General features: G+C 61.2%; 3 protein-coding genes across 5 annotated transcripts in view; 2 read left to right on the top strand and 1 right to left on the bottom strand.

Annotated features, from left to right (window-relative positions):
- TMEM183A (transmembrane protein 183A) overlaps positions 1–8,831 on the top strand; it is a 32,961-nt gene extending 24,130 nt beyond the window's left edge. The window contains exons 6-8 of one of the 2 annotated variants that reach the window (XM_064173437.1): positions 2,635–2,715; positions 4,812–4,950; positions 8,380–8,831. In XM_064173437.1, the coding sequence (XP_064029507.1) occupies positions 2,635–2,715; positions 4,812–4,950; positions 8,380–8,711 (552 nt within the window). In that variant the 3' untranslated portion in view covers positions 8,712–8,831. Of the gene's footprint in view, positions 1–2,634; positions 2,716–4,811; positions 4,968–8,379 lie in introns of both variants that reach the window. The other variant, XM_064173438.1, reaches the window with a different exon arrangement.
- A 5,352-nt stretch (positions 8,832–14,183) lies between these two features.
- On the top strand, positions 14,184–23,558 carry LOC135191277 (alpha-1,6-mannosyl-glycoprotein 4-beta-N-acetylglucosaminyltransferase-like). Its single transcript, XM_064173433.1, has 4 exons — positions 14,184–14,280; positions 18,841–19,018; positions 20,114–20,264; positions 22,241–23,558. The coding sequence occupies exons 2-4, from the start codon at positions 18,860–18,862 to the stop codon at positions 23,383–23,385; spliced, it is 1,455 nt and encodes a 484-aa protein (XP_064029503.1). The 5' UTR covers positions 14,184–14,280; positions 18,841–18,859; the 3' UTR covers positions 23,386–23,558.
- A 3,163-nt stretch (positions 23,559–26,721) lies between these two features.
- TMEM9 (transmembrane protein 9) lies at positions 26,722–40,058 on the bottom strand. 2 transcript variants are annotated; one of them, XM_064173444.1, is made up of 6 exons: positions 39,873–40,058; positions 35,068–35,169; positions 33,770–33,861; positions 30,463–30,571; positions 28,952–29,083; positions 26,722–27,356 (listed from the first exon to the last, which is right to left on the bottom strand). In XM_064173444.1, exons 2-6 carry the CDS (start codon positions 35,158–35,160, stop codon positions 27,207–27,209), a joined length of 576 nt encoding a protein of 191 aa, XP_064029514.1. In that variant the 5' UTR covers positions 35,161–35,169; positions 39,873–40,058; the 3' UTR covers positions 26,722–27,206. The 2 variants fall into 2 exon arrangements, with proteins under 2 accessions (XP_064029514.1, XP_064029513.1); XM_064173443.1 differs by lacking the exon at positions 39,873–40,058 and adding an exon at positions 35,535–35,616.
- Between the last annotated feature and the right edge of the window lie 26,937 nt (positions 40,059–66,995).

Here is a 66,995-nt window from a genome sequence, read left to right as displayed (position 1 = left end):
CACTTCCCATGCTTGTCAGCACTGGCTATGGGGGTACAAGAGGAGGGACAAACCCCAGAGGCCAGACCAACACCCATCAGGCATATCATCAGGTTTTGATCAGTTGCAGGAAGCCCAAACCTAACCTCGGTCCTTCAGGGTCTAGCTTGCAGCCACTGCCCCCAGCTGGCAGCGTGGCTGTGGGAGCTGCAGAGCTGAGGTGCTGCTGGCAGGGTGGGGAGGTGCTCTCGTTGCCATCATAACGGCTTTGGTGCCCACCGCTGGTGCTGCTCCTCTGCTAACGGCTGAGGAAGGTCCTTCGAGCTCAGGCTTCAGTTCCCCAGGCTCTAAAAAAGGAAATTAAAGGCTGAGGAGGCTTGGTGTGAGCAGCAGCTGTTTGAGCTAACCCCTTGCAGCACGACACAACCCCCCCAGGCCTGCCCTTGCTGTGCCAGTGCACGGCAGGGCCACGCTGCCCCCGTGTGTGCCACGGCTGCGGCAGGAGCTGCAGCTCCGCAGCCTGGGGGCTGCCCTTGGTGGGGGCAGAGGCCTCCAGCAGCTGCCTGTGGCGAGCCCCCAGGCCCAGGTGTTGCCAGACTCCAGCTTCTCCTCTTTAATTTCCTCTTTTCTTTCCCTAGCCTAGCTTGAGTGGGACACTGGAGCCGCTATGGTGGCAGCAGGAGGCTTTGCCCTTTAAAGACCCTCCCCTTACGTGGGGCGGCGCAGGCCCCGCGGCGCCTCCGAAGGGCAGGACTGCAGACCCGTGGACGACATCCTCTGCCCCTTAGGAGGTACTGACCTTTTGTGCTTCACTTCTTGCCATCCCCAAAGCAGCTGCCAGCCCAGCCTGCTCTCTGCCAGGTGGCCAGCAAATGCCCCTGCTGGTGGAGGTTTAGACTCGGAAGCTGCTGCTGCTCTCCTGGCATAAAACCCATCTGGAGAACCTCTTTTTGTGGTTGCTGGGGGAGAACCTGAGAGCCTTCTCCTCCCAGGTGGAGTTTGCTTGGTGCATGTTAACAGCTGTGTCCACCTCATGCAGGTCCTTTAGGGGCTCCTGTTCGTGGGCATGGGTCAGAGTTGAGGCTGAGGGTCTGCTGTCACCCCTAGTGTCTGGTTGCAGAGCTCCTCTGGTGGAAACTGCTCTGCCTTTCTTTTGTCCTGGAATGGAATTCCACCCTGCAGCCCAGCCAGGCCTTCTCCTGGCATGGGAGAGACTGGGGAGCTGCCTTTGCCCATCTGATTCTTCCTGCTGCCACTGTCCATTGGTAAGCCCAGCTGTGGAGGCTGGCACCTGTGCTGCCTGCCTGGACCTGCCAGGCTCTGCTCCTGGCTGTGCAGGGCTGTGGGGATTGGTTTCCTTCCTCCTTCGATTCATCCTGGAGCTCTGCTCAGGCTCCTGCTGAGTGCTGCATGCTGGGGGTGGGCCTGGGGACCACACAGCAAGGAGTGACTGGAACTGCAGGGCAGCTGGTGGCTGCCAGTGTGGGAGGACAGCACTGCTGGTGGCTGCCTGCAGCACTGCTGGTGTCTGCCAGCGTGGGAGGGCAGCGCTGCTGGTGTCTGCCAGTGTGGGAGGGCAGCAGTGCTGGTGGCTGCCAGTGTGGGAGGGCAGCACTGCTGGTGGCTGCCAGTGCGGGAGGGCAGCACTGCTGGTGGCTGCCAGCGCGGGAGGGCAGCACTGCTGGTGGCTGCCAGCGTGGGAGGGCAGCACTGCTGGTGGCTGCCTGCAGCACTGCTGGTGGCTGCCAGTGTGGGAGGACAGCACTGCTGGTGGCTGCCTGCAGCACTGCTGGTGTCTGCCAGCGTGGGAGGGCAGCGCTGCTGGTGTCTGCCAGTGTGGGAGGGCAGCAGTGCTGGTGGCTGCCAGTGTGGGAGGGCAGCACTGCTGGTGGCTGCCAGTGTGGGAGGGCAGCACTGCTGGTGGCTGCCAGCGCGGGAGGGCAGCACTGCTGGTGGCTGCCAGCGCGGGAGGGCAGCACTGCTGGTGGCTGCCAGCGTGGGAGGGCAGCACTGCTGGTGGCTGCCTGCAGCACTGCTGGTGGCTGCCAGCGTGGGAGGGCAGCGCTGGCTGCCTCTGGTGCTCCTAGAGGCCCTCTCCTCATTTCCATTTGCAGGGTGACAGGAGCTTGTCCAGGCTGTGCTGTCCTGGCAGTGCCTTTGTCCTGTGGCGTGTGGCAGTCACTGCCAGGTGATGTCAGGACCTTCTTTTGACCCCACAGTGGCTTAGGGACTTTGTCACCTCGCAGCTCATGGACCCATCCTCGCCTTTCCCTTTGGATTCTCTCCTTGCTCCTTGCTCTGTTTCCAGTCCTTCCTCACTGTGGAGTCTGGTTGAGAGGGAGTTCTTTTTTGGGAGCCAGTGGGTGGCACTGCCACTCAGCCCTGCCTGAGGGAAGGGCCAGGCTGCACCAGGGGATGGTTCTGCTCACCACATCAGTGGCTCCATGTTGTGTCATCTAGCTGCATGCCAACTTGGCCAGCTTGAAACTGGCAGACCCAGAGTGCTGCATGAGTCCTCTGAACATAACTCATTGGAGTCACTGACTGGCTCCTCACTGCTGCTGGCTGCTTGTGTTTGCAACTGGAAGCTCAAAACTTCTTCCTCTAAGGGTCTCATAATTGTGTGGTTGTTTTTTCTCTCTGTCTCCACCTCAGTGTCTGCTTTTCTGGTGCAAAAAGATTGAAGGCAACAGACAAGAACCAATGTGGGAGTTCAACTTCAAGTTCAAAAAGCAGGTATGAAAAGAGAAGCAGAATGGTTGGGGCTGCTTTTGAAGCAGTAATGAGGGGGGTGGAGAGGAAGATGGAAACTTGTGATGTGCTCAGACAATGAAGGGAAACTCTGACTCCCCTGAGCAACCAAAGCAGCTTCTGAGACAGCAGGGCTCACTCTGGGCTGCCAAGACATTTAGAAGCCTGGCAGGGGTTGTTGTTTCCTCTTTGGTGTCCTTTTCACCACTGTCAGATGTGGGTCATTTGTTACCCCAAATCTGAGCTTTGAGCTGTGAGGAAGTTGTTGAATCACAGAAAGGTTTAGGTTGGAAGAGACCTTTAAGATCATCAAGTGTTGATCCCTGCCAAAACCCAGGCTGTGCTCTCAGTGGTCAAACAGAATCTGCAGCTCCTTGCTTCACTGGAAGGATTCCCCCAAGCCAGCCCTGGCAGTGAGCACCTCCAGCAGTGGCTCTAAGCAGAGGCAGGCAGTTGCAGGCAGCCTCAGGGGTTCAGCTTTCCCCTCTGCAGTCCTGAGCTATGGCTTTGTGCTTGTTGTGGAATCTCCTTCTCTGGGGATCTTCAAGTCCTGCGTGGACACCTTCCAGTGTGACCTGCCCTCAGTGCTCCTGCTCTGCAGGGGTGGCTGATCTCTGGAGGTGCCCCCCAACCCCTCCCACTCTGGGGTTCCATGGGTCCACAGCATCAGCTGGCAGAGCCCTCTGAGATCATCCACCCCAGGGCACCATTCCAGGATTGCACAGAAGCACAGAACTAACCAGGCTGGAGAAGATCTCTGAGCTCATCCAGTCCAACCTAACACCTGATCAGCTAACCCCTGGCACTGAGTGCCTCATGCAGCCTCCTCTTACTCACCTCCAGGTGTGGGCACTGCACCACCTCCTCAGGCAGCCCATGCCAGTGGTCAGCCTGGGGCATTGCCCATTCCAAAGGCTATCCCTAGCTGCTTGCAGGCCCCTCCTGAGGGCACAGCAGAGCAGGCCTCCTGCCCTGCTGCCTGCCCAGCCTTTGCAGTCCCTGCAGTGAGCAGATCTACTTCAGAGCAGTGACAGTGACAGATCCCCCTCAGACCATGTCCTCAGCAGCAGCCACCTCAGCTGTGCTGAATGTGCCCCAGAGTTGCAGAGCCAGCTGGATCACACACAGGCTCACACAGGATGTGGGAAGGGACCCAGAGAGCTCATCCAGTCCAACCCCCTGCCAGAGCAGGAGCACCCAACCCAGCTCAGGGCACACAGAACACATCCAGACAGGGCTGGAAAGGCTCCACACAAGGAGACTCCACAACCTCTCTGGGCAGCCTGTGCCAGGGCTCTGGGACCCTTCCAGGCAAGAAGTTGCCTCTTGTGCTGAGCTGGAACCTCCTGGTTCCTTGCATGGATGGATGGGTGGCTGGATGCATGGATGAATGGGTGGATGGATGCATGGATGGATGGGTGGCTGGATGCATGGGTGGATGGATGCATGGATGGGTGGGTGCATGGATGGATGCGTGGGTGGATGGGTGCATGGATGGATGGAAGCATGGATGGGTGGATGGGTGCATGGGTGGATGGGTGCATGGGTGGATGGGTGCATGGGTGGATGGATGGATGGGTGGATGGGTGCATGGGTGGATGGATGGATGGGTGGATGGGTGCATGGGTGGATGGGTGCATGGATGGATGCATGGGTGGATGGGTGCATGGATGGATGGATGCATGGATGGATGAGTGGATGGGTGGGTGGGTGGATGGATGCATGGGTGGATGGATGCATGGATGGATGAGTGGTTGGGTGGATGGATGCATGGGTGGATGGGTGAATGGATGCATGGATGGATGTATGGATGCATGGATGCATGGATGGATGAGTGGATGGGTGGGTGGGTGGATGGATGGATGCATGGATGGATGGGTGGATGGATGCATGGGTGGATGGATGCATGTATGGATGATCTCTGGAGGTCCCTTCCCATCCCTGCCACCCTGTGATTCTGTGGTGTTGATGTCAGGCTCTGCCCAGTGGTGTGGGAGGGGGATGAGATCCTGCTCAGCAGCACCCCTGAGGAGCAGCCTTTGGTTCCTGCCCAGCTGAAGAACTCTCCTCTTTCTTTTCAGTCTCCCAGATTCAAGAGCAAGTGTTGCAAAGGGCTTCAGCCACCCATTCAGTACGAGGAGGTCCACACAAACCCAGATCAGGATTGCTGTCTGCTGCAGATCACCACCTTCAACTTCATATTCGTGCCAATAGTCATGGGTATGACATTTACCTTGGTGAGTGCCTGAGAAACCTGCCAGGAGAGCTTTGGGCCTCTGCTTTCTGTCAGCAGATGAAGAGGTCTCCTCTTTGGAGGTGTGTGAACCACTCTGCTGCAGCCACAAACCACTTCTGGGGGGAGCTTAAGGTCAGGGGAAGTCATACAACAGAACCATGAAGTCAGTTAGATTGGAAAAGACTCTAAGGTCACAGAGTTCCAGCCACCAAATCACAGCACCATGCAGGCTGGCACAGCCCCTCAGGGTCACCAAGCCCAACCTAGAACCCTTCTCTACAAGATTCACCTTGAACCCTAGCCCCAAGCACCACATCCAGGGTGGGTGAGTCCAGCACCTCCCTGAGCAGCTCATTCCAGTGCCTGACCACTGAGATCCTGCTGAGGATCTCCTTGGTTTAGCTTCTGCATTCCCTGTGTGGTGCAGCAGATGCAGCTAGAGCCACAGAGGTGTTGAGGTTGGAAGAGGCCTTGGAGATCTCTAAGTCCAACTGCTTGGAGCTCACAGCCCCACTCAGCTCTGCTGCTGAGCCACTAAGCCATGTCCCTGAGTACCACAGGTCCCTTAGCACCTCCAGGGATGGGGACTCCACCAGCAGCCTGAGCAGCCTGTGCCTGGGAGGAAATCCTTCCTGATAGCCAACCTGAGCCTCCCCTGCCAGCAGCGAGCAGGGGCTGGGGCCAGGAGCAGGCAGGGGCTGGGACCAGGAGCAGGCAGAGGCTGAGGCCAGAAGCAGGCAGAGGCTGAGGCCAGAAGCAGGCAGAGGCTGCAGCAAGAGCAGGCAGGGGCTGGGGCCAGAAGCAGGCAGGGGCTGCAGCAAGAGCAGGCAGGAGCCAGGGCCAGGAGCAGGCAGGGGCTGGGGCCAGGAGCAGGCAGGGGCTGGGGCCAGGAGCAGGCAGGGGCTGCAGCAGAGCAGTGGTGCAGCACAGGGAGCCTGTGTGGTTGCACTGAGTGAGTTCCCAAGTGGCCTCTGCTGAGGAGGCTCAGCCTGGCTGTCGCTAAGGTAGGGGCTGTGAGTTCAGCCTTCCTCTGCCAGCCTCTTGCTCTCAGGGCTGTCCTTTGAGGCTGGTTTGGAGCCAGCTCTATAGAGTGAAAGTGCAGCTGCCAGCAGAGCTTGCATCAGCTTGGAGGGGACCCTCAGAGGTCATCTTCTCCAAACCCCTTGCAGTTGGCAGGGACCCCTCTGCCTAGATCAGATGGCACAGGGCCACATCAAGTCTCATCTTGAGTACCTTCAAGGATGGAGCCTCCAGCTCCAGGGACACCTCCCACCAGCACAGGCTGCTCAGGGACTCATCCAGCCTGGTCCTGAGCACCTCCAGGGAGGTTGTGGAGCACAGAAGCACCCAATGTGATCTTTGATCACATTGGGTGCTTCTGTGCTCCACAACCTCCCTGGGCAAACCTGTGCCAGGCTCTCACCTCCCTGGGCACCCTGTGCCAGAGTCTCACCACCCTCAACCTGTGCCAGAGTCTCACCACCTTCAACCTGTGCCAGTCTCCCCCCACCCTCACTCTCAACACTTCCTTCCTCCTCTCCACTCTCCCTCTCCCCTCTCCCACCTCAAATCCTTTCTCCCTCCTCCTACCACTCCCAACCCTTCTCCGAAGCCCCTCCCCAGCTCTCCTGCAACCCCTTCAAGCACTGAAAAGCAGCTCCACAATCTCCCTGGAGCCTTCTCCAGGCTGTGCAGCCTCAACTCTCCCAACCTAGCCGCACAGGGCAGCTTCTCCAGCCCTCTGGTGGCCTCCTCTAGCAACTCGGAACGGCTTAGCCTTGCCGGGGGTGGATGAGCTGGAGGCAGCTGAGTGGCAGCCGTGCGCTGGGAGCCGCAGCCGCCGCTGGGGGGTGTGATGGTTTGGGTGTTCCCTGCCCCCCCACACTTTAGAAGGTACCCAGACCAGTCTCAGCCGGCTCTGGGAGTATCAATGAAGCTATTTATTTACAGCTGGCACAATGCACAAGCAGCTATTTACAGTAGATACAGTTATAGACAGAAATAGACAAGGGAAAAGATGATCATAGAATCATAGAACCAGGCAGGGTGGAAGAGAGCTCCAAGCTCCTCCAGCCCAAGCTAGCACCCAGCCCTGGCCAGTCAGCCAGACCATGGCACTCAGTGCCCCAGCCAGGCTTGGCTTCAACACCTCCAGCCACAGCCACTCCACCACCTCCCTGGGCAGCCCATTCCAGTGCCAATCACTCTCTCTGACAGCAACTTCCTAACAACATCCAGCCTAGACCTGCCCTGGCACAGCTTCAGGTTGTGTCCCCTTCTTCTGTTGCTGGCTGCCTGGCAGCAGAGCCCAACCCCACCTGGCTACAGCCTCCCTGCAGGCAGCTGCAGGCAGCAATGAGCTCTGCCCTGAGCCTCCTCTGCTGCAGGCTGCACCCCCCCAGCTCCCTCAGCCTCTCCTCACAGGGCTGTGCTCCAGGCCCCTCCCCAGCCTTGCTGCCCTTCTCCAAACACCTTCCAGCACCTCAGCATCTCTCTGCAGTGGAGGAGCCCAGAACTGGACACAGCACTGCAGGGGTGGCCTGAGCAGTGCTGAGCACAGGGGCACAAGAACCTCCCTTGTCCTGCTGCCCACACTGCTCCTGAGCCAGCCCAGGATGCCATTGGCTCTGCTGCCCACCTGGGCACTGCTGCCTCCTCTGCAGCTCCTCTCTCCCACCACCCCCAGCTCCCTCTCTGCCTGGCTGCTCTCAGCCACTCTGGCCCCAGCCTGTAGTGCTGCTTGGGGTTGCTGTGGCCAAAGTGCAAAACCCTGCACTTGGCCTTGTTCAGTCTCATCCCCTTGGCCTCTGCCCACCCATGCAGCCTGGCCAGGTCCCTCTGCAGGGCTCTGCTCCCCTCCAACAGCTCCACAGCTCCTCCTAGCTTGGTGCCATTTGCAAACTCACTGATGCTGGACTCAATGCCCTGCTTCAGAGCATCATTAAAGATATGGAACAGGACTGGGCCCAGCACTGACCCTTGGGGAGCACCACTGGTGCCAGCTGCCAACTGCCTGTGACACCATACAGATACAGAAGCACAACTCCCCTCCCAGAAACCTGAGTCCCCAGGAGGGGCTCTCAACCACCCCTGCACCTTCCCCCTGCCCCTCTCAACCTTACCCCAGTCCTAAGGTTCAGCCAAGAGGTTATGAAGCTAAGGTGGGTTAGGCCAAGTGGAAGGTGAGGTTAGGGAGCTGCAGCTCAGTCAGCAGCCCAAGGCAGAGTGGGACAAGCAATGGCAGAGTTAGCTCATGTTGGCATTGCTTGTTCAGCAAGGCTCTGGGGGCAGCAGCCATCACCACTGTTCTCCTTTCACAGCCTATGGGCTGGTTCCTCTCACCAAAACACTCTACCCTGCTGCAGGCCGGCAGGGGGTGGCTGTGCTGCAGCTGTGCTGTGTCTCTCTTGCAGTTCTCCGTCTCGGTCAGCTCGGACATGCGGCACCACCGAGTGCGTTTGGGCTTCCAGGACACTCCCCTGCGCAGCGGCAGGAAGCCTCGTCCCGACCAGGGCCTGCAGGTGGTGCTGGACCCCGTGCACAGCGTCAGGCTGCTGGACTGGTGGCACCCTCAGTACCCCTTCTCCCCCAAAGCTTAGCCCTGCCCCTGGAGCCAGCTGGGCTGGGGCTGAAGAGGAGCAGCCAGGAGCTGGATTTCTTTCTTTCTTTTCCTACCTTGGGGCAGCCTCCTGGCAGCTGGGCAGAGGGTGCCTGTGCCAGGCTGAGCCCTGGGGGGCAGAGCTGAGTGTGAAGCAGAAACTCTGTGTGAAAAACACCACAACTTTTATGTCAACTTCACCTTTTGATGATTTGAGAGGAGCTCCCTGGAACTGTTGGGTTAAAAACTGCCTTTTTTTGGTGCTAACCCCAGTGGCTCCTGGTGTCTGTTGCTGGGGCAGGAGGAGGTTGGTTTTGTTTTTGCCTTCCAAACTTTCCCAGCAGCAGCAGTGGTGATTCCCAAACAGATTCCCTCTTGGTTTGTCACTGCAGCAGGATTGCATCCCGAGGCAGTGCAGTGCTTGGGTGTCTGGAGCAGCAGGAAGCAAAGCAGCAGTGCTCAAGAGCAGTGCTCCTACACGGACAGCATCCAGAGCAATGCCAGGCTGGGCCAGCTGGGAGCTGCAGGAGAGAGAGGAAGGAGAAAGGATCCAACAAAGCAATTAGCCCCAAGAGGATCTGTAGGACAAAAGCCATTCTCAAGTGGGAAGATGCTCCAAGTTCTCACACTGCTGTTCCCTCCTTGAGAAGAAGATCTAAAGCTTTAAGAGCAGGAAGTGCTCTGGAGAGAAGGGAAGGGATGGGATGAGATGGGATGGGATGGGATGGGATGGGATGGGATGGGATGGAGGGGGTGAAGAAGTGGAGGGAATAAACTGCCACAAGTGAAGCTGAAGGACTCTGTCTCCTCAGAGCAGAGGAGCAGTGCTGGCCTGCTGACTCTGGAGAGCTCACAAGCCACCAGGGAGCTGGATCGTGACTAAAAGTCATCCTGTGAGGCAGAAGCAGCCCTGGAACTGGTTCTGGGTTGTCTGAGTGGGGAGAGGGGCACAGGCAGGGCCTGTGGAGTGCAGGGTGAAGGTCTGGAGGTGAGGGCTGCAGGTGAGCAGCCCTGGGCTGAGCTTTGCTGCCTCTCACTGTGGAGCTGCTCAGCTCTTTCTCAGAGGAGGGCTTGTCTGGAGCAGGAGTAGCTGAAGCCTCTCCTGTGTGGGGTCTGGGGAGGCTCCTGGGAGCAGAGGGAGCTCTGCCAGCTGGGTTGGAGCTCCAGGTGCAGAGCCCACACGGGCATGGTGTGGCTGCCTGTGAGGTGTGGCTGCCTGTCCCTGTAAGTCACCACCAAGGACCCCAGCCCAGACCTGGATCTGTGCTCACAGAGCTCTGGGATGCTGTGGCTGCAGAAGACCTTGAAGATTGAGTCCAAGCCAGCACTGCCAGCTCACCACTGAGCCATGGCCCTCACCCCTCCAGGCCTGGGGACTCCACCACTGCCCTGGGCAGCCTGGGTCAGGCCTTGACAACCCACAGGGGCAGGAAACTGTTCCTCGTGTGGCCAACTTAGCCTCCCCTGGGGCAACCTGGGGCCATTTCCTCTTCTCTTGTGACTTGTTCCCAGAGGAAGAGACCAACACCCACCTGGCTCCAGCCTCCTCTCAGGGGCTGGCAGAGGGTGAGGTGGTGCTGAGTTCCTGCCTCACACTTCCCCTTTTGGCAGCTGCTGGAGACGTGGTGGTGGTGCCAGCAGGTGAGTTCTGAAGCTCCCAGTAGACAGAGGGCAGGAAAAGGTGCTGGGACAGTGCTGGCAGAGCTGGTTCTGTGCTGGGGGAGCTTGGCCTCGGTCCTGGTTGTCTTCCTGGTGGAGGAGAGGTAGGGCAGGAGCTGTGAGAGGCCAGGCCCTGTGCCAGGGTTGTGCAGCAGCTGGCAGAGGCTGCTCCAGGGCAGCAGGGGAGCTGCCACCTTGCTGTGGTGGAGGGGTTAAGCCCTGCTGAACTCGGTGACAGGTCCTCAGGGCTGCTCAAGGCCTCATCCAGCCTGGCCTTGAACACCCCCAAGGAGGAGGCAGCCACAGCTTGGGCAGCCTGTGCCAGTCTCACCACCCTCCTGCTGAAGAGCTTCTTCCTCAGCTCCACTCTCAGCCTGCTCTGCCTCAGCTCCAAACCATTCCCCTTAGCCTGGCTCAGACACCCTCAGCCAAAGTCTCTCTGCAGCCTTCCTGCAGGATCCCTTCAGGCTCTGGCAGCAGCTCTGAGGTGCCCCTGGAGCCTTCTCTGCAGCCTGCACCCCCCCAGCTCCCTCAGCCTGTGCTCACAGCAGAGCTGCTCCAGCCCTGGCAGCATCTTTGTGGCCTCCTCTGGCCTCTCTCCAGCAGCTGTGCCCTGCTGGGGCCAGAACTGGAGGCAGGATTGGAGGTGAGGGCTCAGCAGCCAAGGGGCAGAGTCCCTTCTCTTGCCCTGCAGCACTGTGCAGTGGGACAGAGATGTTTGGCTCCCAGCTGTGTGCTGGCTGGCAGGGGGATGGAGAGCAGCCTGCCTGAGCTCTCTGCTTGCCTGCTGCAGCCTGTGCTGTGCTCCTGCCTCTGTGAGGGGTGGCAGGGTGAGCTGGGGCTGCACTGCTGACCTCTCTGGGAGCAGCACCTGCAGGGCCTGGGCAGGAGCAGGCAGTGTGAGCCTGCAGCACAGGAGGCCAGGGGCAGCCTGGGCTGCATCCAGAGTTCACTGCCAGCAGATCCAGAGGGGATTCTGCTCTGCTGAGACCTCCCCTGCAGTGCTGCATCAGCTCTGGAGCCCTCAGCACAGGCAGGACATGGAGCTGATGGAGAGGGTCCAGAGGAGGCCACAGAAATGGTGAGGGCTTGGAGCAGCTCTGCTGTGGGGACAGGCTGAGGGAGCTGAGGGTGTTCAGCCTGGAGGAGAGAAGGCTCCAGGGAGAGCTAACAGCAGCCTGGCAGTGCCTGAAGGGGCTGCAAGCAGGCTGCAGAGAGACTGCTCCCAAAGGCCTGCAGGGACAGGCTGAGGGCAGTGGCTGCAAAGTGGAGCAGAGCAGATTGAGACTGGATATGAGGAGCAAGTTCTGCAGCAGGAGGCTGCTGGAGCACTGCAAGAGGCTGCCCAGGGAGCTGGCTGAGGCTCCATGCCTGGAGGTGTTCCAGGTGAGGCTGGGGAGGGCTGTGGGCAGCCTGCTCTGGTTGGGATGTCCCTGCTGAGTGCAGGGGCTTGGACTGGGTCAGCTTTGGAGCTGCCTTCCAGCCCATTCCATGAAGCTAAGATCTGCTCAGCACCTGCAGGCTGTGCTGCACACCCTGAGGCAGAGGCTCTCCAGCAGCAGCTGCTCAAGGTGGCAGATGGTTGCCAGCCTTGGGAGTGTGCCCCGTGGTGTGCAGGAGCAGCTGGCAGAGGCTGGGCTGGCAGGATGCTTCCTGCTAGCAGCAGGCACGGTGCCAGCTGAGGCTGTGCAGCTGTGGACAGGTGAGCCTGACCTGCAGAGGTGTCCCTGCTGGGGCAGCCTCTCTCAGTGCTGGAAGGTGTGGAAGGCAGAGGAGCAGCTTCCAACCTCTTCCTCTGCCAGGCTCCAACCTTGTCAGCAGCCCAGGGCTGGAGCTGAGCTGTAGGCAGCACTGGCAGGGATCAGGGCAGCTGCTGTGGTCTGTGTGGGGTGGGCAGAGGTGGCAGATGCCCAGGTGTAGAGCTGCAGGGCAGCCTGCTGGCCCCCTCCTGCCTCACCTGCAGCCTGGCAACACTTGAGTTGAGGTATGCTGAGTGATGAGAGTGGCTCCTGGCTGACCCCCAGCCCCAAGCTGACTTAAGCTCAGCCTTTTTGGAAGGCTGCTTGCCCAAAAATGCTGCTTCTGAGCTTTCTGCAGGGGTGAAGCTGCAGTGAGGCTGTGCTGGACTCAGCCTAGAACGGGGTTGGGTTGGAAGGGACCTGAAAACTCATCCAGCTCCATGGGGCAGGGATAGGTCCCACCAGCACAGGATGCTCAGGGACTCATCCAGCCTGGTCCTGAACACCTCCAGGGAGGTTGTGGAGCACAGAAGCACCCAATGTGATCAAAGATCACATTGGGTGCTTCTGTGCTCCACAACCTCCCTGGGGCAGCCTGTGTCAGGGTCTCACCACCCTCAACCTGTGCCAGTCTCTCCCCACCCTCACTCTCAACAATCTCTTCCTCCTCTCCCACCTCAAATCCATTCTCCCTCCTCCTGCCTTTCCCAGCCCTTGCCCAAAGTCCCTCCCCAGCTCTCCTGCAGCCCTTTCAGCTTGCTCCAAGGTCTCCCTGCAGCCTTCTCTTCTCCAGGCTCCCCAGCCCCCAACTCTCCCAGCCTGTCCCCCAGGTTCTGTGGTCTCTGCCAGGGCTCCAGGCTGTGCTTGGTGTAGGTTGATGCCACTTTCCTTTGGGTTGTGACTCAGGAGGGTCTCTGGGGCCATGGAAACAGAGCCCCAGATGAGGGCCAGAGCCTGGTGCTGTCCCTGCTGCGTGAGGCCCTCTTCTGCCTGCCTTTGTCCTGCTCAGGGCCCTGAATAATGCAGGGCTGTAAGGGGATCCTGCCTGGCTCTCAGGTTTCCCCAGGGGGGCACTTGGAGGCTCCAGGCACCAGCATGGCTTCACCATGCCCTGCTCCAGGATCAGCTGTCAGGTGGGTGCTGAGCTGAGGCAGGGCAAGGACTGGGTGCAGTGTTCCTGTGCCACCCCAGGGCTTGGTTCCAGCCCCAGCTGGGGGGCAGTGGTTTCCCTGGTCCTCCAGGCTGGGTCTGTGCCCACACAGCCTTGTGCCCCTCTGGGAGCAGCCTTGGGCCCTGGGGGCTTCTTTCTTAGAATCACAGAACTGTTTGGGTTGGCAAAGCTCTCTGAGAGCCTCCAGGCCAGCACCAACCCAGCCCCACCATGGCCACCAAACCCTGCCCCCAGGTGCCATGGCCACAGCTTTCCTCAACCCCTCCAGCCATGGGCACTCCACCACCACCTCCCTGGGCAGCCTCTGCCAGTTCCTCACCACTCCTCCAGCAAAGAAACTTTTCCTCCTCTCCAACCTAACCCTCCCCTGGCACAATCCCAGGCCAGTTCCTCTCCTTCCATCCCCTGAGCCCAGGCAGCAGAGCCCAACCCCCAGCTGGCTGCAGCCTGCTCTCAGGGAGCTGCAGAGAGCAATGAGCTCTGCCCTCAGCCTCCTCTGCTCCAGGCTGCTCACCCCCAGCTCCCTCAGCTGCCCCTCCCCAGCCCTGCTCTCCAGACCCTTCCCCACCTTTCTTGCCCTGCTCTGGACCTGCTCCAGCTCCTCCATGTCCTTCCTGCAGTGAGGAGCCCAAACCTGTCCCCAGGGCCTTTGGGAGCTCAGGGCTGTGCTGGGCTCTGTGGCCCCCACCCAGCTCTTCCTTCCCAGGCAGGCAGGCAGGGAGGGCCCAGTCCCAGTTCCTTCCTGCGCAGGGATGGGGCCGTGGGGCGCTGGCAGAGCCCTGCCTGTCCTGCAGCTGCTGCTCTGCTGCCTCCTGTGGGGCCCCAGGTGCCCACAGCCTGCCCTCAGCCTGCGCCACTGCGCTGCCAATGGAGCTGCCCTCCACCATCCTGGCTCCTCTGCCCCTCCTGGCCCCTTCCTGCCCTGCTGGGAGCAGAGTATCCCTGGCAGCCTGTGGGCTTCACCTCCACCTTGGCACCTCACAAGCTGCCTGCCCTACCTGGTGCCAGGTAGCAACCTTTGTTCCTGCTGCCGTGCCCGAGGCAGATGGCTCCATCTGAGCTCCCAGGGACAGCTGGGGGCTGGCAGCTGTGCCCGGGGGGCTGAAGGAGGCAGAGCCTGGGAAGAGACCTTGAGAGCCTTCTGAAGGTAGGAGGGGAGAGAAGGGAAGTGGGGGTCACCCCCTGGGGAGGGTGGGCTGGAGGGGAAGGAAAAGGTCTCCAGCTGGGTGAGCTGCTGCAGCTGAAGGAGGTGAGGGGTGCCTGGCACTGAGCTGGGTGCCTGGCACTGAGCTGGGTGCCTGGCACTGAGCTGGGTGCCTGGCACTGAGCTGGGTGCTCTGGGACCAGCTTCCTGCTGCGAGTGTGGAGGAGGAAGCAGGAGGAGGGAAGTGAAGCTTGGGAGGGTGTGAACGTGGGGACAAAGTGTGGCATGGGAAGGGCCCCACATGGCCCCCACCGGCTCATGGGGACGGAAGGGACTTTGCCCCCAGCGAGGGGCTGGGGGGTGTGGGGAGCCTGCGGTGCCCCCTGGGGCACATCCTGGGCGTGATGCTGGCAGCCAGCTCCGTGCGGGCGCGGGGGGTGCAGCCCTGGCTCAGCAGCCCCGGGGGCAGTGCTGCCGGCGGCAGGGGAGGAGGAGATGTGGTGGTCCCTGGCGGCAGGCTGCTGGCCCACCCCAGTGCCAGGCCCTCGGCGTGCAGCTGCTTGGCAGGGGCCCTCGGGGGGACCCATCCTGGCCGCAGGGCTGGGGCTGCCGAGGGCTGGAGGGGAGGCAGCCGCTGCCGTCGAGGGATGCCCATCCGAGGGATGCCCATCCGAGGGATGCCCCCTGACTCCTGCCGCGGCGCTGGGAGCCCTTCGCCCCGTGCCAGCCTGGGTGCCCAGCAGCCCCCAGCTCAGGCAGTGCCCTGTGGGGCAGAGCACTGCCGGGGGCGGCTCCTCCCCTGCGGGAGGCAGCCTTGGGCTCGGGGTGGGGCTCTGCCCGGCCACAGGAGCCCGACGGGTCCCGGAGCTGCCCGGGCAGTGCCCAGGCTGCCGCCCCCCGTAAGTCTCTGCCGAGCGGTGCGGGGCAGGGCCGGCAGGCACTGGTGCCAGGGGAGGGTCTCCGGGGGGGTGGGGGCAGGGTGGTGGCCTCGGGGGTCCTCGGTCAGCTGCGGGGACCAGGTAAGAGTCTCCTTGGCAGGCTGCCCGCACCCCCCTCGCCCCCCCACGCTGCGGGGCTGGGGGACCCCTGGGGATGACCTAAAGCTCTGCCCCCTCTGCCCTCCCTTTGCGACTGCCTTGGAGCATGGCATGGGCGTGGGCATGGGGCTGCGGCCCCGGCTGGTCCCGGCAGTGCCCTCACCAGCCACGATCTGCCCCTCGGGGGCACTGTGCCATGTCCTGGCGCCGTGTCCTGCCCCTCTCCAGCCTGGAGACCTGCGCTGGGCACTGACCCTGGCGCTCACCCCCCCCCCCCCCCACCCCGGGTGCCACCCAGCCTTGCCCTGCCTCAGTTTCCCCCGGCGAGGAAAGCTGCCCTGGCAGGGGGGGGCTGAGCCCTGCTTGCCCCTCGCTGCCCCCGCGCAGACAGCCCCAACCCTGCCCGGGGGGCAGCCGAGGGGCAGCCGTGCCCAGCCGTGCCCAGCTGGCAGCCTCAGCGGCTCCTTCCCCTCTGCTGCTGGGAGCCGCAGCCCTTGCGGCCGGGAGGCTCCCGGAGCTTGGCACCCGGCGAGTGCCCCCTGCCCCACGCCCTCATGCCCTGGGGTGCAGGACAGCTCTGGGTGCCCACCCCTCTGGGTGCCCACCCCTCGGGGTGCCACGCAGCCTTCTCCCTACCTTGTCTTCCCCCGGCGTGGAAAGCTGCCGCTGGCAGCAGGGTGCTGAGCTCGTCCTTGTGCCCCTGCCGTGCCCTCCGGGGCGGGTGGGTGCTGGGCACGTCCCCAGTGGGCCGTGGGGCCGTGGGGAAGGCGCTGGGGCAGGGCCAGGGCTGCTCTGTTGGAGGCACTCGGGTGGGAGCCCAGGGGCTGCTGCCCCCCGGCCGTGTGCCCACGGCAGCCCCTGGCCGTGCCCCTCTGACTGGGCTGCTCCGTGGGGGCAGAACTCCAGAGCCCACTGTGGGGGCTCAGTGTGGGGGCTCAGAGTGGGGGCTCAGAGTGGGGGCTCAGTGTGGGGGCTCAGTGTGGGGGCTCAGTGTGGGGGCTCGGTGTGGGGGCTCAGTGTGGGGGCTCAGTGTGGGGGCTCGGTGTGGGGGCTCAGTGTGGGGGCTCAGAGTGGGGGCTCGGTGTGGGGGCTCAGGGTGGGGGCTCAGTGTGGGGGCTCGGTGTGGGGGCTCAGTGTGGGGGCTCAGTGTGGGGGCTCAGAGTGGGGGTTCAGTGTTGGGGCTCGGTGTGGGGGCTCAGGGTGGGGGCTCAGTGTGGGGGCTCGGTGTGGGGGCTCAGTGTGGGGGCTCAGTGTGGGGGCTCAGAGTGGGGGTTCAGTGTTGGGGCTCGGTGTGGGGGCTCAGGGTGGGGGCTCAGTGTGGGGGCTCAGAGTGGGGGCTCAGTGTGGGGGGTCAGTGTGGGGGCTCAGTGTGGGGGGTCAGTGTGGGGGCTCGGTGTGGGGGCTCAGGGTGGGGGCTCGGTGTGGGGGCTCAGAGTGGGGGTTCAGTGTTGGGGCTCGGTGTGGGGGCTCAGGGTGGGGGCGCAGTGTGAGGCAGGGCTGGGGCAAGGCGAGGGCAAGCCCCCAAGCCCCGCGGGCTGCCTGCCCTCCGTGCCCTCAGCCTGTGCCCAAGGGGTGTGGGCAGCAGCTCCTGTGCCCTGCAGGATGGGGCCCTGCCAGCCCTTGGCCACCCAGCTCCGTCCCAGCACATCCATGGCCTTGGTGCTGAGCTCTGGGCTCAGAACCTCACCTCCAGGCTGGCTGCAGGGGGAGTCCCTTCGGCCTGGGGGGGTCCCTCCAGCTGCTCCCCTGATGGCTGCAGGAGGCTTTGGGAAGAGCTGTGAGTGCCCCCAGGTCTGCCCACGCTCTGCTCCAGCCAGGACACAGACTTCAAGCAGCTCCAGGAGCTTCTTACCCCCTGAGCACGTTGAGGAGCCAGAGCTGAGCCACCCCTGGGCTCCAGCTCCTCTGCTCCCCTTGCCCGAGGAGGCTCTCAGCAGGCAGAGAGCTGCAACCTCTCTTCTAGTGTCTGCTCTCTGAGCAACAAGCAAAGCTCCCTGGGGGAGGCCAAGGGGCACAGGGGGAAGCAGGGCAGGCACTGGGTGCTGCACCAGCCCCAGCTGCTCTGCACTGCCCTGCTCAGATGCCAACAGCCCTGCCAAGGACTCCTGCATGCTCCAGGAGGCACAGCAGGAGCAGAGCTGCTGCATGGCCTCTGCTGCCTGGGCACTCTGGGTGGGCTGGGAGCATCCTCTGCACAGCACCAGGTGGTGCAGGGAGGTGTCTAAGGAGAACTCTGTTTGGTGAGGAGCTTGAGTCGAGCTGGCAATGGGCACTGGCACCCCAAAGAGTCACCTGTGGCTGGGCTGCAGGCAGAGCAGGGAGAGCAGCAGCACAGGGAGGGGATTCTGCCTCTGCTCTGCTCAGCTCTCACCTGCAGCTCTGCCTCCAGCTCTGGGGAACACAGCACAAGGACCTGGAGCTGCTGCAGAGGCTCCAGAGGAGGGCACCAAGGAGATCAGAGGCTGCAGAACCTCTGCTGTGGGCACAGGCTGGGAGAGTTGGAGCAGAGCTCAGAGCAACCTTCCAGTGCCTGAAGGGGCTGCAGGAGAGCTGGAGAGGGACTTTGGGCAAGGGCTGGGAGTGGCAGGAGGAGGGAGAATGGCTTAGAGCTGGGAGAGGGGAGAGGGAGAGTGGAGAGGAGGAAGGAATTGTTGAGAGTGAGGGTGGGGAGAGACTGGCACAGGTCGAGGGTGGTGAGACACTGGCACAGGTTTGCCCAAAGATCACATTGGGTGCTTCTGTGCTCCACAGCCTCCCTGGAGGTGCTCAGCACCAGGCTGGATGAGTCCCTGAGCACCCTGTGCTGGTGGGAGCTGTCCCTGCCAAGCAAGGTGGCACTGTGGGCAGCTGGGCTGGGGCTGCTGTGTCTGCCCACCCTCAGCTGGGCACTCAGCTCCCTCTCCCAGGGCATTCCTGGGCATATCCATGCTGGAAAAGCCCCGGGCAAGCACAGCAGCCTTTAGCCTCCTGCCACACCTCTGCTGCAAGGCAAAGCACCTCAAGGGCACTACAGATTCCTTCAAGGTGGCACTGCCCTCCCTGCCAGGCGTCCTGCTGGCCAAGGGGCATGGCTGGGGCTGGGCAAGCAGAGCTGCAGGGGGTGGAGAGCAGCAGGGCAGACAGGGGGGGGGGGCTGGGAGCAGCTCAGGCTCCTTTTAGCTCTCAGCTCTTGGTGCCAGGTCTGGAGGGTTTGGTGACTGCTCCTGGGGTGTCAGCCTGACCCAAAGGCTCTCCCCGAGGTGCCAGCTGAGTTCCTCCTGCCTGCAGCTCCAGGGCTGCCCTCTGAGGTGCCGCAGGGCACTCAGGTGTGCTGGGGCTGGGCTGCCTTTGGTCCCCGGCTGCTGTTCTCTCCTGGCTGGGTCGGGGTCTCCTGCTCCTTGCCCCCTGCACAGGCTGCCCCGTGGCTGCCTCTGGGTGCTCTGGGTCAGCCCTAGGAAGGCATCCAGGTGTGCCCACAGCGTCCTGCCCGGGGGTGGTTGCTGTCCCCAGGCTGTGCCCTGGCCTGACCTGTCCTTTCCTCCCGCAGACTCCGGCACGGCCGCGCCATGCGCTGCTCCCCGAGACGTGCCCTGGCAGCTGCCCTCGCAGCCTCCTCCCTCCTCCTCCTCCTCTTCCTCCTCCTCCACAGGAGCTGGCAGCAGGAGGAGAGTCCCCTGGAGGAGAATCCCCTGGAGGAGAGTCCCCTGGAGGAGAATCTCCTGGAGGTGAGTCCCCCACCAGTGCAATCCCACGGGAGGGGATGGTGGAGCATCTTCTCCTCCCTGCCTGCCCCACATGGACCCAAACCCCAGCCCCAGCCCTGCTCCTGCCCTGCTCTGTGTCACCCCAGCCCCAGCTCTGCTCCTGCCCTGCTCTGTGTCACTCCAACCCCAGCTCTGCTCCTGCCCTGCTCTGTGTCCCCCCAACCCCAGCCCTGCTCCTGCCCTGCTCTGTGTCACCCCAGCCCCAGCTCTGCTCCTGCCCTGCTCTGTGTCACCCAACCCCAGCTCTGCTTCTCTCCTGCTCTGTGTCACCCAACCCCAGCTCTGCTCCTGCCCTGCTCTGTGTCACCCAACCCCAGCTCTGCTCCTGCCCTGCTCTGTGTCACCCCAACCCCAGCTCTGCTCCTGCCCTGCTCTGTGTCACCCAACCCCAGCTCTGCTTCTCTCCTGCTCTGTGTCACCCCAACCCCAGCTCTGCTTCTCTCCTGCTCTGTCACCCCAACCCCAGCTCTGCTCCTGCCCTGCTCTGTGTCACCCCAACCCCAGCTCTGCTCCTGCCCTGCTCTGTGTCACCCAACCCCAGCTCTGCTCCTCTCCTGCTCTGTGTCACCCCAACCCCAGCTCTGCTCCTGCCCTGCTCTGTGTCACCCAACCCCAGCTCTGCTCCTGCCCTGCTCTGTGTCACCCAACCCCAGCTCTGCTCCTGCCCTGCTCTGTGTCACCCCAACCCCAGCTCTGCTCCTGCCCTGCTCTGTGTCACCCCAACCCCAGCTCTGCTCCTGCCCTGCTCTGTGTCACCTCAACCCCAGCTCTGTTCCTGCCCTGCTCTGTGTCACCCAACCCCAGCTCTGCTCCTGCCCTGCTCTGTGTCACCCCAGCCCCAGCTCTGCTCCTGTCCTGTGTCACCTTAACCCCATCTCTGCTCCCTGGGGCTGCCTTGTGCCCCAGGGCCTCCCTGATTCCCGAAGCTGGGTGCCCAGCACAGGGCTCCCCCTCACTTCTGTGTCCCACTCCCTGTGCCATTCCCCTCTGCTCACACGTCTCTGCTGCCCTGGCTCTGCCCTGGCTCAGCCCTGCCTGCCTGTGGCTCCCCTGCAGGTGCAGGAGCTTTGGAACTCGACCCCATCCACGGTGCTGCTGCAGCTGCCGGCAGGAGGAGCTGAGCGCATCCTGCGGGACACGGATGGCTTCTCGGCGCTCCGCAGCGTCCCCTTCCAGCTCCTGGCTGGCTCCCTGACGCCGCACAGAAGTGAGTGGCCCTGGGGCTCCGCAGGGTCTGGCCGCGCACAGCTTCCCCCATCACAGCTGCACCTCCCAGCAGGGACCTGCCCCAGCACTGCTGCTGCTGCTGGGAGCTGCTTCCAGCCTCTCCGGGGTGGGCACCTGCTGGTCTCTGCACACCTCCTCCCTGCCCTGGCTCAGGGCAAGGTCTGTGTGCTCCAGGTCTGTGCTCCTGCACCCTGGGACTTGGGTGGCTCAGAGCATGGTCTGAGTTCTCCAGGTCTGTGTGCTCCAGGTCTGTGTGCTCCAGGTCTGTGCTCCTGCACCCTGGGACTTGGGTGGCTGCAGAGCAAGGTCTGTGTGCTCCAGGTCTGTGCCCTGCACCCTGGGACTTGGGTGGCTGCAGAGCAAGGTCTGTGTGCTCCAGGTCTGTGTGCTCCAGGTCTGTGCTCCTGCACCTGGGACTTGGGTGGCTGCAGAGCAAGGTCTGTGTGCTCCAGGTCCATGCTCCTGCACCCTGGGACTTGGGTGGCTGCAGGTATTCTGGGTGTCCCTCTGTGAGGGGGGGGCTGAGGTCCCAGCTCAGTGGGCTCCAGTTTCTTGTTCTCCAGTAAGGAAAGTGCAGAGAGTGAACTGGGCACAGCTGCCTGGTGTGGGAGTGACTCAGTTGGGGCAATTCATGGAGCAGGAATTCTAACCTGTGTAGTTATTTTCTGTCCCCAGAGCCCTGCCCACAGCAGTTCCATTTGGGCTCTAATTCAGTGGGGGAAAACCTTCCCAAGATGCTTATAGGAAATTAATTCACGGAGGAGAATCAGAACATTGCAGAGGTTTAGCCACAAAATGGCTCTGCCACACTCAGCTTGAGGCCATTCCCCCTTGTTCTGTCTCCAGAGAAGAGACCTGCAGCAGCCTCTCAGCCAGCTCCCTGGGCAGCCTCTTGCAGTGCTCCAGCAGCCTCCTGCTGCAGAACTTGCTCCTCACATCCAGTCTCAATCTGCTCTGCTCCACTTTGCAGCCACTGCCCTCGGCCTGTCCCTGCAGGCCTTTGGGAGCAGTCTCTCTGCAGCCTGCTTGCAGCCCCTTCAGGCACTGCCAGGCTGCTGTTAGCTCTCCCTGGAGCCTTCTCTCCTCCAGGCTGAACACCCTCAGCTCCCTCAGCCTGTCCCCACAGCAGAGCTGCTCCAAGCCCTCACCATTTCTGTGTCTTCCTCTGGACCCTCTCCATCAGGTCCATGTCCTGCCTGTGCTGAGGGCTCCAGAGCTGATGCAGCACTGCAGGGGAGGTCTCAGCAGAGCAGAATCCCCTCTGGATCTGCTGGCAGTGAAGCTTTGGATGCAGCCCAGGCTGCCCCTGGCCTCCTGTGCTGCAGGCTCACACTGCCTGCTCCTGCCCAGGCCCTGCAGGTGCTGAGCACAACTCTTCTGCTCCCAGCCTCAATCTGCCCTGCTGGGCTCTGAAGCCACTGCCCTCGTCCTGTCCCTGCTGCCATCAGTCTCTCTGCAGCCTTCCTGCAGGCCCCCTCAGGTCACTCACTCGAGGGAGCTGGGATTGGTTAGCCTGGAGAAGAGGAGGCTCAGGGGAGACCTCATTGCTGTCTGCAACTACCTGAGGGGAGGTTGTGGCCAGGAGGAGGTTGCTCTCTTCTCTCAGGTGGCCAGCACCAGAACAAGAGGACACAGCCTCAGGCTGTGCCAGGGGAGATTTAGGCTGGAGGTGAGGAGAAAGTTCTTCCCTGAGAGAGTCATTGGACACTGGAATGGGCTGCCCGGGGAGGTGGTGGAGTCGCCGTCCCTGGAGCTGTTCAAGGCAGGACTGGACGTGGCACTTGGTGCCATGGTCTGGCCTTGAGCTCTGTGCTAAAGGGTTGGACTTGATGATCTGTGAGGTCTCTGCCAACCCTGATGACACTGTGATGCTGTGACACTGTGAGGTCTCCCCGGAGCCCTCTCCCCTCCAGGCTGCGCAGGCTCAGCTCCCTCAGCCTCTCCTTTGCCTGGCAGAGTTCCTGGCCGTGGGCCTGGCCTCGGTGCGGCGCCCCCGCGGGTTCTACCTCCCGGCCACGCTGCAGTCTCTCTTCAGCCAGTCGACGGAGGAGGAGCTGCAGGAGCTGGTGGTGGTCGTGCACCTGGCGGACGCTGACCCCGCCTGGAACAGGCAGGTGGCTGCCAGCCTCGCCCGCAGCTTCGCGGGGCGCATCCTGCGGGGGCAGCTGCTGCTCATCCACGCCCCGCAGCGCTGCTACCCCAGCCTGGAGGGGCTCAAGAGGAACTACAACGACCCCGAGGAGCGAGTGCGCTTCAGGTCCAAGCAGAACCTGGACTACGCCTTCCTCCTCGCCTTCGCCGCCAACCTCTCCTCCTACTACCTGATGCTGGAGGACGATGTGCGGTGCGCCAGGTCCTTCCTCACCGCCATCCGCGGGGCCGTGGCCGCCCGGGCAGGCTCCGCCTGGGCCACGCTGGAGTTCTCCAAGCTGGGCTACATCGGGAAGCTCTACCGCGCCGCGGAGCTGCCTCGCCTGGCCGCCTTCCTGCTGCTCTTCTACCAGGAGATGCCCTGCGACTGGCTGCTCAGCCACTTTCGCCTGCTGCTCGCCCAGAAGGAGGTCATCCGCTTCACGCCCTCCCTCTTCCAGCACAGAGGTCTCTACTCCTCCTTCCAGGGCACCCTCAACCGCCTGGAGGACGACGAGTTCCAGGCGGACGCGGCGGAGCTGCCCGACAACCCCCCGGCGGCCCTCTTCACCAGCATGGCTGTCTTCGAGCACCACCAGCCGCTGGAAGCCTACAGCAGGGCCGGGGGCTACTTCTGGGGCAAGGACCCCAGGGCTGGCAGCGTCTTCTCCATCGTCTTCCAGCAGCCCACCCGCGTCAGCCGTGTGCGGGTCCTGACCGGCTCCGCGGAGCGCCCGCAGGACTTCCTGCGCTCGGGGGTGCTGGAGCTGGGCCGGGGGCGGCAGAGGGGCGGCAGGGACTGCTCTGCCTACACCCCCGTGGGCACCTTTCAGGAGGGCACCTTCGACGGGCAGGGGCTGGAGAGGAGCGTGCGGGGCCCCGTGGGGTGCGTGCGGGTGCGGGTGACGCGGGGGCAGAGCGAGTGGCTCATCATCCGCAGCGTGCAGGTCTGGGCTGCCCGCGGGTCCTGAGGGGGGCAGGGTGCCAGAGCAGCTGGAGGGGTGCCCTGGGGGCCTCTCTTCTCCTCACTCCCCTTTTCGATAAGGAAGTAAATTATTGCCTCGGCCAGAGCGCAGCAGAGAGGCTGCAGGCAGTGAGCATCTCCTGTGGGGCCAGGCTGAGGCAGCTGGGGCTGGCAGCTGGCAGCAGAGCAGCCTGAGGGCTGCCCTCAGTGCTGTGCTCAAGCTGGGCAGGGCAGTGTGGGCAGGACGCAGGCAGGCTCTGCCCAGGGGTGGCCAAGGGCAGCAGAAGGGGCACTGGGGGCAAGCTGGAGCAGAGGAGGTGGCAGGGGAAGAGGAGGGGAAGCTTTGTGAGTGTGAGGATGCTGGAGCCTGGAGCAGGCTGCCCAGAGAGGCTGTGGAGCTCCTTCTGGGACTTGCCAAACCCTCCTGGCTGTGCTCCTGTGTGCCCTGCCCTGGGCTGTCCTGCTCTGGCAGGGGCTTGGGCTGGAGATGATCTCCAGAGGTCCCTTCCAGCCCCTGATGTTCTGTGGTCCTGCAGGGCCTGTGAGGTGCCTGAAGCTCTGGGGGTGAAGGACTCAAAATGCAGAGCCAGAGCTCCTCAGTGCTGATCCATGGCTGAAGGGCAGGGGGACAGACCCTGCTCAGTGGTGCCCAGGGACAGACCCTGCTGAGTGGTGCCCAGGGACAGACCCTGCTGAGTGGTGCCCAGGGACAGACTCTGCTGAGTGGTGCCCAGGGACAGATGCTGCTCAGTGGTGCCCAGAGACAGACCCTGCTCAGTGGTGCTCAGGGACAGACCCTGCTGAGTGGTGCCCAGGGACAGACCCTGCTGAGTGGTGCCCAGAGACAGACCCTGCTGAGTGGTGCCCAGGGACAGATGCTGCTCAGTGGTGCCCGGGGACAGACCCTGCTCAGTGGTGCCCAGGAACGGGACAAGCAGCAGTGGGCACAAATTGGAACCTGGGCAGGAGGAGAAACTTCTTTGCTGTGAGGGTGCTGGAGCCTGCAGCAGGCTGCCCAGAGAGGTTGTGGAGTTTCCTGCTCTGGAGACTTTCCCACCCCAGCTGGATGTGTCCCTGTGTGCCCTGCCCTGGGTGCTCCTGCTCTGGCAGGGGGCTTGGGCTGGACGATCTCTGGAGGTCCCTTCCAGCCCCTTATTCTCTGTGGCTGTTTTGGGGGGTGGCAGCTGCTGGGGGGTGAGTGGGACAGAGGCTGTGAGTGGTGCTGGGGGATGCAGAGGAGCAGAGCCTTGGGGGCTGCAGGAAACATTTCCTCCCTGGGCAGGATGATGCACAGCACGGAGCCAATCAGCTAATTAACACACCGAGTAATTAACCAGCAGTGGGGTCTCTGCAGCCTACCCCCACCCCCCTGCAGCCTACCCCCACCCCCTGCCCCAGCTGAGTTCCCTAACTCACCGACGGCAGCTTCTGACCATTCTCCCCTGCCCCAGCCCGATGCAAGCTGCTCCTGGCAGGCAGGAGGGGCAGTGCCGCCCATCAAACCTCTCACCTCGCAGGATGAGGGACCCAGAACCGGGGTCTGCGGGAGCAGAGCTCCTGCCAGCGCTGCCCGCTGCCGCCTCGGTGCTGCCCGCAGGGCAGCAGCCACCAGATGGACCCCTCCCAGCGGCAGGCTCCCTGCGCCGCCGCCCGCACCCAGCGCTGCCCTGCCGCGGCTCACGGAGCTACAGAGGGGCTCCAGTGGGCGCTCCCCGGCCGCTCCCTGCCCCTCCTGAACTCCAGAGCACAGAACTGGACACAGTACTCCAGGTGTGGTCTCAGCAGGGCAGAGCAGAGGGGCAGGAGAACCTCCCTTGCCCTGAGTGCCCCCCCGGACACCAGTGGCCTCCTTGGCCACCAGGGCACACTGCTGTCCATGGGCACCTGATTGTCCCCAGCACTGCCAGCTGCTGCTCCTTGGAGCTGCTCCCCAGCAGGTCCCTTCTCACCTGCCCTGCTGCAGGAGGTTGTTCCTCCCCAGGGGCAGGACCCTGCTGGAGCCTCAGGAGGTTCCTCACCCCCAGCTCTCCATCCTGGCCAGGCCTCCCTGGCTGGCAGCACAGCCTGAGGGGTGCCACCATCAGGAGTAACCCCCCTCTGTGCCACAGGACAGGTTCTGCTCCTGGGCTCACCACACACAACCTGCACTCTGAGTGTGCCCTCCTGCTGCAGCTTGGCAGCAGAGAGCAGAGTCCAGATGTTGGCTGCTGCTGAGTGCCCAAAACACAACAGCTCTGGTGCCACTCTGCACAGAGGGCACAGCTGTGAGCTCACTGCTGTCTACTGTCCCAGCGTGGTGTGGCTGGAGGGGACCTCTGGAGGTCATCCAGTCCAAGCCCCTGCTCCAGCAGGGCACCACAGCAGCTTGCCCAGGGTCAGTGCCCAGGGGGGTTGGAAGCTCTGCAGAGAACACTCCACAGCCTCTCTGGGCAGCCTGCTCCAGGCCCCAGCACCCTCACACCTCACAGGTTTCTCCTCCTGTTCAGGTGGACCCTCCTGGGCTCCAGTCTGTGCCCACTGCCCCTTGTCCTGTCCCTGGGCACCACTGAACAGAGCCTGGCCTCATCCTCCTGCCCCCCACCCTTTAGCTCTTGCTGAGCACTGCTCAGCTGCCCTCTGGGGCTGCTCTCCTGCAGGCTCTCAGCCCCAGGGCTCTCACACTCCTGAACAGCAGCACCCAAGTTGGTCTTGCCCCATTTTGCCTGCAGAGCAACTGCTCACCCCTGGGAGCCCCAGACCTGGCCCGAGGGACACTTCCTTGGTCGGAGGCAGCAGTCACAGATCTCTGTCTGCCTTTACTAGAGAGCTGCTACGTGGCCAAGCCCAGCAGCCTGCTGGCTCCGTGGATGTTCTCAGTGGGCTCCCCACACACCCTGCAGCACCACTGCAGGTTCTTCCACGCAGCCTGAGCGCAGTCAGAGCTCTTGGAGTGTTCTGAACAGCACAAATGTCACCTCCCCAGGGCTCCAAGACCCAGAGAAGTGCTGCCAGGGCTCCAGGAGAGCTTTGCCTTGCTTCTCCTGGCCACACATGGAGGGGTTTCAGGTGTGGGCATGAACTTTGTCCCCAGGTGTTTTTATCAGGAGGGACAGGAATGAAAGCAGCCTCTTACCTGCTGCTCTGCTCCTGATGAAGGTCCTGCCCAGTTCTGTGATGGTCACCCACAGCTGTGCTGGGGCAGTGGGCAGGCTGCCCTGGGGGCAGTGGGCACCCCCTCTGCTTACAGCAGGAGGAGCAGAAGCTGCAGCTGAGCACTGCAGGGCACCTCCTGCTCTGCCTCCTGGGGCAAGCTGCTGCTGGGCCCAGCCCCACCACGCCCAGCCAACACCAGTGCAAACTGAAGGATGAGGAGGAAGAGGAAAAAGAGCTGCTCTGGAGCAGCCTCAGGTCATTTATCCCACAGTGATAAATGTGATCCCACTGCTTTTATCCCAGGAGGACTCAGGCAGCTCCCAGCACTCGGCACCAGGACCCCTGTGCATGGCAGGGCTGGCTGCTGGGGACATGAGCCCCAGCAAGTGGTGCCTGGCAGGGGTGGCTGCTGGGGACATGAGCCCCAGCAAGTGGTGCCTGGCAGGGGTGGCTGCTGGGGACATGAGCCCCAGCAAGTGGTGCCTGCTGGGTGCAGCCAAGCAGCACTGGGGCAGCACCAGCACTGCCACGCAGCCACAGGGCAGCAAGGGCTGAGAGAGGAGGGGCAAGAGGAGGACAGCAGAGCAGCACTGGGCCTGCTTCTGTCTCTGAGACAGCAAAGCAGAGGGTCAGAGCTTGCAGTCCAACACCACGGTGCCCTGAGGGGTGCCCTGGGGGCAGGGGGCTCAGCCTGGCCTAGCTCAGCATCTTGTGCCGGTCGAACACAGTCTTGCGCTGCTCCTGCACCTGCCGCTTCCAGCGCTGCTGTGCCCCCTCCACCCGCTCCAGCACCGTGTGGGGCCTGGCCCCGGGCACCGCGGGGGCTGCGGCCAGGGACCGAGTGTCCTGCAGGGGGAGAGAAGGGGAAAGAGGTCAGGGCTTGCCCGCCCCAGCAGCAGGAGCTGGCAGCTCAGTGCTGGGAGAGACTCACAGAGCAGCCAGTCCCAACCCCCTGCCATGGGCAGGGACAGCTCCCACCAGAGCAGGCTGCACACAGCCTCAGCCAGCCTGGACTGAAACACCTCCAGGGATGAGGCCTCCACCACCTCCCTGGGCACCCTGTGCCAGGCTCTCACCACCCTCATGCTCAATAACTTCTTTCTCACCTGCAGCCTCACTCTCCCCATTTCCAGCTTTGTTCCATCCCCCCCAGTCCTGCCACTCCCTCACAGCCTCAAAAGTCCCTCCCCAGCTCTCCTGTAGCCTCCTTCAGATCCTGCAAGGCCACAAGAAGGTCCCCTGGGAGCCTTCTCCTCTCCAGCCTGCACAGCCCCAACTCCCTCAGCCTCTCCTCCCAGCAGGGCAGCTCCTGCCCTCTGCTCATCCTCCTGGCCCTGCTCTGGACACCTTCCAGCACCTCCACAGCCCTCCTGTCCCAGGGGCTCCAGCACTGGATGCAGCACTCCAGGTGGGGTCTCAGCAGAGCAGAGCAGGGCTCTTCAGGAGGTTCCTCTCCCCCAGCTCTCCAGCCTGGCCAGGCCTCCCTGGCTGGCAGCACAGCCTGAGGGGTGCCACCATCAGGAGTAACCCCCCCCTGTGCCACAGGACAGGTTCTGCTCATGGGCTCACCACACACAACCTGCACTCTGAGTGTGCCCTCCTGCTGCAGCTTGGCAGCAGAGAGCAGAGTCCAGATGTTGGCTGCTGCTGAGTGCCCAAAACACAACAGCTCTGGTGCCACTCTGCACAGAGGGCACAGCTGTGAGCTCACTGCTGTCTACTGTCCCAGCGTGGTGTGGCTGGAGGGGACCTCTGGAGGTCATCCAGTCCAAGCCCCTGCTCCAGCAGGGCACCACAGCAGCTTGCCCAGGGTCAGTGCCCAGGGGGGTTGGAAGCTCTGCAGAGAAGGAGACTCCACAACCTCTCTGGGCAGCCTGCTCCAGCCTCCAGCACCCTCACAGGTTTCTCCTGTTCAGGTGGAGCCTCCTGGGTGCCAGTCTGTGCCCACTGCCCCTTGTCCTGTCCCTGGGCATCACTGAGCAGAGCCTGGCCCCAGCCTCCTGCCCCCCACCCTTTATCTCTTGCTGAGCACTGCTCAGATGCCCTCTGGGGCTGCTCTCCTGCAGGCTCTCAGCCCCAGGGCTCTCAGCCTTTGCTCCTCAGAGCTGCTCCAAGCCCCTCAGCAGCTTCATAGCCTCCCCAGGACCCTCTCCAGACCCCTCAGCACCTTCATAGCCTTCCCTGGACCCTCTCAAGCAGTTCCCTATCTCTGCAACTGGGGATCCCAGAACTGGATCTGTACACTCCAGATGTGGCCTCAGTGGTGCAGAGGGGCAGGAGAACCTCCCTTGCCCTGCTGCCCACACTGTTCTTCGTGCCCCCCAGGCCCTCAGTGGCCTGCTTGGCTTTCAGGCCACACTGCAGGCTGATGCTGCCATTCTCTCTTCACCCTCCCCCCTGCCTCCCCCCTGCCCTGTGCAGCCTGCAGGGAGCAGCCTCACCTCGCTCTCCTCCTCGTTGTGCAGGGGCTGGGTGTAAGCATCTGGCTTGCGGAGCAGGGGGTCCACCAGCACCAGGAAGGCCATGTAGAGCAGCAGGGCCCCCACCACCGACAGGTAGATGATGATGATCACCTGCAGGCAGGGACAGCAGAGTGCAGCAGGGTCAGCAGTGGTGCTGCTGTGCTTGGCAGTACCTCAGGGCTGGGTCTCAGGGGGCTGGGGCCAGGCTCTTCTCAGCGGTGCCCAGCACAAGAGGTACTGCAAATAAACCTGAGCAGAGAAGCTGCAGCTCCACTCGAGGAGGAACTTCTGTAGTGTGAGAGTGGCAGAGCCCTGGAGCAGCCTGCCCAGAGAAGTGGTGGAGTTTCCTTCTCTGGAGCCACCTAAAGGCCACCTGGATGTGCTCCCGTGTGACCTGCCCTGGGCGGTGCTGCTCCCTTGGGAGGTTGGACTCGACCATCCTGAGGCTCCCTCCAACCTCTGCCACTCTCTGACTCTGTAAGAAGCAGCACAGAGGGCAGGAAGGTGCCCACTGAGCTCTCCCTGATGCCTGAACTCTCCTTCTCCTTTTGCTCTTGCAAAGCTTCTTGCAGGGTGAGCTGCAAGTGGCAGCACTGCAGCAGCTCTGCAGCACTGAGCCAGCTGAGGACACCAACAAGATGTGGGCCCAGGCAGAGGTGTGCTTGGCACTGGCACGTCCCTAGCAAGAAGCCCAAGCTTCAGTGCAGCCTCTTCCTCAATGCCAGAAGCCCTCCTGACTCAGCCATGGTGCCTTTGGGCACAGCTGGGACAGTTTTGTTCTCTCTGTGTGCTTCCAATCATAAAATCATGGAACTGTTTGGGTTGGCAAAGCTCTCTGAGAGCCTCCAGTCCAGCACCAACCCAGCCCCACCATGGCCACCAAATCCTGCCCCCAGGTGCCATGGCCACAGCTTTCCTCAACCCCTCCAGCCATGGGCACTCCACCACCTCCCTGGGCAGCCTCTGCCAGGCCCTCACCACTCCTGCAGCAAACAAACTTTTCCTCCTCTCCAACCTAACCCTGCCCTGGCACAGCCCCAGGACATTTCCTCTCCTTCCATCCCCTGAGCCCAGGCAGCAGAGCCCAACCCCCAGCTGGCTGCAGCCTGCTCTCAGGGAGCTGCAGAGAGCAATGAGCTCTGCCCTCAGCCTCCTCTGCTCCAGGCTGCTCACCCCCAGCTCCCTCAGCTGCCCCTCCCCAGCCCTGCTCTCCAGACCCTTCCCCACCTTTGTTGCCCTTCTCTGGCCATGCCCCAGCCCCTCAATGTCCTTCTTGCAGTGAGGTGCCCAGAGCTGTCCCCAGCACTCAAGATGTGGCCTCAGCATCGCCCGGTCCAGGGGCACCACCACTGCCCTGCTCCTGCTGCCCACACCACTGCTGCCCCGGGCTGGGCTGCTGCTGCTCCAGCAGGGCTGCAGTTCAGCAGGGCCGGGGGTGTGTGGTGTGGCAGGGAGGAGCAGGCAGAGAGCGGGGGCAGGGCTGGCAGTACCTTGATGGTGGTGGTGCTGCGCTCCTCGTAGCGGCACTCGCAGAGCAGGCAGTAGGCTTCCACATCGCTGCCCGGCACCGGCATGGGCTGCACCACGTGCAGGCAGGTGCTGCAAGGCAGGCATGGGGCAGGGGTCACAGACTGCTCTGGGCTGCAGCACACACCTGAAACATCCCCTGCACCCCCTGCACTCAGCAGGGGCACCCCCAGCCAGAGCAGGCTGCTCACAGCCCCACACAACCTGCCCTGCAGTGCTGCCAGCCGTGGGGCAGCTCCCAGCTCTCTGGGCAGCCTGGCACAGGCTCTCCCCAGCCTCAGGGGCAAACATTTCTGCCTCCTCTCCACTCTCAAGCTGCCTCCTTCACTTCCAAACCATCTCCCCTTGGCCTGGCACTACTCTCCTATCCTGGAGTCCTGTACCCCTAAATTCCTGTCCTGCCATGACTTCGGGGGGAGGGGGAAAGCTGCCTGGTTCCCCCCCGCCCTCGCCTGCCCCGCGGGCATGAAGGGGGTGAGCAAAGGGGTCCTGCCCACACGAGGAGTGCCTGTGCAGTGCCCGTGCTGGGATCTGGCTGGGATTGGCTGTGTGCTTTTGTGCCTAAGGCAGTGGTAACTCTGCCCTTTGCCTAGCGAGGGTATAAATATTGGGGGGCTTCCTGCCTTTGGGGTTCCTGCCTTGGGGTCTGTCCCTGCCTGGACGTTTGTGCCTGCCTGAGACTTCTCCCCCCCTCGCCTGGTGCTCTGCTTCAAAAGGGTTGTTTCCCCATTGACACCTTTGTAAGAGCTGAATCACAGTGTCACAGTGTCACAGTCTCACAGTGTCACAGCATCACAGTGTCACAGTGTCACAGTCTCACAGTGTCATCAGGGTTGGAAGAGACCTCACAGCTCATCAAGTCCAACCCTTTAGCACAGAGCTCAAGGCCAGACCATGGCACCAAGTGCCACGTCCAGTCCTGCCTTGAACAGCTCCAGGGACGACGACTCCACCACCTCCCCGGGCAGCCCATTCCAGTGTCCAATGACTCTCTCAGGGAAGAACTTTCTCCTCACCTCCAGCCTAAATCTCCCCTGGCACAGCCTGAGGCTGTGTCCTCTCGTTCTGGTGCTGGCCACCTGAGAGAAGAGAGCAACCTCCTCCTGGCCACAACCACCCCTCAGGTAGTTGCAGACAGCAATGAGGTCTGCCCTGAGCCTCCTCTTCTCCAGGCTAACCAATCCCAGCTCCCTCAGCCTCTCCTCGTAGGGCTGTGCTCAAGGCCTCTCCCCAGCCTCGTTGCCCTTCTCTGGACACACTCAAGCATCAAAATGTCCCTCCTAAACTGGGGGGCCCAGAACTGAACACAGCACTCAAGGTGAGGTCTAAGCAGTGCAGAGTACAGGGGCAGAATGACCTCCCTGCTCCTGCTGGCCACACCATTCCTGATGCAGGCCAGGATGCCACTGGCTCTCTTAACGACTCTCCAACAGCTTCTGCAGGAGAAGGAGACACAAACCTCACCAGGAAGCCATCATGAGCCTGACCCTGAGTTATTTGGGCTCAACTTTATTAGTAAGAAACCTGCTGTTAATTAATAGCTAAAGCCTTTTCCAACTTCTGACTTCCAAAGGAGTCAGATTATCAATGGTATCCCTGTAGGTAATTCTCAAGCAACTCAATCTGCTAATTGAACTAAAGGAATCTTTGTCTATACAGTTCTGGGGAGGGATTTTGGGAAAATAAAATAATTGTTTTTGTATAAAATTCCCAACTCAGCCACACATCAATTCCTGCCTCCACAACAACTCCCTGATCAAGAGTCCATCCCTATCTCTCCTCTACCCCTTGCAGCACTGCAAGGCCACCAGAAGGTCTCCCTGCAGCCTTCTCCCCCCCAGGCTGCACCCCCCCAGCTCTCAGCCTGGCTCCCAGCAGAGCCCTTCCAGCCCTGCCAGCACTGCTGTGGCCTCCTCTGGCCCTGCCCCAGCAGGTCCCTGTCTGTGCTGAGGGGTCCAGAGCTGCCCCAGCACTGCAGGGGGGGTCTGAGCAGGCACAGCAGAGGGGCAGGATCCCCTCCCTGCTCCTGCTGCCCACACTGCTGGGATCAGCCCAGGCCAGGCTTCAGTGCCAGCTCCTGCCCAGCTCTGCACCCCCAGCACCCCCAAGCCCTTCTCCACAGGGCTGCTCCCCAGCCCCTCAGCCCCAGCCCAGCTGACAGCAGAGGCTGCCTTGGCAGCAGCACAAAGACAACAAAGGCAGCAGCAGAAGGTGACAGCAGTGCTCTGAGGGACACTGCAGGGACTGCCCATGCCCTCTCCTGCCACACACTGCCCATGCCCTCTCCTGCCACACACTGCCCATGCCCTCTCCTGCCACACACTGCCCATGTGCCCTCTCCTGCCACACACTGCCCATGTGCCCTCTCCAGCCACACACTGCCCATGTGCCCTCTCCTGCCACACACTGCCCATGTGCCCTCTCCTGCCACACACTGCCCATGTGTCCTCTCCTGCCACACACTGCCCATGTGCCCTCTCCAGCCACACACTGCCCATGTGTCCTCTCCTGCCACACACTGCCCATGTGCCCTCTCCTGCCACACACTGCCCATGCCCTCTCCTGCCACACTGCCCATGCCCTCTCCAGCCACACACTGCCCATGCCCTCTCCAGCCACACACTGCCCATGTGCCCTCTCCTGCCACACTGCCCATGCCCTCTCCAGCCACACACTGCCCATGCCCTCTCCAGCCACACACTGCCCATGTGCCCTCTCCTGCCACACACTGCCCATGTGCCCTCTCCAGCCACACACTGCCCATGTGCCCTCTCCTGCCACACACTGCCCATGTGCCCTCTCCTGCCACACACTGCCCATGTGTCCTCTCCTGCCACACACTGCCCATGTGCCCTCTCCTGCCACACACTGCCCATGTGCCCTCTCCTGCCACACACTGCCCATGCCCTCTCCTGCCACACACTGCCCATGTGTCCTCTCCTGCCACACACTGCCCATGCCCTCTCCTGCCACACACTGCCCATGTGCCCTCTCCTGCCACACACTGCCCATGCCCTCTCCTGCCACACACTGCCCATGTGCCCTCTCCTGCCACACACTGCCCATGTGCCCTCTCCTGCCACACACTGCCCCTCTGCCTCCTCAGGGCTGCAGTGCTGCTGGGAGGGCCTGGAGGCTGCTCCCCTGCCCGCTCAGCGCTGTGCCTGCCCTCCCGGCCCGGCTGGCACATCTGCCTGGCTGGCTTCCCCTGCGGGCACGGGCAGGGGTGGGCTCCCCGGGCCCGGCTCGGCCCTGCCCCGGGGCACTCACCAGTCCTTCTGGGAGACGTTCCTGTTGTAGATGTGGCCGCTGACGTTGCGGTACGGGGGACAGATGCACTTGCAGCGGATGTCCTCCGAGCTCTGCGGGAGCAAAGGTGAGCGAGCACCTGCGGGCACCTCTGCTGCCCCAGCACCCGGGCACAGCCTTCTCTGAGAGAGGGCTTCAGCCCCCTGCACTGCTCTTCCTCCTGCTCTGCTTCTCCCATGCCAGGAAGTTCACAACTTTCTGCTCTGCCCCTGGGGGGCACAGTCTGAGTGCTGGGGGCAGCTCGGGGACCCTCACTCCAAGGACACTGAGGAGCTGCAGCAGGTCCAGAGCAGGGCAACGAAAGTGGGGAAGGGTCTGGAGAGCAGGGCTGGGGAGGGGCAGCTGAGGGAGCTGGGGGTGAGCAGCCTGGAGCAGAGGAGGCTGAGGGCAGAGCTCATTGCTCTCTGCAGCTCCCTGAGAGCAGGCTGCAGCCAGCTGGGGGTTGGGCTCTGCTGCCTGGGCTCAGGGGATGGAAGGAGAGGAAATGTCCTGGGATTGTGCCAGGGGAGGGTTGGGTTGGAGAGGAGGAAAAGTTTCTTTGCTGGAGGAGTGGTGAGGGCCTGGCAGAGGCTGCCCAGGGAGGTGGTGGAGTGCCCATGGCTGGAGGGGTTGAAGGAAGCTGTGGCCATGGCACCTGGGGCCAGGGTTTGGTGGCCATGGTGGGGCTGGGTTGGTGCAGGGCTGGGTGACCTCGGAGGGCTTTGCCAGCCTGAACACTTGGAAGACTCCACGACTCTGCTGCAGGGATGTGGCTGGAGCCTTGCTGCAGGTGTGGCACTGCAGGCTCCTGTGCTCCTGAGGAGGCAGCAGAGCAGGGGAGAGCTCTGCCCTGCAGGGAGCTCTGGGCTGAGCACTCCTCTGCCAGGCTGCCTCAGCCCTGCAGGGGCTCTGCCTCCTGCTGCCCTGCTCTTTCCTGCCTAGTAGATACCCTGGGGGTGGCCATGGTTTGGTGGCCATGGTGGTGCTGGGTTGATGCTGGACTGGATGACCCCAGAGGGCTCTGCCAACCCAACCAATTCTGTGATCCTTCTCCCAGTGGGGCCAGAGGTTCACCTCCCCTCATCTAAGCTGACCTCCCTGCCAGCCCAGATCCATGCAGACCTTCCTGGTTTAAAATGCAAACTCCCAGCCACAGCAGAGGGTGGGCAGAGGTCTCTGTCACAGCCACCCTGATCTCTGCCAACCTCCTGGGACAGGCAGGGACTCCTCTGCCACCCCTGCTGCAGGGTGCAGTGCTGTGGCTGGAGCTCTTCACTCACCTTGCTGGCTTCTGCTGGAGGAGAAAGCAGGCAGCAGAGAAGAGCAACCAGCACCGTGGAGCTCACACACCTCAGGGGGCACTGGGAAAACATCCTGGAAGCCTGAGGAAACACAAAGGGACATCCAGGATAGAGGAACTCAGCTGGGTGCAGCCAGGATGGGTCACTCTCAGCTTGGGGTTTTCAGCTGCTTTGCCCAGGAACATATCCCTGGATCAAAGCCAGACAGAAACTCCTGGGAGCATTTCAACCAGAGCCCCAGGAACACTCCTGCCACAAAAGCTTCCACCACCCACAGCCACACACCCAAACTGCCACAGCCCTGCACCAACAGGGGATGAGAAACCCAACATGAGCCAGCACTGACCCTGGCAGCCCAGAGCCAGTTGAGGGCTGGCTGCAGCCAGAGCAGGGAGAGCAGCAGCACAGGGAGGGGATTCTGCCCCTCTGCTCTGCTCAGACCTTACCTGCAGCACTGCCTCCAGCTCTGGGGAACACAGCACAAGGAGGAGCTGGAGCTGCTGTAGAGGCTCCAGAGGAGGCCACCAAGGAGATCAGAGGCTGCAGAACCTCTGCTGTGGGGACAGGCTGGGAGAGTTGGGGCTGTGCAGACTGGAGAAGGCTCCAGGGAGAGCTCAGAGCAACCTTCCAGTGCCTGAAGGAGCTGAAGGAGAGCTGGGGAGGGACTTTGGACAAGGACTGGGAGTGGCAGGAGGGAGAATGGATTGGAGCAGGGAGAGGAGAGAGGGAGAGTGGAGAGAAAGAAGAGATTGTTGAGAGTGGGGAGAGACTGGCACAAGTTGAGGGTGGTGAGACACTGGCACAGGTTGCCCAGGGAGGTTGTGGAGCACAGAAGCACTCAATATGATCAAAGATCAAAGACCACATTGGGTGCTTCTGTGCTCCACAACCTCCCTGGAGGTGTTCAAGGCCAGGCTGGGTGAATCCTTAAGCAACCTGTGCGGGTGGGAGGTGCTCCTGGCCCATGGGTGATGATCTTGAAGGTCCCTTCTGACCCAATCCATTCTGTGATGCTAAGATGTGAGCCAGACATTGACCACCCAACACTACTTCACTGTGCTGCTTTTGCAGCTGAGGCATTCTCAGTTCTCACAGAGGAGGATAGAAAGGACTTAGAAGACAGGACAGGAGTTGTGTGTCCCTGTGCCAGCTCCAGGCATCATCCCATGGCAGATTTCCAATGGTTCACCTGCTGGAGGCTTCCTTGTGTGTTCTGAGAGGACAACCCCGAGCAGCACTAAAGGCTGGGGCCAGAGGGGCTGAGAGCAGCCAGGCAGAGAGGGAGCTGGGGGTGCTGGGAGAGAGGAGCTGCAGAGGAGCCAGCAGTGCCCAGGTGGGCAGCAGAGCCAATGGCATCCTGGGCTGGCTCAGGAGCAGTGTGGGCAGCAGCACAAGGGAGGTTCTTGTGCCCCTGTGCTCAGCACTGCTCAGGCCACCCCTGCAGTGCTGTGTCCAGTTCTGGGCTCCTCCATTGCAGAGAGCTGCTGAGGTGCTGGAAGGTGTTTGGAGAAGGGCAGCAAGGCTGGGGAGGGGCCTGGAGCACAGCCCTGTGAGGAGAGGCTGAGGGAGCTGGGGGGGTGCAGCCTGCAGCAGAGGAGGCTCAGGGCAGAGCTCATTGCTGCCTGCAGCTGCCTGCAGGGAGGCTGTGGCCAGGTGGGGTTGGGCTCTGCTGCCAGGCAGCCAGGGCCAGAAGAAGGGGACACAGCCTCAAGCTGTGCCAGGGCAGGTCTAGGCTGGATGTTGTTAGGAAGTTGTTGTCAGAGAGAGTGATTGGCACTGGAATGGGCTGCCCAGGGAGGTGGTGGAGTGGCTGTGGCTGGAGGTGTTGCAGCCAAGCCTGGCTGGGGCACTTAGTGCCATGGTCTGGTTGGCTTAGAGGCACCAAGATCCTCTCCACCTAAGCCAAACAGCAGGCAGGAACAAGCTGATCTGCCCAGAGCCACCACAAAGCAGCCCAGCACAGCACTTCTTAACCTTCTGCACCTCAGCTGGCAGAAACCCTCTCCAAAAATGCTCCTTCCCCTCACTCAGCAGCACAGAATCAGAACTGTTTGGGTTGGCAAAGCCCTCTGAGACCCTCCAGCCCCACAGCAGCCCAGCACCACCATGGCCACTGAGCCGTGGCCCCAGGTGCCATGGCCACAGCTCCCCTGACCAGCTCCAGGGGTGGGCACTCCACCACCTCCCTGGGCAGCCTCTGCCAATCCCTGACCACTCTCACAAGAAAGAAATTCGAGCTCTTCACCCAAACTGGTGGTTAGGGCAGGAGCTGTGGAGCTCACTGCACACTGTCAGCACCCCCAGGCTTCAATTCTTAACTCACCAATGAGGGCAAAGGACACAAAGTGGGACCCAGGGAGCTCCACCTCTGCATGAGACACTGCTTTGGTGTGAGGCTGCTGGAGGCCTGCAGCAGGCTGCCCAGAGAGGCTCTGGAGTGTCCTGCTCTGGAGCCTTTCAAATCTCACCTGGATGTGTTCCTGTGTGCCCTGCCCTGGGTGCCCCTGCTCAGACAGGGAGGTTGGATTCAATGATCTCTGGAGGTCCCTTTTGATCCCAGCTGCTCTGTGACTCTGTGATCATGGAGCTGCTACCTGCACTGAAGCCTTAGCCTGCCCAAGCAGATTTAGGTCACCTGCTCAACTCCTGAGTGCTGTTCTGGGCCCAGGCAGGGGGCAGCAGGTGATGTTCTCCCATGTTTGCAGCAACAACAGAAACACCTGGGACGAAGCTCTGACAGCCCCCACCCCAGGTGGGCTGCAAACACCAGCACCCACAAAGGCTCTCCCACCTCTGGTATCACAGAGCCACAGGAGCATCCAGGCTGGCACAGCCCCTCAGGAGCACCAAGCCCAACCTAGAGCCCTGCTCTGCAAGAGTCACCTTAACCCACAGCCCCAAGCACCACATCCAACCCACCTGAAACACAGCCAGGCTTGGGGACTGCAGCACCTCCCTGGGCAGCTCATCCCAGCCCCTGACCACTCTCAACAGGAAAAACTTCCTCCTAATGTCCAATCTGAACCTCCCCAGCCTCAGCTTGAGGCCATTCCCCCTTGCTCTGCCTCCAGCTCCCTGTGAGCAGAGCCCAGCAGCAGCCTCTGCACAGTGTCCCTTCAGGCAGCAGTGAGCTCTGCCTCAGCCTCCTCTGTTCCACACTGCCCATCCCCAGCTCCCTCACTCTCTCCTCAGCAGATTTACTCTCCAGGCCCTTCACAGCTTCTTTGCCCTCCTCTGGACCTGCTCCAGCACCTCCACAGCTCTGCTGCATTGCAGTGCCCCAAACTGCACAGCACACTCGAGCTGTGGCCTCACCAGAGCCCAGCCCAAGGGCACAATCCCCTCCTGCTGCTGCTGGGCACAGCACTTCTAATCCCAGCCAGGATGCCACTGGCCTTCTTGGCTGCCTGGGCACACTGCTGGCTCACACTCAGCTGCCTGGGCACTGCTGGCTCACACTCAGCTGCCTGGGCACTGCTGGCTCACACTCAGCTCCATGGGCACACTGCTGGGCTCACACTCAGCTGCCTGGGCACACTGCTGGGCTCACACTCAGCTGCTGCTGGGCACACTGTTGGGCTCACACTCAGCTGCTGCTGGGCACACTGCTGGCTCACACTCAGCTCCATGGGCACACTGCTGGCTCACACTCAGCTCCTGTCTCTTGCAACCCCCAGGTCCCTTTCTGCCAGCAGCTCTCCAGCCACACTGCCCCAAGGGGTGGTGCCCCAAGTGCAGGAGCTGCATCTGGCCCTGTTGAAACTCATCCCATTCATGCTGGCTCATTGGTCTGAGCCTCTCCAAGCCCCTCTGCAGAGCCTCTCCACCCTCATCCCAACCAGCACTGCCACCTCACCTGGTGCCATCTGCCAACCTGCCCATGCCACTCTCTGTGCCTGAATCGAGGTCGTCAGGAAAGATGTCAAAGGTCACTCAAAGGGGCACCTGCCACAGGCCTTGGAGCTGCTGTTTGCTGAGGGCAGCCCAGCTGAGAGCAGCTGAGCCCAGCTGGGGCTGGAGCAGTGCTGGGGCTGCCAGTGCCGCACAGGCACTGCTGCATGGCTGAGGTCCTGGGGAGTGCTGAACTGACAGCTGCCAGCCACGACCCCCCCAGGGCAGACCCCCAGCAGCCACATGGCTGAGGTCCTGGGGAGTGCTGAACTGACAGCTGCCAGCCACGACCCCCCCAGGGCAGACCCCCAGCAGCCACATGGCTGAGGTCCTGGGGAGCACTGAGCTGACAGCCTCCAGCCACGACCCCCCAAAGCAGACCCCCAGCAGCCACATGGCTGAGGTCCTGGGGAGCACTGAGCTGACAGCCTCCAGCCACGACCCCCCAAAGCAGACCCCCAGCAGCCACATGGCTGAGGTCCTGGGGAGCACTGAGCTGACAGCCTCCAGCCACGACCCCCCCAGATCAGACCCCCAGCAGCCACATGGGTGAGGTCCTGGGGAGCACTGAGCTGACAGCTGCCAGCCACGACCCCCCCAGATCAGACCCCCAGCAGCCACATGGCTGAGGTCCTGGGGAGCACTGAGCTGACAGCCTCCAGCCACGACCCTCCCAGAGCAGATCCCAGCAGCCACATGGGTGAGGTCCTGGGGAGCACTGAGCTGACAGCCTCCAGCCACGACCCTCCCAGAGCAGATCCCAGCAGCCACATGGGTGAGGTCCTGGGGAGCACTGAGCTGACAGCCTCCAGCCATGACCCCCCCAGAGCAGACCCCCAGCGCACCGCCGGCAGCCACCCTGCCCCCCGTGAGCACCTCGGGGGAGCTCTCACCTTCAGCACCGCCTGCAGCCTCTCCAAGGGTTCATCTCCAGAGGCTCTCAGGCGCTGCCCACCACCGCCTGGACCCGAGGCCTGTGCCCTGACCACCCCGACCCGACCCGGCGGGGCCCGGCCCGGAGCAGGCTCCTCCGCCAGCAGCGGCTCCCGCCCCTCCACTCCCGCCAGGGGCCAGGGATGCTCAGCCCTTCAGCGGCTTCCATACCCCGGCTGCACCCCGCACAAGGACCCGGCCTTGCGGGACGGCTCCGGGGCCCCAGGCCGCTGCCCTCACCCGACGAGCAAGCGGCCAGCGAGCCCCCGGCCCACAGCCCCGCACCGCCCGGGCCCGGGGAGGGGGAAGCGGCGAGAAGCGATGAAGGGAACGGACCCGACCCGACCCCAGGGAAGGGGAAGCGGCGGGGAGCGGTGCGGAGAAGTCAGACCGGCCCCAGCCGAGCCCAGCCCTGCCCAGCCCAGCCCAGCCCGGCCCGGCCCTGCCCTGCCCAGCCCAGCCCAGCCCAGCCCGGCCCTGCCCTGCCCTGCCCTACCTGCCCGGCAGCGCCGCTGCGCGACGCCACTCGCCCGGGGCCGCCGCAAGCCCCGCCCGCGCCCCCCACCCTGAAAGCCCCCCCCCCCCCCCATTGGCTACGGCGCTGACGTTTAGAGACAGGCAGCGCCCGCAGCCAATCGGGAGGCAGCGTCCCGGCGGGCGGCTGAGGCCGGGTCCGCTCCGCGCTGGGGCAGGCAGCGGCGGCGGCGGCGAGCGGCGGCCGTGGGCAGTGCCCGGCTGCGGCTCCTGGTGCCGGGCAGCGCTGTCTGCGCCTCGGGCATCCCCGTCTGCGCCTCGGGCATCCCCGTCTGCGCCTCGGGCATCCCCGTCTGCGCCTCGGGCATCCCCGTCTGCGCCTCGGGCATCCCCGTCTGCGCCTCGGGCATCCCCGTCTGCCGCCGAGCCGCACCCTGCGCCTCTCCGGCCCCGCACCTGCCGCCCCAGAGGTGGGGCCGTGGCCGCCATAGCATCCTAGAAAGAAGATGAGCGGCCCACGGCAGCTGTGCTCTGCTCTGGCAGCTGTGCTCTGCTCTGACAGCTGCGGAGTCACAGAAACATGGAATCAGCCAGGCTGGCAGAGAGCTCCAACATCATCCAATCCAACCTAGCACCCAGCCCTACCCAGTCACCCAGACCATGGCACTCAGTGCCCCAGCCAGGCTTTTCTTGAAGACCCCCAGCCACAGCCACTCCACCACCTCCCTGGGCAGCCCATTCCAGTGCCAATCACTCTCTCTGGGAAGAACTTCTCCTAACAACATCCAGCCTAGACCTGCCCTGGCACAGCTTGAGCCTCTGTCCCCATCCTCTGTCGCTGGCTGCCTGGCAGCAGAGCCCAACCCCACCTGGCTACAGCCTCCCTGCAGGCAGCTGCAGGCAGCAATGAGCTCTGCCCTGAGCCTCCTCTGCTGCAGGCTGCACCCCCCCAGCTCCCTCAGCCTCTCCTCACAGGGCTGTGCTCCAGGCCCCTCCCCAGCCTTGCTGCCCTTCTCCAAACACCTTCCAGCACCTCAGCAGCTCTCTGCAATGGAGGAGCCCAGAACTGGACACAGCACTGCAGGGGTGGCCTGAGCAGTGCTGAGCACAGGGACATGTCCCTTTGGGCTCCAAAAACCACAGAGGAAAACAGACTCCTGTGAGCAGAGGCATGCTGGAGAAAGTCAAAATCCTCCCCCCCAGTGGTGCTGAGAAGGCTGGCAACAGAAAATCCCCCAGGGCAGGTGGCTCTTAAGCTGCACAAAGTCACCTCACAACGTAGATGGTGTCCTCCAGCCAGCCCTGAGCTGCTGCTCTGAAGTCAAACCCAGGAGTTAGCACCAGAAAGGTCCTTCCACTGGGTGCTGCTGGAGCAGGAGGAAGGCATTAGGAGTCTCTTGTCCATCTAACACCCAGGATTATGCTCCTGGAATAGTTCCTTGGGTCAGTGCAGCTGAGCTGGGTCACCCTCACAGAGCAGAATTGCTTCCTGTTCTAATCCTCCTCTCAGTCTGAAACTGCTACAGCTCAACCCAGGACTCCTCATCCTCCCTGAGGCAGAGTCCATCCACTCCAGCCCCCTGCACTCAGCAGGGGCACCCCCAGCCAGGGCAGGCTGCTCACAGCCCCACACACCCTGCCCTGCAGTGCTGCCAGCCGTGGGGCAGCTCCCAGCTCTCTGGGCAGCCTGGCACAGGCTCTCCCCAGCCTCAGGGGCAAACATTTCTGCCTCCTCTCCACTCTCAAGCTGCCTCCTTCACTTCCAAACCATCTCCCCTTGGCCTGGCACTACTCTCCCTGATCAAGAGTCCATCCCTATCTCTCCTCTACCCCTTGCAGCACTGCAAGGCCACCACAAGGTCTCCCTGCAGCCTTCTCCCCCCCAGGCTGCACCCCCCCAGCTCTCAGCCTGGCTCCCAGCAGAGCCCTTCCAGCCCTGCCAGCACTGCTGTGGCCTCCTCTGGCCCTGCCCCAGCAGGTCCCTGTCTGTGCTGAGGGCTCCAGAGCTGCCCCAGCACTGCAGGGGGGGTCTGAGCAGGCACAGCAGAGGGGCAGGATCCCCTCCCTGCCCCTGCTGCCCACACTGCTGGGATCAGCCCAGGCCAGGCTGGGGCTGGGCTGGCAGCGCTCGGTGCCAGCTCCTGCCCAGCTCTGCACCCCCAGCACAAAGGCAGAGAGCAGCAAGAGGAGAAGGTGGCAGAAGGACAGATGGAAGTGACCTGAGCTCAGAGGGGCCTAGCAGGAGAGTTCAGTGCTCAGAGCTGCCCAGCACAGCCTCCTGCTTGGAACATGGAGGCAGTGCCCCAGGGCTGCTCTGTGCTGTGGTGGGAGCCTGGCACAGCTTCTGCCACTCCAACTTAGCCAAGGGCTCAGGAATGACCTCGGGCAGAGGACAAAGGACCTGCAGAAAGTGCCCTCAGCTGCTCCTGAGGTGGCAGGAGAGCAGGAGAGAGCTCTGCCCTGCGTGGAGCTCTGGGCTGAGCACTCCTCTGCCAGGCTGCCCCAGCCCTGCAGGGGCTCTGCCTCCTGCTGCCCTGCTCTTTCCTGCCTAGCAGATACCCTGGGGGTGGCTGTGCCCATCCCTGCTCCTCTCCCCCTCGGCCTTATTTGTAGGTTCCCAGTGCTGGCAGGTAGGGGGGTGAGACATGTGGGCTACAAGGGACTGGCACCCAGAAGGGAGTCTGAGCTGATGAAGCTTCTTGTCCCTGCATGGCACCAGGAGCCCTGCACATGTTCTGAGCTCTCCTTTCCAGGGCCTGGGTGGGCTCATTACTGAGGAGAGAGCAAACTGAGCATGGGCAGAGTGGGCAGAGTGGGCAGGGGGTGCCACCTGAATAAATCACTCCTGGTTATCAGCACTTGGCTGGCAGCCACACACCAGGAAATGCCTCCTGAGGCCCCAGCTGTGATCTCTGCTCCTTGCCTCAGCAGCCTGACCTCCCCCAGCTGCAGCCTTTGGCTTTTCTGCCCCAGGGCAAGCTGAGGACCAGCCCCAAGTGTCAGTGGGGTAAAGATCCCTGCCTGGTGGTGCAGAGATGGAGGAGCCTCCCTGCTGGGACCAGTGCTGCTCAGTATCTTCAGCAGCCAGACTGAGGCACCCTCAGCAAGCCTCAAAGTCATAGAGTCACAGAATGGGTTGGGGTGGAAGGGACCTGAAGGATCATCCAGTCCCAGACCCTGCCACAGGCAGGGACACCTCACACTAGAGCAGGTTGCTCAATGACTCATCCAGCCTGGCCTTGAACACCTCCAGGGAGGTTGTGGAGCACAGAAGCACAGAATGGGATCAAAGTGCAAAGTGCAAAGTCCTGCAGCTGGGTCAGAGCAATCCTGGATGTCAATGCAGGCTGGAGAAGGACCTGGCAGTGCTGGTGGGCAGAGCAGATGTCCATGGCACAGCAATGTGTGTCCATGACACAGCAACGTGTCCATGGCACAGGAACGTGTCCCCATGGCACAGCAATGTGTCCCCATGGCACAGGAATGAGTCCCTAGGGACAGCAACGTGTCCATGGCACAGCAACGTGTCCCCATGGCACAGGAATGTGTCCCTAGGGACAGCAACATGTCCATGGCACAGCACTGTGTGTCCATGGCACAGTAATGTGTGTCCATGGCACAGCACTGTGTGTCCATGGCACAGTAATGTGTCTCCATGGCACAGCACTGTGTGTCCATGGCACAGCACTGTGTCTCCATGGCACAGTAATGTGTGTCCATGGCACAGCACTGTGTGTCCATGGCACAGTAATGTGTCTCCATGGCACAGCACTGTGTGTCCATGGCACAGTAATGTGTCTCCATGGCACAGTAATGTGTCTCCATGGCACAGCACTGTGTGTCCATGGCACACAGTAATGTGTCTCCATGGCACAGCACTGTGTGTCCATGGCACAGTAATGTGTCTCCATGGCACAGTAATGTGTCTCCATGGCACAGCACTGTGTGTCCATGGCACACAGTAATGTGTCTCCATGGCACAGCACTGTGTGTCCATGGCACAGTAATGTGTCTCCATGGCACAGCACTGTGTGTCCATGGCACACAGTAATGTGTCTCCATGGCACAGCACTGTGTGTCCATGGCACAGTAATGTGTCTCCATGGCACAGCACTGTGTGTCCATGGCACACAGTAATGTGTCTCCATGGCACAGCACTGTGTGTCCATGGCACAGCAATGTGTCTCCATGGCACAGCACTGTGTGTCCATGGCACAGCACTGTGTGTCCATGGCACAGCAATGTGTCTCCATGGCACAGCACTGTGTGTCCATGGCACAGCAATGTGTCTCCATGGCACAGCACTGTGTGTCCATGGCACAGCACTGTGTGTCCATGGCACAGCGATGTGTGTCCATGGCACAGCAATGTCCCCATGGCACAGCAGTGTGTCCATGGCACACTGTGATGGAAGGTAGCAGAGCCCTTTTGCAAAAGGCTCATTTGTACTCAGGGTTGTGGCTCCCATGGAGACCTTCCATCGAAGAATCAAACACTGCTCTCTATCTGCCTGCATGGCCACAGCTGTTGTCTCAGCAGCTGTACCCCCCCTGGGAAGATCTCTCTCCCAAAGGGGCAGAAATATAAACACAGGCTATGTTTTGGAACAAGGACCTTGGTTCTCATCACCCCATGAACACCTGCTGGGGGCTGACCCCTGGGTGGTTCTACAGGTTGTTTTGGGCGAGAATCATCCAATCGTACCAACTGAGTATAACTTTGTACCCATCTGTAAAGCTCACCTAAAACCGCCTGAGTTGGCTGAGACACATCTCTTCTGGACACTGTAAACATGCTGCATCTGCCTTGATTGAGCAGCCCTGATACCCCCTTGGTGCCCTGCTCACACACGTCAGCACTCGGCACTCGCACCGCAGCACCCAAGCTGCAGCCGGCTGGGGACGGCACTGAACGTGGCAGTGCCTGACCCTCGTCAGCCTCAGAACCCAGCGCTCAGCTCGGCCCCAGTGATGGTTTGGGCTCTTACCCACCCCCCCACTTTTGGAATTGCCCCAGCTAACTCAGAAGGCCTCCAGGAATACAAACGAAGCTATTTACTTTACAGCAGCACAATATACAAGCAGCTATTTACAGTATATATACAGTTACATGCAGAAATAGGCAAAGGATAAGTAACACAGAAGCACAACTCCCCTCCCAGAAACCTAAGTCCCCAGGAGGGGCTCTCAAACCACCCCAACACCTCCCCTTGCCCTCTCAACCTTACCCCAAATCCTGAGAAAAGAATAGAGGTGCAGCCAAGAGGGTTAGAAGGAAGGTTAGTGGCAGTGAGGTTAAGGAGATCACACACAGTGTCACAGTCTCACAGTATCATCAGGGTTGGAAGAGACCTCACAGATCATCAAGTCCAACCCTTTAGCACAGAGCTCAAGGCCAGACCATGGCACCAATGTGGCTAGGTCTGAAGACAAAGGCAGAAAGAGAGACAAAATGGAGAATGTTACCAAATGTTTTCCTTCTTCTTCCCAGAACTCTCAGCGAGACTGAAGAGGGAAGGAGACACACCCATGTTTACCTTTTCACAGCCTATTATCTACTTCTTTTCACCAAAACATTCTGGCTTGCTTCAAACTAGCACAGCCCAAACCCACGGAGGCTCGGACAACGCACCTTAAACTCATAATGCTCTAAGACTTCTTTGAACTGCATTTGGACAGTGAGTAACTGAGAAAGCCTTGATTTGAAAGGCTGAATAATCTCTCAAGACTCCAAGGAACTCTCCAAAAATCAGAGACTCTCTTCATTTTGAGCCATCCTGTATCTTAATTGGCAACCCAAGGACTTACGTGGGCTAGTTATGGATAAGTTTGGGGAAGGGATTGCTGGTGCTTTAGTAATAAATCATTTAAGCTTTTTATAAATTGGCCTCGTATGTTGTTCCCCAAAATCCCCCAAAACTCCGTTCCACAATACACAGCAATGTGCCCTGGTGGCTGAGAAAGCCAATGAGGTCCTGGGGTGCACTAAGGGGAGTGTGGGCAGCAGATCCAGGGAGGTTCTCCTTTCCCTCTGCTCTGCCCTGCTGAGACCTCACCTGGAATACTGCATTCAGCTCTGGGCTCCCCAGCTCAGGAGGGGCAGAGATCTGCTGGAGAGAGCCCAAGGGAGGGCAGTGAAGTGAGGAAGGGACTGAGCAGTGCCCTGTGAGGAGAGGCTGAGGGACCTGAGGCTGTTTGGGCTGGAGATGACTGAGAGGGGATCTGAGCAATGTCTGTAACTATCTAAGTGTGGGGGGCAGGAGGTGGGGGACAGACTTTACTCACTCGTGCCCTGAGATAGGACCCAACCCAGCCTGAGCTGCTCTTGCAGAGGAGCATTTCACTGGGCAGAAGATCAGACCCTTGGGTAGTGGCTCCAGAGCCCTGCTGCTGCCCTGCTGCTGCAGACAGGGGTCGGTGCCCCAGCTGGGCTCAGCCTTCCTTATCCAAGTGTGAGGCTCTGGGTTGGAATGGGAGGGATCTTAAAGCTCATCCAGTGTCAAGCCCCTGCCATGGGCAGGGACAGCTCCCACCAGCGAGGACTCATCCAGCCTGGTGCAGAACACCTCCAGGGAGGTTGTGGAGCACAGAATGTGATTGAAGATCAAAGATTCACATTGGGAGCTTCTGTGCTCCACAGCCTCCCTGGTCAGCCTGTGCCAGTCTCTCCCCACCCTCACTCAGCAATTTCTTACTCCTCTCCACTCTCCCTCTCCCCTCTCCCAGCTCCAAGCCATTCTCCCTCCTCCTGCCATTCCCAGCCCTTGCCCAAAGTCCCTCCCCAGCTCTCCTGCAGCCTCTTCAGGCACTGGAAGGTTGCTCTGAGCTCTCCCTGGAGCCTTCTCTTCTCCAGGCTGCACAGCCCCAACTCTCCCAGCCTGTCCCCACAGCAGAGCTTCTGCAGCCTCTGCTCATCTTGGTGGCCTCCTCTGGACCCTCTCCAGCAGCTCCAGCTCCTCCTTGTGCTGGGTGCCCCAGAGCTGGAGGCAGTGCTGCAGGTGAGGTCTGACCAGAGCAGAACAGGGACAGGATCCCCTCTCTTACCCTGTAGATCACAAATCCCCCAGCAGCAGCTGCAGCCTTCTGGCCTTGAACACCTCCAGGCAGGTAGCAGCCACAGCCCACCCTGGGCAACCTGTGCCAGTCTCTCCCCACCCTCAACCTGTGCCAGTCTCTCCCCACCCTCACTCTCATCAATTCCTTCCTCCTCTGCACTCTCCCTCTCCCCTCTCCCATCTCAAAACCATTCTCCCTCCTCCTGCCACTCCCAGCCCTTATCAAAAGCCCCTCCCCAGCTCTCCTGTCCCCCCATCAGGCCCTGGAGGCTCAGTGCCCTCTGCACATTCTGTGCTCCACAACCTCCCTGGGCAGCCTGTGCCAGGCTCTCGCTCTCAAGAGCTTCTTCCTGCTCTCCTCTCTCCCTCTCCCAGCTGAAAGGGAGGAGGTGTGGAAGGTGCAGCCGAAGGGGAAGCTGAGGAAGCAGAGGGAAGTGCAGGCTGTGCCCCCTCTGCCCAGCCCAGCCCCAGAGGTGTTGATCCCAGTGACAAGTGCTGTGCTGCTCTCATAACTGCTGCATTAGCAGAGGATCAAGTGGCACTTAATGGGAGCTGCCCCCCCCGGGCTGCAGCAGGCTGGGAAAGGTCAGCGAGGTGGAAGGGAAAATATTTGCAGCAGGGTGACACAGGCCTTGGCTCCTGGCTGGTGACAGGTGTGTGCTTTATGGGCTGCCCTCCCCCTGCTCCCTCTCCCTCCCCTCCCTCCCTCCCTCCAGGCTGGCTCAGGGCTCTGCAGCGGCGCCTGGGGAGCGTCTGCTGAGCTGGGTGGGTGGCAGAATGGGACACAGCCACCCTGGGAAAGGGTGACTCGAGGCCAAGTGGTGGCTGCTGAGCTGGTGAGGGCACAAGGAGCAATGTGAGGTGTAAATAAAACTTTCTGCTCCAGGCTGGCAGGGTCAGGTTGGGCCATTCACGAATTGCAGGGGCTTGGAAGGGACTCTCAGAGGTTGTCTTGTGAATGGCACCAAATAAAGGGAGTGGAGCCAAGAGCAGAGATAAGCAATCACAGGATGCAGTGAGGTGAGAAGGGACCCCCAAAAGTTGTCTTGTGAAGGGGACCAAACAAAGGGAATGAGGCCAAGAGCAGAGATAAGCAACCACAGAATGCAGTGGGGTTGGGAGGGACCCCCAAAAGTTGTCTTGTGAAGGGGACCAAACAAAGGGAATGAGGCCAAGAGCAGAGATAAGCAACCACAGAATGCAGTGGGCATGGAAGGGACTCTCAGAGGTCGTCTTGTGAAGGGGACCAAAAAAGGGAATGGAGCCAAACCCAGAGATAGACAATCACAGAATGCAGTGGGGCTGGAAAAGAGCCTCAAAGGTTGCCCTCTGAATGGGTCTGGAAAAGGAATGGAGCCAGGAAGAGAGATGCACAGAACCACAGAATGCAGTGGGTTGGAAGGGACCCCCAAAAGTTGTCTTGTGAATGAGAGCAAACAGAGAGAATGAAGCCAAGAGCAGAGATAAGCAACCAGAGAATGCACTGGGGTTTAATGGACCCCCAAAAGTTGTCTTGTGAATGGGACCAAACAAAGGGAATGAGGCCAAGAGCAGAGATAAACAATCACAGAATGCAGTGGGGCTGGAAAAGAGCCTCAAAGGTTGCCCTCTGAATGGGTCTGGAAAAGGAATGGAGCCAGGAAGAGAGATGCACAGAACCACAGAATGCAGTGGGGTTGGGAGGGACTCTCAGAGGTTGTCTTGTGAAGGGGATCAAACAAAGGGAATGGGAGTAACAGAGATGCACAAGCACAGAATGCACTGGGGTTGGATGGGATCCCCAAAGGTCATCTTGTGAATGGGTCTGGGAAAGGAATGGGGCCAGGAACAAAGATGCAGAAGCACAGAATGCACTGGGGTTGGAAGGGACCCTCAAAGATCACAGCAGCAGAGAGTGCCAGGGGCTGGGAGGGAGCTCCACAGCTCAGCCAGCCCAAGCCCTGCCAGAGCAGCAGCACCCAGAGCAGCTCACACAGAACACAGCCAGGAGGGGATTGGATATCTCCAGAGAGGAGACTCCATAGCCCCCCTGGGCAGTCTGTGCCAGGCTCTGCCACCCTCACAGGGCAAAATTCCTCCTCGTGTTTAAATGAAACTTCCTCTGCATTCCTGTGTCAGCCTGGGAATGGGCTCAGAAAAAGGAATGGAGATACAGAAGCACAGAGAGCAGTGGGCTTGGAAGGGACCCTCAGAGGTCATCCTGGGAGTGGGACCAGAAGGAGGGAATGGGAATAACAGAGGTACACAAGCACAGAATGCAGTGGGGCTGGAAGGGATCCTCAGAGGTCATCCTGGGAGTGGGACCAGAAGGAGGGAATGGGAATAACAGAGTCACACAAGCACAGAATGCAGTGGGGCTGGAAGGGACCCTCAGAGGTCATCCTGGGAATGGGACCAAAACAAGGAGTAGGGCCAAGAACAGAGATGCAGAACCACAGAATGTAGTGGGGCTGGAAGGGATCCTCAGAGAGCCTCTGAGCATTGGAACCAAATTCCTCTGTGAATGGAACCAAAATGAGGAATGGGACCAGAAACAGAGATACAGAAGCACAGAATGCAGTGGGGCTGGAAGAGACCCTCAGAGGTTGTCTTGTGAGTGGGACCAAAAAAAGGAATGGGAATAACAGAGATACAGAAGCACAGAATGCAGTGGGGGTGGATGGGACCCTCAGAGATCATCCTGTGAGTGGGACCAGAAGGAGGGAATGGGAATAACAGAGTCACACAAGCACAGAATGCAGTGGGGCTGGAAGGGATCCTCAGAGGTCATCCTGTGAATGGGACCAGAGAAGGGGAATGGGGCCAAGAACAGAGATGCAGAACCACAGAATGCAGTGGGGCTGGAAGGGATCCTCAGAGGTCATCCTGGGAATGGGACCAGAAAAAGGGAATGGGAATAACAGAGATATACAAGCACAGAGTGCAGTGGAGCTGGAAGGGATCCTCAGAGAGCCTCTGAGCATTGGAACCAAATTCCTCTGTGAATGGGACCAAAACAAGGAGTAGGGCCAGAAACAGAGGTACAGAAGCACAGAATGCAGTGGGGCTGGAAGGGACCCTCAGAGGTCATCCTGTGAATGGGACCAGAAAAGGGGAATGGGAATGCAGAGATTCAGAAGCACAGAATGCAGTGGGGCTGTATGTGATCCTCAGAGGTTGTCTTGTGAATGGGACCAGAAAGAGGGAATGGGAATAACAGAGATGCAGAAGCACAGAATGCAGTGGGGGTGGATGGGACCCTCAGAGGTCATCCTGGGAATGGGACCAGAAAAAGGGAATGGGAATAACAGAGATATACAAGCACAGAGTGCAGTGGAGCTGGAAGGGATCCTCAGAGAGCCTCTGAGCATTGGAACCAAATTCCTCTGTGAATGGGACCAAAACAAGGAGTAGGGCCAGAAACAGAGGTACAGAAGCACAGAATGCAGTGGGGCTGGAAGGGGCCCTCAGAGGTCATCCTGTCCAACCTCCCTGCAGGCAGCAGGGACAGCCCCAGCTAGAGCAGGCTGCCCAGGGACACATTGAGTCTGGTCTTGAATGTCCCCAGGGAATGTCCCCGAGGATGGAGCCTCAGCCACACTGCAGGTTTTGACCCCTGGCCCAGGACTGACCAAGGCTCAGCTCCTCACCTGATGGCACAGCCAACAGCTCCCTTCCACAAGGCTGCTGCTGGCTCTGCTGGGCTTTGTCTCTCCCTGCTGCTGGCCCTGGGGTGGCTTTGCTGGGATGAGGTCGCTGGGTGACTGCCAACCTAAGCTTTGAACACCCCCAGTTTGCCCAAGCCAGCTGAGACCTCCCTGCTGCCCCTGCCCAGGCTGTCCCTGCAGAGGTGGGCACACACTGACTGCTTTGTGTGACTCCTCACCCTGCTCTCCTGCTGCCTTTGCTGTCCCACCTGTCTGAGATGATCCTGTTGGGGAGAGTGAAGGGCACTCAATCCAGGCCAAGCTGCTGGTGACAAGCTAATTAAAGATCCAGCCAGAGAGGAGCAGGCTAATGAGGGAGAAGTGGGAGGAAGGGCAGCTTGCCAGGGCTGTGCTGTGCCACTCTGGCTCAGGGCAGCCAATTGTGTGCTCTAATTGATGGGCCAAGGGGGCTGCTCAGCAGGCAGGCTGCAGGGCAGAGGAGGGACAGCTCCCACCAGCACAGGCTGCTCAGGGACTCATCCAGCCTGGCCTTGAGCACCTCCAGGGAGGTTGTGGAGCACAGAAGCATCCAATGTGATCTTTGATCTTTGATCCCATTGGGTGCTTCTGTGCTCCACAACCTCCCTGGGTGACCTGTGCCAGTGTCTCACCACCCTCAACCTGTGCCAGTCTCTCCTCACCCTCAACCTGTGCCAGTCTCTCCCCACCCTCACTCTCAACAATTCCTTCCTCCTCTCCAATCTCACTCTCCCCTCTTCCAACCCAAATCCATTCTCCCTCCTCCTGCCACTCCCAGCCCTTGCCCAAAGTCCCTCCCCAGCTCTCCTGCAGCTCCTTCAGGCACTGGAAGGTTGCTCTGAGCTCTCCCTGGAGCCTTCTCTTCTCCAGGCTGCACAGCCCCAACTCTCCCAGCCTGTCCCCACAGCAGAGGTTCTGCAGGCTCTGATCTCCTTGGTGGCCTCCTCTGGAGCCTCTGCAGCAGCTCCAGGTCCTTGTGCTGTGTTCCCCAGAGCTGGAGGCAGAGCTGCAGGGGAGAGCTGAGCAGAGCAGAGGCAGAATCCCCTCCCTGTGCTGCTGCTCTCCCTGCTCTGCCTGCAGCCCAGCCACAGGTGACTCTTTGGGGTGCCAGTGCCCATTGCCAGCTCGACTCAAGCTCCTCACCAAACAGAGTTCTCCTTAGACACCTCCCTGCACCACCTGGTGCTGTGCAGAGGATGCTCCCAGCCCACCCTGAGTGCCCAGGCAGCAGAGGCCATGCAGCAGCTCTGCTCCTGCTGTGCCTCCTGGAGCATGCAGGAGTCCTTGGCAGGGCTGTTGGCATCTGAGCAGGGCAGTGCAGAGCAGCTGGGGCTGGTGCAGCACCCAGTGCCTGCCCTGCTCCCCCCTGTGCCCCTTGGCCTCCCCCAGGGAGCTTTGCTTGTTGCTCAGAGAGCAGACACTAGAAGAGAGGTTGCAGCTCTCTGCCTGCTGAGAGCCTCCTCGGGCAAGGGGAGCAGAGGAGCTGGAGCCCAGGGGTGGCTCAGCTCTGGCTCCTCAACGTGCTCAGGGGGTAAGAAGCTCCTGGAGCTGCTTGAAGTCTCTGAGCCCTTCTCTTCTCCAGGCTCAACAGCCCCAACTCTCCCAGCCTCTTCCCACCAGGGAGGTTCTGCAGCCTCTTGGTAGCCTCCTCTGGGCCCTCTCCAGCAGTTCCAGGCCCTTCTTGTGCTGGGGGCACCAGAGCTGGATGCAGCAGAGCAGAGCAGAGCAGAGCTGAGGGGCAGATTCAATTCCCAACTGAAACTGAAGCTGCATCTCTCCAAGCATGGAGAAATGAACCAGAGAGCCTCTGGATGCTGTCTGCAGCTCTGCAAGGGGCTAGGGAATGGTTGGGGCAGGTCTGGTGTGTGGTGTCCTAAAGCTGAGCTGCCTCATGGCTCCTGTCACCCACCCCATGGAGCAGCTCTCTGCATCCCAACCTCCTCAGGAAGGACTCCTGGGCCAGCAAAGCCTTCACCACCCAAAGGCAGGGCAGAAGCAGCTGTGCTGGGCACAGGGCTCAGCCAGGAGCTCTCTGTGCAGAGCTGCTGCCCTCCAAGCCCAGTGCCCAGGGGCAGCAGGAGCTGCAGGCAGCCACACTCCTGCTGCAGCCTCTCCTGGCAGCTTCTCCAGTTCCTCTCCCCAGGGAGGTTGTTTCCCTTTGCCTGACAGCCGCTGGGGCCGGCAGGAGCTGTGGCCAGCAGAGAGCCAGCAGGACCCAAGCCTTGCTGCAAGCCTCCCTCAGGAGGGGTGGGAGCTGCCCGGGGGCACTGACAGGCTGCAGCAGGGCTCAGCCCTGTGGGCAGGGAGCTGCAGCAGGAGCTCTGCTGTCGGCCCCCTTCTCAGCTGGGTGCTGGGGGAGCTGGGCTGGGACACTGCTTGGGTCACAGCTTCTGCACTCTTGGTCACAGCTCAGCAGAGCCACAGAGCTGAGACAGCTGCGGTGAGGCTCCAGCAGGTCCCAGGGGAGCTCTGCCTGGCAGCCACCCACACGAGGCTCAGGGGTCTGTGCCATGGTGCAGGAGCCACAGAGCCCCAGCATGGCTGGGAGGGACCTCTGGGGATCATCCAGTCCAAGCCTCTGCTCCTGCAGGGCACCCACAGCAGCTTGCCCAGGGTCACAGTGCCCAGGGGGGGTTGGAAGCTCTGCAGAGAAGGAGACTCCACAACCTCTCTGGGCAGCCTGCTCCAGGCTCCAGCACCCTCACACCACACAGGTTTCTCTTCCTGGGCCCCAGTCTGTGCCCATTGCCCTTGCCAAGCAAGTGCCAGGGCAGCTGAGCAGCAAACCACTCCCTGCAGGCATTGCTGCAGCCCAGAGCTGCTGAGGTCACTTTCTGCAGGTCCTTTGTCCTCTGCCCGAGGTCATTCCTGAGCCCTTGGCTAAGTTGGAGTGGCAGAAGCTGTGCCAGGCTCCCACCACAGCACAGAGCAGCCCTGGGGCACTGCCTCCATGTTCCAAGCAGGAGGCTGTGCTGGGCAGCTCTGAGCACTGAACTCTCCTGCTAGGCCCCTCCGAGCTCAGGTCACTTCCATCTGTCCTTCTGCCACCTTCTCCTCTTGCTGCTCTCTGCCTTTGTGCTGGGGGTGCAGAGCTGGGCAGGAGCTGGCACCGAGCGCTGCCAGCCCAGCCCCAGCCTGGCCTGGGCTGATCCCAGCAGTGTGGGCAGCAGGGGCAGGGAGGGGATCCTGCCCCTCTGCTGTGCCTGCTCAGATCCCCCCTGCAGTGCTGGGGCAGCTCTGGAGCCCTCAGCACAGACAGGGACCTGCTGGGGCAGGGCCAGAGGAGGCCACAGCAGTGCTGGCAGGGCTGGAAGGGCTCTGCTGGGAGCCAGGCTGAGAGCTGGGGGGGTGCAGCCTGGGGGGGAGGAGGCTGCAGGGAGACCTTGTGGTGGCCTTGCAGTGCTGCAAGGGGTAGAGGAGAGATAGGGATGGACTCTTGATCAGGGAGAGTAGTGCCAGGCCAAGGGGAGATGGTTTGGAAGTGAAGGAGGCAGCTTGAGAGTGGAGAGGAGGCAGAAATGTTTGCCCCTGAGGCTGGGGAGAGCCTGTGCCAGGCTGCCCAGAGAGCTGGGAGCTGCCCCACGGCTGGCAGCACTGCAGGGCAGGTTGTGTGGGACTGTGAGCAGCCTGCTCTGGCTGGGGGTGCCCCTGCTGAGTGCAGGGGGCTGGGGTGGAGGAGCTTTGAAGGTCAGGGGCTGGAGTGGATGAGCTTTGAAGGTCCTTTCCAACCTGAGACGTGAGGAGACAAAGCCTTGAGGATTAGAGTCAGGCCCTGGCTGTAGTAAGAGGCTGCAGTGGCCCTGGCAGGGCTGGCACTGCCATGGCACCTATGCATGCTGACCACTCAGGGCCCCTCCCTTGCTGCAGGCAGATGAAAGCCACTTCTGGGATCCTTTGGGAGCACTCCCAAGTGTGCAGCCAGAACTGCCCCCAACAGCCTGCAGCATCCCACAGAGCCTCACCCAGCCCTGCTGGCAGAGCCACCTCAAAGCAGCAGAGGAGGAAGGCTGCCAGGAGAAATGCCCAACCCCTGCCTCTGGCAGGCTGAGCTCTGGGAAGCTTCCACCCAGCCTGCCTCGTGGGGAGGGCTTCTCAAGGCAGCTTCTGCCTCTCAGTTGTCTTTCCTACAGTGCTGCCATTCTTACTTCATAGAGACATGGAAGGGGCTGGCTTGGAGGGGACCTCAGTGCCCATCTGATCCCCTGCCATGGGCAGGGACACCTCCCACCAGCACAGGTTGAGCAAGGCCTGGAACACCCCCAGGCAGGAGGCAGCCACAGCCTCCCTGGGCAGCCTGTGCCAGGCTCTCACCACCCTCCTACTGCAGAACTTCTTCCTCAGCTCCACTCTCACCCTGCTCTGCCTCAGCTCCAAACCATTCCCCTTGGCCTGGCTCAGACACCCTCAGCAGAAGTCTCTCTGCAGCCTTCCTGCAGGATCCCTTCAGGCTCTGGCAGCAGCTCTGAGGTGCCCCTGGAGCCTTCTCCTCTGCAGGCTGCACCCCCCCAGCTCCCTCAGCCTGTGCTCACAGCAGAGCTGCTCCAGCCCTGGCAGCATCTTTGTGGCTTCCTCTTGTTCCAAGAGCTCTGGCACAGGTTGAGGGTGCTGAGACCCTGGCACAGGTTTCCCAGGGTGGCTGTGGAGCACAGAAGCACCCAATGTGATCAAAGATCAAAGATCACATTGGGTGCTTCTGTGCTCCACAGCCACCCTGGAGGTGTTCAGGAGCAGGCTGGATGAGCCCTTGAGCAACCTGTGCTGGTCAGAGGTGCCCCTGCCCATGGCAGGAGGGTTGGCACTGGCTGAGCTTTAAAGGTCCCTTCCAACTGAAGCCATCCTAAGGCTCTCTGGTAGCTTGCAGCCAGTTTGCTCTGCTCCTTAGCAGCCTCTTAGAGCTCCTTCTCCTGCATGCCCTGGTGGCAGACAGTCCCCCATGCTCTGTGCTTTCCACACCTCCCCAGGCAGGCTGTGCCCTCTGGCAGCCTGGCAGGCTGCTGGCTGCTTGGAGGGGAGGGGGACATAGTGAGCAGGTCACTGCCCAGGGCAGATAGGGCTGTCCAGAGATGCATCCCTGCCACAGGCAGCAGAATGTCAGGGGTGCTGGGGACGTCATGGCCAGACTGGGAGGAGGGAGGAAAGAAGGAGTGGGTGACAGAGAGGGATCCTGTGTCAGGAGGGCTGATGGATGAGGGAGAAAGCTTCTTCTGGGAAGGGCATCTGGGGCAGACAATGCCAGTGCCAGGAGCTGAGCAGGAGGAAACAAGACCCCAGGCAAAGGTCCTGCTTCAGCCTGAGCTGCTGCTCTCAGCCAGCATGGGCATGCTGCTGCAGTTTGGGTCCTTACAGGCCCACAGCCATAGAGTCAGCCATAGAATTGGGTGCCCTGCCCTGGGTGCCCTGCCCTGGGTGCCCCTGCCCTGGCAGGGGGTTGCCCTGAGTGCTCTGCAGAGCTCCCTTCCCACCCCTACCACTCCATGATTCGTTTCTCCTCCAAAGCACTGAGCTGTGCTAGCAGCAAACATCTACTCCCTGCTGCCTCCAGCTCTCCTCTGTCTCCCCAGACTTGTTTCCCCTCCTGGGGCTGAGAGGTTTCAAGCTTTCACCTGCCAGCAAACCTGGGTGCTGCACAGGAGCTTGCAGCACCACTGCCCTGAGCTCCCTTGGTGCTACCCTCACAGCTCCTTTCTGCTGCTCCCAGCTTCTCCCCTCCACACCAGGCAGAGGCAATGAGCACTGAGACATGAAGAGGCTCCCAAAGGGTCCAGTTCTCAGGCCCAAAGCCATCAGGGAGTTGATTCTTTTCTTATGTTGCCAAACCACAGAGCTGCTTTGGCTGGAAGAAGCCTTTCAGGTCATGGAACCCAAGCTTTGACCCAGCTCAGGTCACCACTGAGCCATAGAACCAGTCAGGGCTGGAAGGGAGCACAAGCAGCAGCCAGTGCCACCCCTCTGCCATGCCCAGGGCCACCCTACCCTAGAGCAGGCTGCACACAGCCTCAGCCAGCCTGGCCTCAAACACCTCCAGCCATGGGGCCTCAACCCCCTCCCTGGGCAACCCATTCCAGCCTCTCACCACTCTCCTGCTCAACAACTTCCTCCTCACCTCCAGCCTCACTCTCCCCACCTCCACCTTTGCTCCATTCTCCCCACTCCTGCCACTCCCTCACAGCCTCAAAAGTCCCTCCCCAGCTTTTTTGGAGCCCCCTTCAGATCCTGGCAGGCCACAAGAAGGTCCCCTGGGAGCCTCCTCTGCTCCAGCCTGCACAGCCCCAACTCTTTCAGGCTGTGCTCACAGCAGAGCTGCTGCAGCCTCTCAGCATCCTCCTGGCCCTGCTCTGGACACTCTGCAGCATCTCCACAGCCCTCTTGTCCCAGGGGCTCCAGAGCTGGATGCAGGACTCCAGGTGGGGTCTCAGCTGAGGGTGCAGAGGGGCAGAATCCCCTGTCTCACCCTGCTGCCCACCCTGCTCTGGCTGCAGCCCAGGCTCTGCTTGGCTTTCTGAGCTCAAGTGCACAGCACTCAGCAGTGTGAAGCAGAGGCTCCAGAACTGGATGCAGCTCTCCAGGTGAGGTCTCAGCAGTGTGGAGCAGAGGCTCCAGAACTGGATGCAGCTCTCCAGGTGAGGTCTCAGCAGTGTGGAGCAGAGGCTCCAGAACTGGATGCAGCTCTCCAGGTGAGGTCTCAGCAGTGTGGAGCAGAGGCTCCAGAACTGGATGAAGCTCTCCAGGTGAGATCTCAGCAGTGTGGAGCAGAGGCTCCAGAACTGGATGCAGCTCTCCAGGTGGGGTCTCAGCAGGAGGATCTGTTCCAGGAGGATCGATCAAGCTGTGGCTGGCAGAGATCCCAGCTGGGTCAGAGCTGTCTGCTGCACCTTTCACAGGGGGGTTGGAACTAGAGATGATCCTCGAGGTCCCTCCAGCCCAACCCATTGTGAACCTGTGATCCAAGGCTGCCAGCAGCCCAGGAATGCAGAGGAAACCCAGAAAGAGCTCCCAAAAGCAGAGAGCAATCCAAGAAACCATCAGCTAATGCTGCTCACCTGCAAGGACGTGGGGAGGAGGTGTCTGGGCTCTGTGCTAAGCCATGGGGTGGTGGTGTCAGAGCCCTGCCCCACACATCTGCACTGGATGAAAGCTTTTCCTCATCTACCCATCCCCAGGGACAGGGATGAGGCACATTGGAGCCTCTGGTGGCTTTGTGATCCAGGACCTGAAGGGGGCTGCAGGAGGGCTGGGGAGGGATTATTGCCAAGGGCTTGTAAAGGACAGCAGGAGGAGGAATGGGTTTGAAGTGGCAGAGGGGAGATGGAAATTGGATGTGAGGAAGGAGTGAGGGTGATGAGAGACTGGCACAGGTTGAGGGTGGGGAGAGACTGGCACAGGTTGAGGGTGGTGAGACACTGGCACAGGTTGGGGGTGCTGAGACACTGGCAAAGGTCTCCCAGGGAGGTTGTGGAGCACAGAAGCACCCAATGTGATCAAAGATCACATTGGGTGCTTCTGTGCTCCACAACCTCCCTGGAGGTGTTCAGGACCAGGCTGGATGAGTCCTTGAGTGACCTCTTCTAGTGGGAGCTGTCCCTGCCTATGACAGGGGGCTTGGACCTGGCTGAGCTTTGAGCTCCCTTCCAACCTAACCCATTGTGTGGTTCTGGAACAGCTGAAGAGGAAGCTCTGGTGGCAGTGGTCCTTGGCTTGTCCTGTAGCTGAGCCCCTGGAAGGCTCAGCAGTTTAACTGCTCTGCCCCTCTGGGAGAGGACTTTAGGGCAGCTAAGGGAGGAATTGAGCTTCACCTCCTCCTGGGCATGGTTAATGAAAGGGTTCCCCCAGCACACTACCAGTGGAGGTTCTGGCTCTGAACCATGCCCAGGGAGTGCTCTGGGTGCTGGCTGCTGGGTAGGTCATTAGCTAGGGGGGGGTTGGTTGCTCCACAGGACCTGGAAAGGGAGGGAATTTGGCTTCCAGGTGCCCTGCTTTGTCCCTGTCCTCTCTTTTTGTTCAGCCTGTTGGGCAATCTGTCTCTTCCCTCACCTCTCATTGATAAGAACATTGAGATCTGCAGTTTACCTTCTCTGGAGGGGTCTTGGCTTCCTTCCTGGCTCTCTAGGCATGCCTGCAAAAATAGCCCCTGGACATTGCTGACTTCTGACCATAGCCTGGAGAAATAAACTTCCTTCAACAACAAGCCCTGAGGCAGAAGCCAAAGCACACTGCCCTTGCCACATGCCACTAAGGTCAGCAGAGCCAAGCTGCAGGATCAGGCAGGGCTGACAGAGTGCCAGAAGCAAAGGACACAGAAATCTAACTGCTGGCAGCTCAGCTGAGTCCAGAGCTCAGGCAGGAAGGTGAGAGGAGGAGGAGGAGGAGGAGGAGGAGGAGGAGGAGGAGGAGGAGGAGGAGGGTCCCAGCTTACCTTCCCAAGTCTCAATGAGTTGAGAAGCAGTTGGAGTGGTTCCTTAGGTGGCACACCCAGGGGGAAAAGTGCCCTGGCAAAGGTTGCCCAGGGAGGTTGTGGCCCTGGCATTGGTGTGAGCATCATGGCCCATGGCATTGGAAGGCCATGAGCTACTCAGTCCTCAGTGACCCAGCAGCAGGTGGGCAGAGGGCAGTGACCCACGAGGCACTGTGGCACTGTCAGGTGGGAGAAGGAGCCAGGGCAGGGTGCTGGGGGCCCAAAAGCTGAGCTGCCTTTGGGGTGTGGAAAAAGCCCTCACAAGACCATCAGGAGCCCTGCAACTGCCAGCCAAGACAGAAGGACAGCCTGGGACAGAGCTGCTGTGGGCCTGGAGCCAGGCAGGCACTCCCAGGCTGGACACTTACTGACTTCTCTTGGTGGCATCTGACCTGGTCAGGTTACCCAAGGAGCCAGCAGAGCTCCTCTCTGGTACCAGGCTCCACTCAATATCTCCTTTGGCAGAAGGAGGCTGGAAGAGGTGAATCAGAAGCTCACTTTGGCCATTCCTGTGCCTGGGGTTGGCTCCAGCTTCTCTGTGATGTGCCTGCAGCCTTCTCACCTCCTGCTGCTGCTGTGCTGGAGACACAGTGATGGATCTGCTGGGGGTGGGGGCTGGGGAGGGCGGGACAGGGGTGAGCAATCCCCAGCACAGCTCCAGGCTGGGTGGGGAATGACTGAGAGCAGCCCTGAGGAACAGCCCCTGGGGGTCTGGGGCGATGCAAAGCTCAACAGGAGCCTGCAGTGTGAGTGCAGCCCAGACACAACCCTGTGCTGGGCTGCAGCAAGAGCAGTGTGGGCACAGGGCAAGGGAGGGGATTCTGCCCCTTGGCTCTGCTCTCCTCACACCCCATCTGCAGTCCTGGGGGCAGTTCTGCAGCCCCCAGCACAAGCAGGACATGGAAGTGTTGGAGACAGCCCAGAGGAGGCCACCAAGATGCTGAGAGGGCTGCAGCAGCTCTGCTCTGAGCACAGGCTGAGAGAGTTGGGGCTGTGCAGCCTGGAGAGGAGAAGGCTTGGAGGAGACCTTGGAGTGGCCTTGCAGGATCTGAAGGAGGCTGCAGGAGGGCTGGGGAGGGACTGTTGACAAGGCCTGGGAATGAGAGGAGGAGGAGGAATGGGTTTGAAGTGGCAGAGGGGAGATTGAAAGTGGATGTGAGGAAGAAGTTGTTTGCAGTGAGGGTGGTGAGAGACTGGCACAGGTTGAGGATGGTGAGAGACTGGCACAGGTTGAGGATGGTGAGAGACTGGCACAGGTTGGGGGTGGTGAGAGACAGGCACAGGTTGGGGATGGTGAGAGACTGGCACAGGTTGGGGGTGGTGAGAGACAGGCACAGGTTGGGGATGGTGAGAGACTGGCACAGGTTGGGTGGTGAGAGACTGGCACAGGTTGGGGATGGTGAGAGACTGGCACAGGTTGGGTGGTGAGAGACTGGCACAGGTTGGGGATGGTGAGAGACTGGCACAGGTTGGGTGGTGAGAGACTGGCACAGGGAGGCTGTGGAGCACTGTGCAACCAACTCCCTGGGCAACCTGTGCCAGTCTCTCACCACCCTCACTCTCAACAATTTCTTCCTCATCTCCACTCTCTATCTCCTCTCTCCCAGCTCAAAGTCTTTGCCTCTCCTCCTTAGAGCAACCTTTCAGTACCTGAAGGGGCTGCAAGCAGGCTGCAGAGAGACTGCTCCCAAAGGCCTGCAGGGACAGGCTGAGGGCAGTGGCTGCAAAGTGGAGCAGAGCAGATTGAGACTGGATGTGAGGAGCAAGTTCTGCAGCAGGAGGCTGCTGGAGCACTGCAAGAGGCTGCCCAGGGAGCTGGCTGAGGCTCCATCCCTGGAGGTGTTCCAGGTGAGGCTGGGGAGGGCTGTGGGCAGCCTGCTCCAGGAGAATGTCCCTGCTGAGTGCAGGGGCTTGGGCTGGGTCAGCTCTGCAGCTCCCTTCCAGCCCAGCCCATGCTGTGATCCTGTGATTCTGTGATCCTGTGCATTGGGGGAAGTTTAGATTGGACCTTGGAAGAAACTTCTTGAGTGGAAGGGTTCTGAGAGCCTGGCACAGGCTGCCCAGGGAGGTGAAGCCTGGGTGAGGCTCTTAGTGCCATGGGCTGGCTACTGAGAAGGTGTTAGGTGATGGCTTGGAGCTCAGAGGTCTCTTCCAGCCTGGTGACTTCTGAGCTTCTGTGGCTGGAGCCCCATGCCTGGAGGTGTTTAAAATGGGCAGAGCTGTGGTGCTGGGGGCCAGGGCTCAGCCCCAGCCTTGGCCTGGCTGAGCTCAGAGCTGCTTTCCAACCGCCCCAACGCTGGCACCAACTCCCTTGGCCACTCCTGTGTCTGCTCCTGGTTCGCCGCAGCAGGGAGGAGGTTTCTGTGCCCTCTGCCCAGCTCCTAGCAGAACAACTTCTGGGGTTGGGCTGCAGGCAGGAGAGGGCAGAGGGCCAGAGCCTGCCCAGCTGCCTGTTTGAGGAGAATCATCCGTGGGAGAGTGACAAAATCTCTCCCTGTCATAAATAAACCTGCAGGGTTTGTGTTGGCAAAGAATTGCCACTCCTGACAGATGCACTCTGGAGACAACCAAGAACCTCCTGCTAATGGGGCATGGAATTAGAAGTGGAATCTGCCCCCCCCCCTCAGCTCAGCTCAGCTCCCAGGCAGCTTTTGGTGGGTTTCCAGTGGAGTCTCTCACGTGGCTGATAGGAAAATCATCTCCAGGAGGGCTGTGAGAGGCAAGGGATGAGCCCAGGCTGGCAAATCACTGTGGGAGGCTGTTGGAAGGGGATGTGTCAGAGGATAGCTGAGTAAAGCAGGGACAGATTAGAGCCAGCCCAGAGGAGGCCACCAAGATGCTGAGAGGGCTGAAGCAGCTCTGCTCTGAGCACAGGCTGAGAGTTGGGGCTGTGCAGCCTGGAGAGGCTTGGAGGAGACCTTGGAGTGGCCTTGCAGGATCTGAAAGAGGCTACAGGAAGGCTGGGGAGGGACTATTGAGAAGGTCTGGGAATGAGAGGAGGAGGAGGAGGAATGGGTTTGGAGTGGCAGAGGGGAGATTGAACCTGGAAGAAGTTGTTTGCAGGGAGGGTGGGGAGAGACTGGCACAGGTTGAGGGTGGTGAGAGTCTGGCACAGGTTGAGGGTGGTGAGAGACTGGCACAGGTTGCCCAGGGAGGTTGTGGAGCACAGAAGCACCCAGTGTGATCAATGATCACATTGGGTGCTTCTGTGCTCCACAACCTCCCTGGAGGTGTTCAGGACCAGGCTGGATGAGTCCTTGAGCAACCTGTTCCAGTGGGACCTATCCCTGCCTATGGCAGGGGGCTTGGACCTGGCTGAGCTTTGAGCTCCCTTCCAACCCAACCCATTCCCTGGTTCTATGAGTTTCAAACCTGTTTCAGCATCTCCCAGGCTCTGAGATCTTCCCTGCTTTGGGAGGCAGGAGATGTTCCTGCTCCTCTCCAACATCTGATGGAGCCTGCTGTGTTTGGCTGCTGCAAAGAGCACAGAGGTTGGGAAATGTCATTCTTTGGGATGTGTCTCCTGCAGTGTAAGGCTGGAACCTGTTGCACAGAGCTTGGGAGGGACCCCAAGGACCAGCTGGGTGCAGGTGGTGCTGGAGTTGCAGTCAGCTGGCCCAGCACCCTGCCAGGCTGGGGCTGCCAAGTGCCCAGTGCAGGGCATCCACCACTGCCCTGGGGAGCTGATTCCAGTCCCTGACTGTTCCCATGGGGAGCAGCCCAGTGGCAGTGGCCCCAGCAGTAGCCTGTCCCCATCAGCCCTTGAGCTTCCATGGCACTGCTTGCACAAGGCATAGGATCACAGATCACAGATCACAGACCACAGGTTACAGGATATTAGAGGTTGGAAGGGACTGAAGAAGATCATTGACTCCAAGCCCCCTGCCAGAGCAGGACCACCCAACCCAGCTCAGGGCACACAGAACACATCCAGACAGGCCTGGAAAGGCTCCACACAAGGAGACTCCACAACCTCTCTGGGCAGCCTGTGCCAGGGCTCTGGGAGCCTTCCAGGCAAGAAGTTGCCTCTTGTGCTGAGCTGGAACCTCCTCTGCTGCAGCTTCCATCCACTGCTGCTTGTCCTGTGCCAGGGAGCAGTGAGCAGAGCCTGTCCCCCCCTGCTGACCCCCAGAGTCTGTCCCTCCCTCCTGACCCCCAGAGCCTGTCCCCCCCTGCTGACCCCCAGAGCCTGTCCCCCCCTGCTGACCCCCAGTGCCTGTCCCCCCCCTCCTGACCCCCAGAGCCTGTCCCCCCCTCCTGACCCCCAGAGCCTGTCCCCCCCCTCCTGACCCCCACAGCCTGTCCCCCCCTCCTGACCCCCACAGCCTGTCCCCCCCTCCTGACCCCCAGAGCCTGTCCCCCCCTCCTGACCCCCAGCCCTCAGAGAGTTACAGACAGATTCAATTCCCTCTCAGGCAGTGGTGGATGCCCTGCACTGGGCACTTGGCAGCCCCAGCCTGGCAGGGTGCTGGGCCAGCTGACTGCAACTCCAGCACCACCTGCACCCAGCTGGTCCTTGGGGTCCCTCCCAAGCTGGCACTGTGGGGTTCACAGCTTCACACAGGTTGCACTGGGTTGGAAGGGACCCTCCAAGGTGATCTTTTCCAAGCCCCTGCAGGCAGCAGGGATGTGGGGAGGTGGTGGAGTCCCCATGCCAGGAGGTGGCTGCATGAGGCACTTGGTGCCAAGGGTTGGTGAGTTCAGAGGTGTTAGGGGATAGCCTGGAGCAAGTTCTGTGACTCTGTGCTTCTCTGCCCCCTCCAACCAGAGCAGGCTGCCCAGGGCCACACTGAGTCTGATCTTGAATGTCTTTAGGGACAGGACCTCAGGCACCTCCCTGGGCAGCCTGTGCCAGTGTCTTACCACCCTCACTGTGCAGAGCTCCCTGCTGCTGTCCAACCTAAACCTCCTCTGCTCCAGTTTCAAACCATCACCTCTTGTCCTGTCCCTTGGAACCAGCCCCTCCTGTAGGTCCCCTTCAGCTATTGAAGTGCTGCTCCAAGGTCCCCCTGGAGCCTTCTCTCCTCCAGGCTGAGCACTCTCAACTCCTTCAGCCTTCTCCCAAGAGTTCCTTAAAGCCATAAAGAACTAAAGAGCACCCTTGGAGAGGCCTCCCCTTGCCATGTGCTTGGCCAGGGACTTCTCACTGCAGCCCCCTTCTCCTGACCAGTGCCTCCCCACTGCCCCTGCCCCTCACACCCTGAAGCTGCAGCTCCCTTCCCAACCCCTCCCTGGCCCTGCAGGCAGCTCCAAGCCTTTTTTAACGAGTGGCTGTGAGGAGGAAACAGAATCTGCAGGGCAAGAGCCTCCTGCCCTGCTCCGGGAGCTGGAGAATCCCATCCCCGGCGGCGTGGCCAGCGCCAGCCCTGCCTGGCCTGAGCCATAACGGATGGGGGGCAGGTGCCCTGGGAGAAAAAGGAAACCCCGAGCAGCCCCCAGCTGCATGTCTCGCAGGCTAACAGCCCTGTGACAGCCTGCAGCTGGCAGAGCAGGAGCCTGAGAGGGGCTGGGAAGGGCAGCAGCAGGCAGCAGCCGAGCAGGAGCTCAGCACCCAGCCCGCAGCGAGCCCTGGGCTGAGCTGCAGCTGCACAGCGCCGGCGGTGGGAGCCCAGGGGAGGCTGCCAGGGGTGAGTGCTGTGTGCCTGGGGGGCAGCTGAGGCTGGGGGAGCTGCTTCTGGGGGCTGGGGAGGTGCCTCCGTGGGGGCTGAGAGGCTCTGCTGGGTTCACACCAGCAGGAAGGGGAACGCCACAAGCCTGGCGTGAGGCTGTGGTGCTGCTGGGGCAAGAGGGAAACCTCTTTGCATGGTGGGCATGTGGTGGGCACTGCTGTGGTGGGCATGTGGTGGGCACTGCTGTGGTGGGCACTGCTGTGGTGGGCACTGCTGTTGGGTTGCTTCTCTGCTGGCTTGGGGGGGTGCAGCCTGCAGCAGAGGAGGCTCAGGACAGAGCTCTGCAACTCCCTGCAGGGAGGCTGTGGCCAGGTGGGGTTGGGCTCTGCTGCCAGGGGACAGAAGAAGGGGACACAGCCTCAAGCTGTGCCAGGGCAGGTCTAAGCTGGATGTGAGGAGGAGGTTGTTGTCAGAGAGAGTGATTGGCACTGGAATGGGCTGCCCAGGGAGGTGGTGGAGTGCCCATGGCTGCAGGGTTTGAAGAGGAGGCTGCCTGAGGCTCTCAGTGCCAGGGGTTGGTGATCAGAAGCTGTCAGGGGAGAGGCTGCACTCGATGGGCTCAGAGCTCTTTTCCCACCTCAGCTCTGTGATCCTGGTGGAATGCTGTGGGTCTGGGCCACACTGCTCCCACCCCTCTGCTTCAGTGCTGGGTCAGGAGGGAGTCTGACAGAGAACAACCTTCAGCAGGAAGCCAACAGCAATTCCCAGCACCAGGACTCCTCCAGCACATTCCTACACACCTCCTGTCTAGGTGCCAGGCCTGAGCTGGGCAGTGCTGGAGCAACAGCCTGGGCATCAGGTTGGACTAAATGATCCCTGAGCTCCCTTCCAGCCTGGCATTCCAGGAGCCTGTGAATCCCATGGGGAAAGTTCACAGGATCAGAGGATATTAGGGGATGGAAGGGACCCAAGGAGCTCATCCAGTCCAACCCCCCCTGCCAGAGCAGGACCACACAATCCAGCTCAGGGCACACAGAACACATCCAGACAGGCCTGGAAAGGCTCCACACAAGGAGACTCCACAACCTCTCTGGGCAGCCTGTGCCAGGGCTCTGGGAGCCTTCCAGGCAAGAAGTTGCCTCTTGTGCTGAGCTGGAACCTCCTGTGCTGCAGCTTCCATCCACTGCTGCTTGTCCTGTGCCAGGGAGCAGTGAGCAGAGCCTGTCCCCCCCTGCTGACCCCCAGCCCTCAGACAGTTACAGACATTGATCCAATCCCCTCTCAGGCTTCTCCTCTCCAGACTCTCAGCCCCAGGGCCCTCAGCCTCTCCTCACCAGGCAGTGCTGCAGTCCCCTCCTCTTCCTCACAGCCCTCCCTTGGACTCTCCCCAGCAGTTCCTGTCCCTCTGCAACTGGGGAGCCCCAGACTGAAGGCAGTGCTCAAGATGAGGTCTCAGCAGGGCAGAGCAGAGGAGCAGGAGAACCTCCCTGGCTCTGCTGGGCACACTCTGCTCAATGCCCCCCAGGCTCCCACTGCCCCTCTTGGCCCCCAGGGCACATTGCTGCCCCAGGGATGCTCTCCCCCAGCACTCCCAGCTCCCTCTCCTTGGGGCTGCTCTCCAGCAGACACCTCCCAGCCTGTGCTGCTGCAGTGAATTTAGAAGGTGCTAGGTTGGACTCAACGATCCCAGAGGTCTTTTCCATCCTGGTTGACTGTGGGAGCAGGGCAGGGGCTGGGAGGTGAATGCTGAGAGGACCCTTGGAGCTTCAGGGAGGTTTTTCTGCCCCTTTGCAGGCAACTTAGAGCTGGAACTACTGAAACAGTTCAGC

The sequence above is a fragment of the Pogoniulus pusillus genome, chromosome 39 (assembly GCF_015220805.1).
Source record: "Pogoniulus pusillus isolate bPogPus1 chromosome 39, bPogPus1.pri, whole genome shotgun sequence".
Taxonomy (NCBI): Eukaryota; Metazoa; Chordata; class Aves; order Piciformes; family Lybiidae; genus Pogoniulus; species Pogoniulus pusillus.
This window is presented reverse-complemented; position numbering and strand designations above follow the sequence as displayed.

Coding starts and splice junctions, on each gene's coding strand:
- LOC135191277 (XM_064173433.1), top strand. CDS start 18,860: ATGCGCTGCTCCCCGAGACGTGCCCTGGCAGCTGCCCTCGCAGCCTCC. Junction 19,019..20,113: donor TGGAGGAGAATCTCCTGGAG/GTGAGTCCCCCA, acceptor GCTCCCCTGCAG/GTGCAGGAGCTTTGGAACTC. Junction 20,265..22,240: donor CTCCCTGACGCCGCACAGAA/GTGAGTGGCCCT, acceptor TTTGCCTGGCAG/AGTTCCTGGCCGTGGGCCTG.
- TMEM9 (XM_064173444.1), bottom strand. CDS start 35,160: ATGTTTTCCCAGTGCCCCCTGAGGTGTGTGAGCTCCACGGTGCTGGTT. Junction 33,862..35,067: donor CTCCAGCAGAAGCCAGCAAG/GTGAGTGAAGAG, acceptor TTGCTCCCGCAG/AGCTCGGAGGACATCCGCTG. Junction 27,357..28,951: donor ACAACGAGGAGGAGAGCGAG/GTGAGGCTGCTC, acceptor CTCCCCCTGCAG/GACACTCGGTCCCTGGCCGC.